Source organism: Gymnoscopelus braueri (genome assembly GCF_963280865.1).
Source record: "Gymnoscopelus braueri genome assembly, chromosome: 8".
NCBI classification, from domain to species: Eukaryota; Metazoa; Chordata; class Actinopteri; order Myctophiformes; family Myctophidae; genus Gymnoscopelus; species Gymnoscopelus braueri.
The window spans coordinates 54843128-54915216 of NC_137609.1; the positions used below are offsets into that span (position 1 = coordinate 54843128).

Sequence of the window (72089 nt, forward strand, 5' to 3'; positions counted from 1 at the left end):
AGACTCCTTTTACTGAACAAACACTCTAAAGCAATGATTACTATCACAATATAGAGCTATTTAACACTGTTACTGAACAAACACTCTATAGCAATGAGTACTATCTGAATATAGAGCTATTTAACACTTATTTTAACCAAAGTAAATCTTTAAAACCTTTAATGTATCTTCATATTATTTACTGAAGCCTAAACATCCTGTTTGCAGACATGTGTATCAGAGAGAACAATAACAGATAAGATAAACCCTTCTGGAAACCTTCAGTAATCAGATAACACCAACATTTCAATAATGTGCATTCTTAGTATTTTTAAGAACGCCAAATGGATGAGACACAAAAAAAGCCAAAGGTTTGTCTCCATTGTGGTTCATTAAACATTCAACACTCAAACAGCTGGTTTAAAAGAATGCACGATAATAATATAAAAAACAGGAGTAGGGCCAGAGCTTGTAGATCTGCTATTTTCACCATATTTGAAAATTTGTTCGGAAATAGTTCTAAATTTCAATACAGCAATACATTGATATTAAAATGAAAATGGACCAGGGTTCCCCTGAACGGATCAAATATGATGCTGAGATAACATAAGGCTGAGGGAACATAAGGCTGAGGGAACATAAGGCTGAGGGAACATAAAGCTGAGGGAACATATACCCATAGACCACGAACAAGCAACAGTGAAACAAAATCAACATTTCACTGACGTGGATTTAGAAAAGGCGATCTGAAAATCTGGTTAATCTGTGAAAAAAAAATCCAAAAATATGCATTAAAAAGACCTGAACATGTGAACTTAAAAATGCAATGGCAGGGAATGGCATGCAGTTGCCAAAACCACATGTGAAACTTTTTCTAAAAATGTTGTTAATTGTGTGTGTGTGTGTGTGTGTGTGTGTGTGTGTGTGTGTGTGTGTGTGTGTGTGTGTGTGTGTGTGTGTGTGTGTGTGTGTGTGTGTGTGTGTGTGTGTGTGTGTGTGTGTGTGTGTGTGTAGGTGTAACAGGGCCGGTGCTAGGCAATTTGGCGCCCTAGGCAATATTTTTCCTGGCGATCACACCCCCCCCCCCATTTAAAAATAAGAGTACCTCGGTCTCTTTTAAACAGAAAGTAATTCAGAGGACAGGAGCCTATCCTATGTCTGACAGCGCCGCACCACCGTTTTCTTTTTCTTTTTTTGGGACGCCCCCTAGTGGCGCCCTATGCAACTGCCTACTCTGCCTGATGGGCGCGCCGGCCCTGAGGTGTAACAGTAGAGTAGGTTGTGTTGTCATCCATGGTGTGTGGATTGAGAGTCTGGTAGGTGGAGTCTGGAGGACAGTTCTCATAGTCTGCCTGAGAACAACATTAATAACACATTACTATACAGTACAGTATAATATATAAGACATGTGTATGTTCTTATAGTGTAATAACATGTGTATGTACTAACGTCAGTGGGGGAGGGGTTTCCAGGTGACACAGTGGGGGAGGGGTTTCCAGGTGACACAGGGTGACTGGGTCTGTTGTGACATCTGACTGAATAATAAAAACCTTCAAACACAAAACACACACAAACTGTCTCTACACCTTGGGAAAACTGAATCCATCCTATTTGGGACCAAACATTCCCTCAGTAAAATGAAGGTAAATGACTTCAAGGTCAAAGTCGATGACACAATCATAACTAGCAAAGAAGAGATTACCTATTTGGGATGTATTCTTGACAAATACCTGACAGGTGAAAGCATGGCAACAAAGGTGGTCAAAGGAGTAAACCAGAGAACCAGATTTATGGGCAGAGTTTCCTCTTTTGTCAACCCTCAGGCCCTCAGGACCCTCTCAGGGGCCCTGATTCAGCCCCTTTTGACTATGCTAGCTCCTCTTGGTACTCCAACACCTCAGTGTCACTGAAGACTAAGCTTCAAACCTCCCAAAACAAACTGATCCGACTACTTCTCGGACTGGGGCCCATGACCCACCTCTCTCCCACTCACTTTGCCAGCCTAGGCTGGCTCAGGGTGGAAGACAGGGTTAAACAACAAAAAATGGGTCTGGTCTTCAAAATTGTAAATGCAGATTTGCCCGAAATGCCCCCAATACCCGCATATCTGTATAAATACCTCGAAAATGTTAGTGACACCCACAGCCACGAAACTAGAGGGAGCGTAAACAACAATCTGGTACCACCCACCCATAAAACAAACATGGGCAAATTCTCCTTCTATAGCACAGCCACCAAGGAATGGAATAGTCTAACCCCATCCCTCAAAAAATGCAGTTCGCTGGGCTCATTCAAAACAGCCCTAAAAACTCATCTTTCTGGAGGCCGAAAGAGGAGCTAGTAGCAGTTCCCCTGTAGACAGACGACCCCCCCCCTCCTCTTTTTTTTTTTTAACATATTTCCTCATGCTTTTTTTGTATATCATTTTTATTATTCCATGCTTCCCCCCCCTTTTTTTGTACATATATTATTTTGTATTTTTTCATGCTTTCTTTTTTGTACATAGTGGTATTTTTTCTGTATTATCTGTATTTTCATGTTGATTTTTGAACTGTTTGGTTGCTACTATATATGTCTATGAAATTAATTCAAGGACCCCAACGGAAACAAGTCCGCAAGGACTTTTTTGGCCGGACCTTTTAGACAAAAGCATTATAAATGTAACTGTGTTGTTTTACATTATTTTGCCTAATAAAAATTAATAATCTGATTAATGTGACTGTTGATCACATTTATATTATAGTCATTAATATGAACATTAATAATATTCACATCCTAGACCAGAAACATTTCAGTAGCAGTAGAAATATATTTCTGGGACATTTTGAAGTAGAACTGTTTAGACAGAAGTTCAACTATTAGAGTAAATTAATTATTATTAGAACTCTTCATCTCTAACTCTAACTATAGCACCCCTGTTGGCGTACACCAGAAGTGTTAAAATAGTACATTTGAGAGAAAATACTGTTTTTTTTAAATAACAATTTAAAAAACAGATTTGTAACGTTAATCCACATTTAACAGGTTTAATTATCTGAACCCTACTCATGACCTTTGACCTTGTATATGTTGTACAGACCTGCTAGTGCTGTGATCAGAATGAAGTTGACAACCAGAGACACCAACGGCCAAACAACGGTCTGATTGGTTGGCAGCTTGGTAGCTGAGAGAGAGAGAGAGAGAGAGAGAGAGAGAGAGAGAGAGAGAGAGAGAGAGAGAGAGAGAGAGAGAGAGAGAGGGAGAGAATACTGGTCCTGTTATTTTTTTGCGATTCTTCACACTGTATTACCGTAATCAGAAGTGAAGTTTGCCGGATTTAGCTGACTTTTAGAAGTACTAACTAGTTAAACATATTTAATGTTTCAAATTCTAAACTTTCAAAAGTCAGGAAGCTTGTCATTCTTACCAGAGACGAGATGGACGATTTCAAGGGTAGTTTCATTTAGTCTAGCAGTGCAGTAGTAAAATGTCATCTCTTCCACAGTCACCTTGTGAATGAACAGACGGTGCCCCAGCTTCACAGAGTACCTGCCTTTGAAAGTCTGATCGAAATAGACAGGGTCCTCGACATTTTTATTGAACGATTTCAGGATGGGAACAGAACCTCCTCCTGGTAGCTTCATGTGCCAGGCGACTGCACCTTTATCCAGAGAACAGTTGAGGATGGTGTCTTGTCCCAGTTCCACAGGTACATTGGTCCATTTCAGAGTGTGGACAGAGGTCATAAAAACACCACAGAAAAACAACAGCATCTGTACGTGTTTCTCCATGTTGTTGTTCAGCACACAAACCTACTGTCTGTCTCTACTACACTGTCTGTCTCTCAGCTGTCCTACTGTCTGTCTCTACTACACTGTCTGTCTCTCAGCTGTCCTACTGTCTGTCTCTACTACACTGTCTCTCCTACACTGTCTCTCTCTCAGCTGTGCTACTGTCTGTCTCTACTACACTGTCTCTGACGGTGGATTAAACATCTTCCTCTTTAAAATAGTTTGACGTCAGTCAAGCCTCCACTCAGCGTGTTTCTCAGTAAAACCACAAAACCATCTGACCGTCGGTATAGAAAGCATACAGCTCTGTAACATCCTGTTGACATGTTTGTGGTGTGTGTCTAACTCATGTGTTTTCTTCCAGAAGGCCTTACTGACTTCTATAAAGTGAGCAAAGGTCCGTAAATTAAAACTTGAACTATATCTTATGTATTTCTTTTTTAGGAGCTGTATGTGTCACTCTGGTGTACTCTGAGGTTAAAATTAAAATATTAATTAAATTAAATGTTTCACCTCAATTTTCAGATTTCAGATTTATATTTGGCCAGTTTTCTGATTCATAGCTCACTGATGAGACACCATTACATGTTAAATATGAACTCAAAGCATGACTTGTTTTCTTTTATTTTCCTTTGAGGACGTCCAGGGCCAGATTGAGATGGTCCAGGGGCCGGGGGGTCCAGGGCCCTCAGGCCTTATTTTGACCCTCTGTGGTCTAACTCAGTGGTTCTCAAAGTGTGGTCCGGGGACCCCCAGGGGCCCTTGAGGGGGTTCAGCAAAATGAGTGATTATAGCCTCACAATCAGTTTATCCATTGTTTATTTGTGGAGCGCTTTTCAGAAGCTTTGCCATCATTAATGCTGTTCATTACTCAGAGATTATTCACACTGTATTTATCAGAGATAAAATGTACTGGATTTAACTGAGTTCAATCTGGTACGTTATTCTACTGCATAGATGTACCAGGCTGGCCACAGGCTGACTAAAAAAGTGATTTAAACTCTTCTTTGATCCCGTCGGTTCATTTTTCTTGACCACAAAAATGTTAAACATCTGAGAGCAGGAGGGAATGCCATTTATTTAAGTCAATAGTTTATGTATAATTATGAAAAAGTGTAATGCACATCAAACAATAAAAACATTATTTATGATAAACATACTGATGATTGCACTTGACTTGATATTTTTATATGGCGATGGTTGCAATTTCAGTTCCTTAGTTTATTTATTTTTCTCAGTTCTCTGTCTGCTGGAAATGTCTAGTCACATGACGTGTGGTTTGTCCGCTAGTGTCTTTCTAAGTTCTCTTTCTTCACCATCACGTGCAGTTCTTGCCGATGAGACAAATACTTACAGTAGAATAATGATGAGAGAGCTCTATCCAGTTCTATGTATGGTACACACATACATATGGATGAGATATTTTGTCTCATGAGGTCTGTTCCCAAACTAGGGAGCTTAAATAGTAGCTTAATAAACAGGTAACACACGTATACCATTGATATGCTGTCAGGGTCAATCCTGTGGTCATTCACACTGCCCCACTAATGTGTTAGTTTCAAGACTTGTGGTTTCCGTTAAGGTGAACAAGTTGATGAGAAAGTCTCAGACCATGAGTAGGTGGTATGATGTAAGGTATGCCAGTGGAACAATGAAAGAATTAAGGCAGCTATTTGCAAACATTACTTCTAGCTGTATGTCTTGTCTTGTATCCTCTATCCTCACCTGATGTAATCATGTGCAGTGGATGTCTGTGGGTTTGACTGAAAACATAACAGACAACCAGGGTCAAGGGCTTTACAGTCGGAGATCTACCTATCTCCACCTAGTGGATAGGACAAACAACAGAAGGGAGACAGACAGACTATTTAGGCTTTAATAGACCACACGTACACGGTACACATATTTTTTGTTTTTGTTTTTGAAAATATCTGCGTCTACACGGCCACGTTTTAAAACATATCTCTGTCCACATGAAAACTTATTTAAGACGGCAAAAACGCAGCTGTCATCGTGAGACTAAGGTATGGTAAGAAGAGCCCAAAGGAGAGTAGGCTAGTGTAAACTTCAAATGTGAAAAATTGTATCACCATAAGGTTACATATTATGTACTATTTCAATTTACTTATGTATCCTGCCTTCACAATTATACTTGAGTAAAAGTACAAAAGTATCGGCATCAAAATACACTTACATTATGAACATACTGTAAAAGTAGAGACCATATCAAAACAGTTACCTCACACTGCCACTTGGGGCCGCCGAAGGACTTGAAGTGTGAGAACTCTCTCCAGTGCAGCTTTGAAATAATATAGGGGCATAATGTAGGTACTATCTGTGCATATGTGTCACTCAGCAGCAAATTACACTACATTAAAATATGGTTTAAATATATTGGTATTTTCCTTCATATCCACACTTGTTTTTGCATCCTTTTAACGTCTAACTCTGAGTGGACATTCTCTGTCTCGGCAATATCTTTCTATGAACGAACGTTTTATTTTTTTATAACATGTATTAGTAATTTTCATATCAGATATGTCAAATATTCCTATGATGAGTAGAGTAAAATATCTAATATAAATAATAAGGTGAATGGTTATGTAACAGGAGACCTATCTCCATTCAGGGTTCATGTCCACGCCCCCAATAACACTCAGGTGTGATCAGTTCACTGATCACCTCTTCCCCTATAAAGCATGGTATCCACTCCCTTCAACCTGCTTTGGCTGTTTGTTTGTCACTGGCTAGTCTGAGCAAGGTAGGCAACTGATTGTTGCGTTTGCTTTAGAACCTTTTTAATGTAGGCCACTGTTAGTTGATCCTATGGTCCTCAGGCCTCCCCCTCTCTGGATCAGTACTGATGACAAACTGCCAAGAAGCTGTTGGTAGGCCAGATTTTAGGTTCAAACTTCGTCTGATCTGATTGTATTAAACTGCGTTAAACTCACCAACATTGTAGCTGTACGGAAAGCTGGAATTATCCTCTTTCTATCTGCAAAGTGTTTGTTTCATAAAAATCCACCGTAGAGACATGTGATGAGCTGCTTTGTCAATACATGTTGTGCGGGTTAGAAAACGCTTAATCACCTTCCCAGAATGTATTGACAGAAAGTAGCTCATAACATGTCTATGGATATGGTGGATTTTTATGAAACAAACTTTGCAGATAGAAAGAGGATAATTCAAGCTTTCCGTACAGCTGCAATGTTGGTGAGTTTAACCTTGTTTAATACAATCAGATCTGACTTTTCCATTTGCATGTATGGGCTGTCAAGGGTTGGCATTGCAACTCTAGATGCCAGATATTAAACATAGAATCTGAGAGTTGCTTGCGGCTAACCCTGGTCATTTGTTCTCATGTTTTTGTTTCATAGGCTTGTTTTTTCTGGACCATAAGGTCAAAATGTTATTTAGACAGATGCTAGGTTCATTTGTTCTGCTATCCTATAGTTTCCCTGTACAGATTATTGTACTGTCTCTACATTTGATGTTTACCTTGCTTAGTCACTCTGGATAAGAGCATCTGCTAAACGTGTGCATATACAGTAGTACATTGTCTGGGCTACAGTAACTGTTGTTGTGTTTGGTTTCATAGACGTAGATCCATAGCCAGTGCTGCTTAGTGCTTTTGCCCCTTTTTCTGTTATTGAAATTATTATTTATTAAAAATGGTAATCTTTTTTAACTAACAAAATCTTATCTTAATGCAAAATTATTTTCTTATTTGAACTAAAAGCAAACATAAATAAATAAGGTTTTCCCATTCAGACACATAGCAGGACATGTCTGCATTTAATTGTTTTCAAGGTGAGAAATTTACCTTATGTCACTCTAGTCCAGGGGTCTTCAACAGGGGGTCCGGGACCCCAAGGGGGTCCTCAGAGTTACTACAGGGGGGGACGCCAAATCTTTGTGTGATATGATATGTTTTACATTAACCACTAGCATCCCATTTCTGAGGAGGACTAAAGCCAAAAATAGCAGATCAACAAGCTCACGAGCTTGTAGATCTGCTATTTTTGGCAAAGAGGTATATAGGTGTAGAGGGGAAAAAAGAGCAGACCAAGTTAAAAAAAAAGTTCAATTTCATACAATATAGAAGGGGGTCCCTGCTTCATCTCTCTCAGCTCACCTTATGTCACTGTTTTGGCTTGTTTTAACCTCTGACTAAAAATGTTACACTACTCTGTTGCTCAGTGGACTTTGTTAAACTTTCGGACGAGTCTCTTAACGAGCTTTAATAGGCTACAGCTGGATAGATGAGAAGACGTCTGTATAGGCACATACATTAAACCAGCAGTGTCGATGGCTGATATCATGATCACAACGTCTTTTAGAGTTGGAAGCTGCTTACTGCATTAAGGACTTTTCAGATGGCGCCTAGTAATTTATTTGGAATAAGAGGCAACCCTGCAGGTAGGAGGAATGAGCAGCTACTGTCTGTATGAGAGAAGTGCGCGCACACGCATCGCATCGCATGCACACCATGATAGTAGGGGGTACTAAGCACAAAAAATGGCCAAATCGTTACGCGGCGGATAAAAGCATGAAATTTGATACAGATGTCCCTTGGGTCATCCTAAAACATCCTAGAAGGGGTGCCCAAAAAAATCTTAAACAGGAAGTGACTTATGGACAAAATTCAAAATGGCCACCTAAACTGTTGACCGTTGACTCAAAAGACACCAAAAGAATCTCCAAAAAGCATACAATTTGGCACATATGTCCCTTGGGTCATCCTAAGACATCCTAGAAGGGGTGCCCAAAGGAATCTGAAACAGGAAGTGAGTTATTGACTAAATTGAAAATGGCCGCCTAGTGTTGTCGATTGACTCAAAAGACAACTAAAGAATCTCATAAAAGCATACAATTTGGCACACATGTCTTTTTGGTCATCCTAAGACATCCTAGAAGGGGTGCCCAAAGAAATCTTAAGCAGGAACTGAGTTATTGACAAAATTGAAAATGACCGGCTACAGTGTTGTCGATTGACTCAAAAGACAACTAAAGAATCTCATAATGGCATACATGTCCCTTGGGTCATCCCAAGACATCCCAGAAGGGGTGCCCAAAAAAATCTTAAACAGGAAGTGAGTCATTGACAAAATTGAAAATGACTGGCTACAGTGTTGTCGATTGACTCAAAAGACAACTAAAGAATCTCATAATGGCATACATGTCCCTTGGGTCATCCTAAGACATCCTAGAAGGGGTGCCTGAAATTATCTGAAACAGGAAGTGAGTTATTGGCTAAATTGAAAATGGCTGTGTACAGTCTTGACAGATGATGCAAAAGACACTCATAAAAAATTATCTCATAAAAGCATGAAATTTGGTACAAATGTCCCTTGGGTGATCTGAATGCATCCTAAGGGGTGCCAAAAAAAGTTTGAATAGTCTCTCAATGGAAAACACTCCTCCCACACGGGCTGCACTGCTACAATATTCAAATCGAGCAGCCAATCTAGCATTTGGTCCAGAAGCCTGAAAGCTATGCAATCTCTACCATCTCCTGACAAATAAATTAAAGTCGCTGATTCGTGGACACCTTTATGGACACTCTTGCCAGAGGCTGCTTAAGTTTGTAGAGAACTCAAGTGTGGCTGCAAAGCTGAGCCCTTCTGTTCGAGAAAGTGTAGATGCTGGGTTACCTTGCAGAGCATTATGCCAATGTGCTGGTAATTGCGAAATGGCACACATGAATACATGTAGTTACTAAACACTAATCACAAAAAAACAGTAATGATCAAGAAGAAAATACATGAGAAGATAGAGTGTAAAACAAGCAAGAAGATGTAGAGTGCAAAATAAATAAGATGCAGAGAGTAAAATAAGAATATGCAGAGTAAGATAAGATGCAGAGTAAAATAAATGAGAATATGCAGAGAGTTAGATAAATAAAGAAGATTCAAAGAGTACAATAAAAAAATTATGCAGAAAGTAAAATAAATAAGTGATGTAGAAATGAAAACAGAAGGTAGACTACAAAATACGGCAAGTTATGCACTGCATAACCTGTCGTATTGAGTCTGCATAATATGCAGACTGCCATGGTCAACTGTTTAAACAGCCATTTAGAATTTCTTCAACATGGTCCCTTCCTAAAAAGTTTAATAAACAAGCAAACAAATAAATAACCCCTTCTAGGATATATTAAGAAGCACTCAATGTACGTACCAAATTATACACTTTTATGACGTCCCCTTATGTTTTCTTTTGTGTCAACTGCTTTTAGGCGGTCACTTCCTGTGTAAAACCTTTTTGGGCACCCCTTGTAGAATGCGTTCAGATCACCCAAGGGACATTTGTACCACATTTCATGCTTTTATGAGATTCTGTAGGTATCTTGCATCATCTTTCAACACTGTAGGCGGCCATTTTCAATTTAGTCAATAACTCACTTCCTGTTTCAGATTATTTTTGGCACCCCTTCTAGGATGTGTTAGGATGACCCAAGGGACATATGTGCCAAATTGTATACTTTTTGGAGATTCTATAGGCTTTTTGAGTCAATCGCCAACACTGTAGGCGGCCATTTTCAATTTAGTCAATAACTCACTTCCTGTTGAAGACTTTTTTGGGCACCCCTTCTAGGATGTCTTAGGATGACCCAAGGGACATGTGTGACACATTTTATACTTTTTGGAGATTCTTTAGTTGTCTTTTGAGTCAATCGACAACACTAGGCGGCCATTTTCAATTTGGTCAATAACTCACTTCCTGTTTCAGATTTTTTTGGGCACCCCTTCTAGGATGTCTTAGGATGACCCAAAGGACATGTGTGCCACATTTTATGCTTTTTGGAGATTCTTTTGGTGTCTTTTGAGTCAACGGTCAACAGTTTAGGTGGCCATTTTGGATTTTGTCCATAACTCACTTCCTGTTTAAGATTTTTTTGGGCACCCCTTCTAGGATGTTTTAGGATGACCCAAGGGACATCTGTATCAAATTTCATGCTTTTATCCGCCGCGTAACGATTTTTCACTTAGTACCCCCTACTATGATGCACACACGCGCACACGCATCGCATCGCATGCACACACACACACACACACACACACACACACACACACACACACACACACACACACACACACACACACACACACACACACACACACACACTGACACACACATGATACACAGACACACACACACCACCCGTCCATGCCAAAGTTGTCTTTTCAACAGCATAATGCAAAGAGAGTCAGGGGGTGATTTTTCCTTGCAACTGGCTACAATAAAAGGGATGTTTATCTAGCTATTTATTTCTGTAGTCTACAACATATTTTGCATGGACCGTATGAGAAGCCTGGTGACGCACTTACTGCCTTTACTTTCCCCGTGATTGACGAACCGACAGTCACTACATTGACTATGCGCGCAGCATTCATATTCCATATTATATAGATATTCAATATAATTATGTATCCTTATATTTCAATGGTAATCAGCACCATCTGTGGGCTTCTCTTGCTAATGTTTACTGAGTCGACTCACACGACTTTGATCATCATGCTGTTGCTGCGCAGTGCCAACACAGTTTCAATTTGACCGGCATAAAATCGGAATTTATGACGGTGACCGGCCGAGCACCGATCCAGCGGGTTGGACCTAAAACCGTCTTTTTTAATCGGCGGCCGATTAATCGGTGCATCTCTACCCAGTAGACCATGCATAGATTTACTGATCCCCTAAATGGAGAATAAGCACTTACGAGGAAGTATAAGCATCTAAAAGAAATACTGCTGCTGTAATAAAAGATAGAGGGAATACTCGCAATAATGGATAGACTGAATGTTAGTACTGAAAGTACCAGCTAGAATATTGGCTACTGCTTAATCACTACCCTTAACTTAAACTTCATAATGAAATCGTCATATAAAAATATAATAACATAATTCTTAAAACTGAAAGCATAATATTAATATGTTTTATAACAATCAGTAGCATTTAGTAAAGTATTTTCTTTTTTTACAAAAAATACATAATAAACCTAGGCCTATTTGATTCTCCTTAACCACTTGAACCCTAGCAAACCTATTCTGAAACATTCACCAACAATAGCCGATGTACAAGCTTACATCTGTCGTGTTGCGACGAGTTGTGAGCATGTAGATTGGCTAGATTGGCTGTAGGTTTACTGTAGGCCTAAAAGTGAAAAAAAAGAGCATAGTACAGTGGCGTTTGACTAATTGAGGGTTTAAGAGGTTCAGATTAAACTATTATGTTTCCTAAATTACATTGAATTGCATGATTTGAAAATAAAATAAAAGGGCAAACGATCAAGCTCTGAAGATCAAGCTTAGTTATGTATAAATCTATTTGAATAGATCACTCCGACGTGCACAGTAATCCAATTCAAGTGACATCTCCGCGACGCTCAATATTGTACTCACTGTACACGCACGCATCCATTTGCCTCCATTAGCCATCCATGTTCATAAATCAATCCAAATGAACAAAAGTAATCCAATAACTAAGATCAAGAAACTAAGATCTCACTGGTAAATGACTGTGTATTCTCCAGTGATTGTGGCATGCAGTTATATATAATACAAATAGGCCTAGGCCTAGCAAAATATATCACCCATAAGCGATAAACTATGGTCTATCATAGTCTGACTTCACAAATGATTAGTATAAAAAAATATAATGGTCACAATGTTTAATAGATTTTTTTTTAATTCTTCAAAAAAAAATATAGTGAAAATAGCCGATCTACAAGCTCACAAGCTGTCATGATGAGGTTGTGAAGCCTATATATTTTCGTTATTTCATGTATAATGAAGTACAGTATATAGGGCTTAAGTAGTCCTTTAATGGCAATGCAGACTAATAAAAATAAGGCAACAAAAACATATAAGAATTGAATAAGTGTGGAAAAACTCATTGGTTTGTGATCAGATTGACTGTTTAATGAACAGTAAAGGCAATAGGATTAGTTAAACCTGGCAGTTACCTCACAGCAAAATTTCCATGGTAACTAGTGTACCTTTGCTTTCATGAAACCGAGTCATGGATAAACATATCCAGGTTAACTGGCTAAATTAATCTGGTGAGATAACTCAGCTTTCATGAAACCGATTCATGGCTAACTTAAGCAAAGATAAATTCATCCAGGATATTTGATAAATCCCAGCTTAATCTGCTATCTAGATTTGGTGAAACAGGCCCCAGGTTGGAGGCGACAGCGGTTGTGCTGTTGAGGAGAATCTGTAGGGCTCTTGGCCATCCTTCCATCCACTCACTGCATCCAGTTGTGTTTATATGTCGTGTGTACTAAGCTTTTCGCAGTGTGTTTGAGTGATATAGCTTCACCAGCCCTTTGGGCTTTAGTGATTTTTTTATTTATTTTGACCCTTTTTAACCTTTCTCTCTCTCCCCCACCCCTGCAGTTTTGACTTTCGGCTGCTTTTACCAGCCTGTACTGGTTGGTTTACAAGTGTGTGTGTGTGATTAATAAACGGCTTCTTTTAACAGCAAGTTCAATTTGGTCTGTGCCTTTATCCGAGTAATGTTTTAATAGTGTCTGGTTTAAATCACGTCTCTGCTCCTTTTACAAAACTGACTTGTGTTGTAATTCAGTGTGGTTATCTGAGCACTTTTTATTAGTTCTTTGGGTGATACTCCCACAGTGACGTAGTTGGATTAACTGAGTGGTTCTCACTCTGCCATGGTTACAGTGAAAGAAATACCGTTTCCTGCAGGGACAAACAAAAGTCTTTGTGATACTGGAGGGTTGGTAGGGGGGGGGGGGTGCATGTGCCTGCACAATACGGACAAAATGTCATACCTCAATATTTATGCCAAATATCTCAATAGTGAAGATGATCGTTCAGCCTCAGTGTACGCTCTCCTTTGAGGTTATATAAGGGTACACAAGTCCAACGTCTGACCCTGGGGCAGATTTGACATGGCCTGCAGGCCTTCGTAAAATGTATTGTATTTGTGTCCTGCCAGTATAGTCGTGTGAAATGTATACATTGACGTTTTGAAACTAACCTGGACAGACCGGCTGTTTCTCAGTAGAATTGTGTTAGGATTCCTAACTGCTTGTTCCTTATGTTGTCTTAATCTCAACATGTGAAAGACTATTTTTTATTAAATCTTTGTTAGACCTTTTCACACCTGGCTACATTTGAACACAATATATTTTATAGGTTTGATTGATTGAATAATTTATTGGGCAAACAAATTTAAACAGCACGATTACATTTATAATACTTTAGTCTAAAAGGTCCGTCCAAAAAGGTCCTTGCGGTCTTGTTTCCATTGGGGTCCTTGGTACTCAATTCATAAACATAATTTATATAGTAGCAACCAAACAGTTCAAATATCAACAAAAAAATACAGAAAAAATAATACTATGTACAAACAAAACAAATGCAGAAAATAAAATAACATATGTACAAAAAATGGGGGGGGGGTCGTCTGTCTAACAGGAAAATGGTACTACCTCCTCTTTTGGCCTCCAGAAAGGTGAATTTTTAGGGCTGTTTTATATGAGCCCAGCGAACTGCATTTTTCGAGGGATGGGGTTAGGCTATTCCAAACCTGGGGTGGTAGTGCTGTAGAAGGAGAATTTGCCCATGTCTGTTTTATGGGTGGGTGGTACCAGATCGTTGTTAACGCTCCATCTAGTATTGTGACTGTGGGTGTCACTAACTTTTTGGAGGTATTTAGACAGATATGTGGGTATAGGGGGCAAATTAGCAAAATGTACAGGTACGGTATGACAGGAGATGTAATCGTCCCTATAAGCTATTTTCAAATATGACACCCCTATAGGGGTATAAATATAAACCCATTGTAGTTTATTTGTCTGACCTTTAGTCAGTCTGGTGGTGTGTCTAGATGAACTGGGAATGAGGCAGTTAACATGGCTTCCGTAGTTATTTCCTTTTAGTTAACAGTTATCCTTTTAAAGTTAAAGGTGGATTGTTACAATGTGATAAATTATATGATATCATAATGGTACAGACTGGCATTCTCGCCGATACTGATACCAGCATTTTAGACAGTATCTGCTGCTTTTCCCATACTGCCATCGGAACAACGCTACATGCTATGGCCATATAATGTCTGTCCTTTGAGAGCGAGGCTTAGGGTTAGAGACAGGCTTAGAGACAGCATGATGAAGAGCAGAGAGCTGTGGGCGTGTTCTCTTACAGACACACTGTCTCCACTCGCACCAGGAGGAGACGTCACGTCTGGTTCAGCAGTGAATGTTCCCTCTGTGGGTTTGACTGAAAACATAAAAGACAATTAGGCTTAAGGGCTTTACAGACTGGGAACAACACAACACCTGCGTTAGTTTCTCGCTTGGATCAGCAGCGCTTTTCATGTGAAATACACAGACGATCGTCTACGCCTGTTTCAACTGTGTCCTGTGTGTTTAGTAGGAAAAAAAATGACCACAATTCCAGCTCTTGTCAACGGCGGGCCTCCGTAGCAGATGGAAACATGAAATAAAAAGTAAAAAGAAAAAAATGAAAACATTTTAAAGCTTAAACCATTGGCTTTTACTGAAAATTGCTTACATTTGCCATAATGTTCATACAAAAAGAAAAGAAAAAAAGGAAGACAAAAGAAAAAAGAAAGACAGACCGGGATTTGTTGAAATTAAGTATCGATTTGTTTTCATTTTCTTTGGCTATTGAGTTAACATTTTTAATGAACATTAGGACTGATTAAAGTCATTTTCAGTAATAGAGGTTTGAGCTCTCAGATGTTCTATTGAAAGTATTTATTTTATTTCATGAGTCGATCTGCTACAGAGGCTGAGAAATAAATACTGTAAAATCTAAAATCACATACACGTTATTTTGGTAAGAAGAAATACAAGTTTCATTACAATACTGTGTAACTTCAAGCCAGGATGTACACAAAAGTTTAATAAAACACTTTCCAAACAGTCCAATAAATTACATCACTTGAACTCACAAAACCACAAAAAACATAAACACACAAATTAAAATGCAGCACTAGCCTGTAGCTTTTCCCATAACAGTATTTTGTTAAAGGAAAGTTTAGATTGAGATTGCCTGACACAGAGGTTACACGACTGACGAGGAGCAGTGTTTCTTTCTGTATTGTGTTGATCTGTTTTTGACACACACACACACACACACACACACACACACACACACACACACACACACACACACACACACACACACCAACCTGTGACAGTGAGCTGTAGTTGTCGTTTGTATCCATCGGGTAGTATTTTACAGTAAAAGGGCCCGATGTCATTCAGACTGACGTTCATCAGAAGCACAGAGAAGTTCCCCTCAGCGTAGAGATGAGGAAACGTACGAGTTCTGTTTCTGAAGCGTTGGTCCTGATCGGTCAGATCTGGGACACTGGAGACGATGTCATAGAGGTTAAACATGTCTCTGTAGCGCCAGAACACGTTGATGTTTGATGATGGTTTGTAGGAGCAGGGCAGCAGAACGTCTTCACCTGCAGACACACTGATGTTCTCCCTCTCCTGACAATAAGCTACACGCGCACACACACAAACAGGGGGTTAACATAAATAATGACACAGGGATATAGGAATGTAGCCTACTGGAAACTATGGTTATGTTAATATGAACTGGAATATGTACTGGAGACTGTTAATATGAACTGGAATATGTACTGGAGACTGTTATGAAGTTAATATGAACTGGAATATGTACTGGAGACTGTTAATATGAACTAGAGCAGGCAACAGGCAGAGTTACTTCGACAAAGAGTTTTAATAGCAACCAAACCAAGAGGGAAGAAGCTTACAACAGCATGAGGCAGGCAGGGGTCAAAACCAAAGAGCAGTCCGACATGTGCAAAGAAATCCGGGGGCAGGCAGGTATCCAAAAGTACAGATAGACAAAAAGTTTAAAAAAAAACGACAAGACCAGTTCACAAAGCTCTCTATACTGTAGGACTAAATGCACCAAGGAATAAAACAACACAGAGTACAATAGGAGTAATACAAAACACTGATAATGGTTACAAAGTAGCAGTGAATGAGCAGAAAGAGGCTTATTAGGCAGTGGCTTGATTAGGGAAGCTGCCACAGGGGAGTAAATGGACTGTGGCAGTGGCCAGAGTGGAAAGAGATAGAGATAGGCAGAGAGACATCAAAATACAGACTTACAGTGGTGGAAAGTAACTAAGTACATGTACTCAAGTACTGTACTTAGGTCCAATTTTGAGGTAGTTTTACTTTACTGGAGTATTTCCCATTTTCAATACTTTTACTTCTACTCCACTACATCTTAGAGGAAAATATTGTACTTTTACTCCACTACAATTCTCTGAAAATCTTAGTTACTAGTTACTAGTTACTTAGATTATTAAAAAAACATACATTAACCACTTCAGACCTATATTCTGTATGCTTTGGCTATTTGAAAATAGCAGATCTACAAGCTCACAACGCTTTGCGACTTGTTGTGACCTTGTAGATCTGCTATTTTCAAAGGATTTTATACATATAACTTGTGAAATGGGACATTGTGCATAATGAGTACTTTTAGTACTTTATTATGTTTTGATGTCAATACTTTTGTACTTTTACTCAAGTACATTTTTAATACTGGTACTTTTACTTGCAACAGGAGTATGTCTACATTGTGGTATTGCTACTTTTACTTAAGTACAAAATGTGAGTACTTCTTCCACCACTGCAGACGGATCATGACAAGTGTTAGTGATTGTGATCTGACCTGAGTTCAACAGCAGGGATATGAGAACCCACACACAGTCAGCTCTGTGAGGTGAACATAATTTACATTACATACATATCAGTCACATTAACACTTACTGAATTGAACATACATGTCAATCTGTCTATAAATTCCACAAATCTCTGTGTGTATGTCTGTCCTTCGCTTATGTCAAGGTTATTTGAAATATGTAATGTTATTCATTTAAGAGAAACAGCTTCTGCAACAGCTGAGGTTGTGTATTGAGACTCACTATGAGGTATGAGTTATAATTACCATCCCATAGAACATATTCACACGGCGGCCATATTGCTATTAAGTTAATGAAGTTAATGCCACCCCGGTTGCCACGGCAACGGGGTGGCACTTTCAATGTAAAATTCCAAAATGGCCGCCGTGGGAATATGGTCTATAGATTAGGTTTCAATGGTCAAACAACATGAAACAATACCTTCTCTAGCTGCTGCTGTTTCGCCTAGCAACCCCACCCTGAGGGCGTGGGTCTGGGAGTAGCCTATTTAAGGGGAGGACAGACATGACCTCAGTTGAGTCAGACCGGAGCACCCCAGGGATGCGTGCTGAGCCCTCTCCTCTACTCCCTGTACACGTATGACTGCATAGCCACACATGTCTCCAACACCATCATAAAGTACGCGGACGACACGACAGTGATAGGCCGAATCGTCAACAACGACGAGTCTGACTATAGAGAGGAGATCAACTCACTGGCGCGCTGGTGTCGGGAGAACAACCTCTCTCTTAACGTCGACAAGACCAAAGAACTGATCGTGGACTTCAGGAGGCCGCGGAGAGACCATGCGCCCATCCTCATCGACGGTGCTGCAGTGGAAAGGGTCAGCAAGTTCAAGTTCCTCGGAGTACACATCGAGGAGGACCTCAAATGGGAGACGCACACCACACACGTGAGGAAAAAGGCTCAGCAGCGACTGTACTGGCTCCGCCGCCTGAAGAAGCTCGGAGTAGGACGTCGCATCCTCAGGCTGTATTACAACAGTTCTGTTGAAGGCATCCTAACAGGCTGTGTCACGGCCTGGTACGGGAACTGCACTGCCCGAGAAAAGATCAGCCTACAGTGAGTAGTGCGATCGGCAGAGCGGACAATGGGAATCGAGCTCCCAGCGCTCCAGGAACTGTACAAAAAGCGGTGCGTGGTCAAAGCCAAGCGCATCATCAAGGACAAGCACCACCCAAGTCACAGACTGTTCAGACCCCTACAACGACCGCGACCGGGCAAGGGGCTCTACCGCAGTATCAAGAGTTCCACCACCAGGTGCTGGTGCAGTTTTAATCCGGCTGCTGTCAGGATGCTGAATGAGGCATAAGCCTTGTTCAGCAGCCTGACAGCAGGCAGTGCAAAAACTTTTCTGGCTCTTCCTGAACACACCTGTGGATTATACCAGGGACAATGACTCGGACTTAGCTCCCCCTCGGACACACCTGTGGACTACACCAGGTACAAATGACTTTTTTGTTGCACTCCCTCATGGAGCTACTTGCGGATTATACTAGGGTCAGTCCACCCTAGGTGGACACGCACTGACCTTTTGCACCTTAATCCCATGTATAACGCACTGACTTTTTTTTTTTTTTTCTTTTGTGCTTTTTTTTTCTCTAAGCACCTTAACGTCCATATGTATATCATGCACAGTATAAGTATAACATGCACAGTATACATACATTGCTGCTATGCTCAGGCACCTTAGTTTTTTTTATTATCTCAGGTACTTTGTAAATATGTAGATAACTTGTCTGGCCTTCTGTTGCTCTCTTGTTTTGATCTCCTTCCCACTTGTCCCCCACCCCTCTTCTTCTCCCCCCCCCTCTTCTTTCTATGGAAATTAACGTTGCGATGGGAACGATGTACAAACACGAATTTCACCCATTTCTTTACCTTGTAAACCTGTGATGTGACAATAAAACTGATTCTGATTCTGATTCTGACCAGGTTTCCGTTGCATCATATGTACATGTAAGTTTGTCTCCTTTTACTCAAGTAAAATCTCTCATACTTTGAAATCTGAACGGTTGTCTTTGCCTCATTGTGTATCTATGTTTTGAGCACCCACTACAGATTCCTGCATTAACACTTACTGTATCCCAAGAAACGTCCATCCAATCGCCTTCATACTGTATTGCTGATGTCCCAAAGGAGTGCAGTGCCGAGCGTGAAGTAGATCAGCTCAGCGGTTCTCCCGAAAAGGTGTGCACGATTACATGCAAAGTCAATGCAAAGATGAGTGTCGCCTGCGAATTATACAAAATGACATGGCAGAGATTGAGAGAAGACAGAGAGGTTGCCATTTTTGTACGGTCGTGGAAGTAATCACATTATGTTTTGATTTATTGGTGAAAGGAGGATGAACGTCAATGTGAATTAGCCTTGGAGAAGCCCAGCACAGATCCACACAGTGGTGGAAAAAGTACTCAATTGTTTTACTTAAGTAAAAGTATCAATACTAAAATATAGAAATATTCTGTAAAAGTCCGGAATTCAAAATTTACTTGAGTGAAAGTATAAAAGTATTGGTATCAAAATTAGCTTAAAGTACAAAAGTAAAAGTACTCATCATGCAGTAGGTCCCATTTCACATGTTTTCAAATGTAAAAAATGTTTAAAACTAAAATTGCAGATCTACAAGCTCACAATGCGTCGCATGGCGACACATTGTGAGCTTGCAGATTGGCTATTTTCAAATGGCCGGAATGAATATAGGGCTGAAGTATGTTAATGTATGTTTTGTAATAATAATCCACATCTACAAAGTAACTAGTAACTAAAGTTTTCAAATAATTGTAGTGGAGTAAAAGTTGAAATACTCCAGTAAAGTAGAAATACCTCAAAATTGTACTTGAGTACAGTACTTGAGTAAATGTACTTAGTTACTTTGCATCACTGGATCCACAACACTGGTGGTCACTCGGGTAGGCTGCAGTCTTGATTTTATTTTTTACCTAACTTCCTCGCAGAGGGCTTTTAATCGTCGGTAACGCAAAAATAGTTACTTTTCTCAGAAGGTAATCCTGTAATATAACATAATACTTTTTAATGGCAGTAATCCTGTGAAGTAACAAGTTACTTAAGTAACTTAAGTAACGTCAGCCGGCCAGAAGAATACAGCAGATTCTTCCTAAGGCAGCCATTTTGGAAAGAGTTGACCTTATGTGACAAGGTACGTGCACACATAGGCATGAAAGGGGGATCGAGCCCCTGCACTTTTACCCGTCGGTAAAAAGTGCCCTCTCCAGACCATGGATGCAGCATGTACGCGAATGCCCCCTGAGCCCCTCCTCTCCATGCCCTACTCAAAGACAGCACTCAAGACTAAGAGAATTGCCCCTTTCTTACTCCCTTGAACTTGAATGCAGCATTTTATGTTGAAAGAATTGCCCTCTGTATAAATCCATGCTTCCATGGAAGCCAGCAACATGAAGATACTAAGTGACTGTGACACTTGACATTTGTAGCAGCTACAAAATGTACACAGCTACCATCCAAGTTGAGCTGGCTTCAACTGCAGCTACAAAGATACACAGCTCTTAGACAGGGCACATCACAAACATGATGCAGCAGAAACTCTATGAATAAACAGTAAACTCCTTTGTTAGTTTAAGTCAGAGTGTACATCATGTTTTAAATTAACGCTCACTCACCAACACTTCAGTGCTGCCAGTATAAGGGCAGAGATATTTGCCTTGTTGAAATGTGCTATGCAAATAAACTTGCCTTGCCTTCTGAAACAGTCTAACAAGTGAAAACAAACATACATACACTAGACTGCAATACAAATTTTAAATAAAAAGAGATTACCTTTCTGCATTACTCCAACTCATTTTGGATGATCTCTGCAGCACATAGACGCTTCAAAATAGGACTGAGCTCTGAAAGATTTAGCCAGATCCCCAGTATACTAATCAATATAATTGAATTGGGGATGACGCTAAGCATCTGATGCAGCTGCCGCATGATTGGTCAGCTGAGGACGGCATGCTGCTGACTCATGACTCATGGCTTGGAAAACGTGATTTTGATGTTCAGCGGCTGACTTGACACAAATAGGCAGAGGTGGACAGTAACAGAGTAAATTTACTTGAGTACTGTACTTAAGTACATTTTCTGAGGATCTGTACTTTACTTGAGCATTAGATTTATTTGATACTTATTACTCTTACTCGAGTAGATTTCCAAGACAAATATTTTACTTTTACTCGAGTAAATTTCTAGGAAGGCTGAAAAGTACAAGTTACTTTTAGGTTTGCAGGTTCGGTTGTTGTTTGTTTCCCCTAAAATGCAATTGACCACATGTTGTATTTGTCAAAAAGAAGGAACCCTGTGTGTGTGTGTGTGTGTGTGTGTGTGTGTGTGTGTGTGTGTGTGTGTGTGTGTGTGTGTGTGTGTGTGTGTGTGTGTCCTTACCTCGACAACACTTGTTGTTGAGGTAAGGACGACATTTTAGATCCCTTTAGAGAGTTTAAAACTGTTTTGGCTAGCACTAGTATTTAGCACATAGCAGTGACATATGGTATGCCTCAACTCCTACATTCGAAGTGCTTATCAGGGTGGGGGGTCCCCAGTTCAAATATGATTATTTTGGGGGGTCACGGCCTGAAAAGGTTGAAAACCACTGGCTTAGATGAGGAGTTATTTTGTTGCATTGGAATTGCTGAGGTTTTAGACATATTTTAGTTTGTTCAAGACAGTATATTTAATATATATTAAATATATATATGTGTGGTTGTGGTTATTTGGTTATTTTGTGCTGCACCACTAGGCTATAAAGATCTTAATTTAGTTTACTCGTTTTGAACCAATGCTGCACTAATTTGACTTGTGATTAAAAAAAGCCATATAAAAAATTACAACAATTCATTGATGTGAAAAATAAGGAATGCACTTTTACTTTGACTTGTACTTGAGTATTTTTAAAAGCATGTACTCTTGAATACTTAAGTATATTTAAAAGCAATTACTTTTTTACTCTTACTTGAGTAACATTTTGACTGAGCTACTTTTACTTGTAGTGGAGTAAATTTAACCAGGAGTACTCTTGTACTCTTACTCAAGTACTGGGGTCGAGTACTCTGTCCACTGAAAATAGGAAGCTGAGTCAGCCCTGTTTCCTCTATTGCAGAAATAAGATGACTTATCATATGCTGAATAAGTAATGGACACATGGTTACATCTGTCGGAGTGTGGGTGTGGGTGTGGGTGTGTGTGTGTGTGTGTGTGTGTGTGTGTGTGTGTGTGTGTGTGTGTGTGTGTGTGTGTGTGTGTGTGTGTGTGTGTGTGTGTGTGTGTGTGTGTGTGTTTGTGTCTGTGTGTGTGTGTGTGTGTGTGTGTGGGTGTGTGTGTGTGGGTGTGTGAGAATGTGTTATACTGTTTTACAATAGAATAGAATAAGGTGCTCGGGTGGCCCGTGTTCAGTGGCAGGTGAGTCAGTCCACACACAGAAATGTGTGTGGAGAGGAATTAATTGGCATAACGACTAAATTGGGGAGAAAGAAGGGGTGAAAAGCAAAAAAAATAGAAAGGTCTCCAAAACCATGCAATTAACATGAGCATTTTAAACCCTCACTAACCCTAACCTCAGTAAAACTATGCCTACCCCTAACCTCAAGAAATACTATGCGTGAGCCTAAGAATGCCAAATCATGATCACCTCAATACATCGTCAGGGACGGGGATCGACCGGTGACCTCCGGATTCATAGGCTGCCTTTTTTCTCATTGAGCTAGAGATGTGATAGCCCTGGTAGTGTCTGTTGATATGTATAAGTCTTTCCGTCCCTGATGAACCAAGACTCTGTTTTGCTAACTACTCTAGATCACTGGTTCCCTAACCATCTACCGATAGAGAAATTGTAGGTCTCCTCGGAACCGAAACTGGTGAAAGTAGCCGATATACAAGCTCACAAAACGTTGCTATCTGAAAAGCTGTGAGATTATAGATCGGCTATTTTCACAATGAAGTATATCATACATTGAAAAAACATACTCTCAAATAAGCATTTCATGTTATCTTTAACATTTGCACATGTATTCATTGATAAAGTCATATTGTTTGCAATGCACTTTAAATGAAGTCTACATGAAGTGAGCCTTGAACCAGCAACCTTGCGGTTGTCAGGCAGATGCTCTAGAGAGAAGCCATTGGACCGACAGACCTGAACTGGTGAAAAAGGAGCTCAGACAGATCATACAGTTTCACGCAAATAGCTGAAAAATCCTGGGTTTAAGTGTTTTTCAACTGCTCAAAATTGCGGAAAATGTAAGGGCGGAGCTTAGAGTGTCAGAGGTCAGAGGTCAGAGTGTGAAAGTTGTTCAGCATGAGGAGACGCATATGTGTATCCAAGTTTCATGGCTGTAGGTCAAACAGGGCATGAGTTGTACCTGTTCAAAGTTGGCATTTTCAATTGAGTGCTGTAGCGCCACCCTTTGACGAATGAGTGTGAGAATTATTTCTTGATCGTTTTTCAGGACCATCTACCATATGGCCGAGTTTCGTAAAAAGTGACGGTTGAGCCAGAACTGACAAAAACGGCAGAAAAAGAAGAATAATGCCAATAACAAGACGGAGCCTGGCTTGAAGCCTGGCCCCGTAAAAAACTGAACAGAACTGGTTGAGGTGGTTCACCATTCCATGTGGTCATAGCCACATGGAGTGTTTTGCAAAAATCTGCATCCTGGTGGCAATATAAAAGGCTCATGTGAAACATTTGGTGCAGAGGTTTTTCCTTTGGCGTAAAAAGGCAAAAACGTGAATCAGCCTGTTATAGCACCACCATGAGGCCAATTTAAAAAATGTAGGATGGCATTTCTTCCTCTGCCTAGTGGGAATGTGCGTGCAAAGTTTCACGGCAATCGGACGGTGCGTTCATGCTTTGAGGCATTTTGTTCAAAACGGAGCACCAATCACATACACACTGGCAAGGACACACGTAGCCAAAGAAAACATGTCATTATTAAATAATAGGCTATACCCAAAATTGTCATGTATAAAACTCCCATTCATTTACCTTTAGAATTTCAACATGAAAACATCTAGCCAAACTGACTAATAAAGTGATATTTCCTCAATGTCCTACTGCACTCACATTATTGGATAAAATAGACATCCGACAGTTGTTTTGAAAAACAACTGCTATTGTCTCCATACCAGGAAGGGAACAATTCCCAAATGGGCGGAAAACCGGCCAATGTACAGTTTGGTGGGTGAGCAACACTGCCCACTAACCCAGTGGAATGGAATCTATTAAGCACACACAGCAGCACTGGCAGCTGTGTCTATAAAGGGAGTGGGCAGGGACGGGTTGTAGGGAGGGGAGATTTCCTGGATCATGATACAATTCCCAATATAGTTGCCACCAAGCTCTGGTCTATAGTGTTAGAAGGAGTTCAACGCTATGGTACTTTCGATTCTTTCCCCTCGCACCGCGGTAGCGCAGCCTCTCGTCTGTAGTAAAAAAAAAAAAATACACTTTTGCTACTCACCAAAACAAAGAGGGTTTATGGAGTTGAAAGCCTACTCTACTCAGTGGGAACACTCTGAGCCCCCATCTCACGTCTAAAATACACTTTTTGTCCAGAAAATAAAATATTTCACCGGTAGGGAAAAAAATGTTTGGTTACTCCACAGTGCCCTCTACAGATCTGGTCAATAGAATTTTCCTATTGACCAGATTCTTCCTTCAGGTGAAATGTTTTATTTTCTGGCCAAAAAGTGTATTTTAGACGTGAGGTGGGGCCTCAGAGTGTTCCCACTTAGTAGAGTAGGCTTTCAACTCCATAAAACCGTCTTTGTTTTGGTGAGTAGCAAAGGTGTATATATATTTTTTTACTACAGACGAGAGGAAAGAATGTAAAGTACCATAGCGTTAAGGAGAACTCCTTCTAACGCTATGGACCAGAGCTAGTTGCCATCCATTTCTGTCAAACCAGATTTCTGCTATAATTTCTGTTCTGTGTCCTGTTTGTGGGTTCTAAGTCACCGACGGTTGCTCGACGGTAGAGCCATTGAATGGGTCAATTATTGTCTCCGCCAGGCCAAAAGGCATGGCGAGAGAGTATGTTTTACCCCCTGTCTGTCTGTCCGTCCGTCCGTCCGTCCGTGTGTCCTGTCCGTGTGCGAGCAGCTAATCTCCTGCACCGTCGGCCCGGTCGCTGCGAAACTGTGCGCACACACTCCCTGGATGCCAATTCAGAATCTCTGCCCCAAATTTTTCACATGGGCCTGTTATAGCGCCACCAGGAGGCCGATTTGTGCAAAACCCATTTTTTGACATTACTCCCACATATTTTATCCAAACGTCATGCAAATCGGTACACAGTATCTCTATAGTCATGTGATCAACACGGATCTGTCCGATTTCCCATATTCCATCCTCATTGGCTAAGGTTGGCTTCCAAAGTTTGCAGGATTGGTCCGTTTTGAACAAAATGCCTCAAATTATGCTTGCGAGCGATTTCCGTGAAATTTCACACGCACATGCCGACTAGGCCAAGGAAGAAATGCCACCCTTTTGACATTGGCCTGTTATAGCGCCACCAGCAGGTCTAATTTAGCAAAACACATTTTTGGAACAAAATGCCTCAAATCATGAGTGCAGTGTCCGATTGCCGTGAAAGGCCTAAGAATAAATGGCACCCTTTTCATATTGGCCTATTATAGCGCCACCAGGAGGCCACAATAACGTACCTGACCTGGCGGAGACCTGTGCTCCGAGGAGCACTTTTTCTAGTTATAAGTGCACTGCACACGGAGGCAGGTAAAAGAAGCCTCTCCTACTTTGGCTCTTGGTCTTGGAACGACCTCCAGTCACGATTTAAATTGACATCGCTAATTTCCCTAGGAGTTTTAAAAAGATTACTGCAGAAGCCCTTACAGTTGCTGTTCCTGTTTTGATTTAAGTGTAGCCCATTTTAATTTGCTTTTAATTTGCTTTTAATTTGCTTTTAATTTGCTTTTAATTTGCTTTCAAGTCTTCTTCTATTGTTTTATGTATTTATTGTATTCTTTTGATTAATTTTTTACCTGAGCAATATTGATAGTCAGTCATATGGCTGTGCTTTGTATTGTAATGTCCACTTATGTTTCTCATTTCATGTTCTACGTTTTTTTATTGTCCGCAGGCACTTTTCCCTCCTATGCAGTTTTTTGTATTGTTTTTAAAATTTGTGCTAAAAAAATCAAATCAAATCAAATGATTTATTCAACTGGTTAAATAAAGGTTATATCATAATTGTAAGAATTTATTATATAATTGTAATAACTTATTATATAATCCATATCATATTTGTATGATAATATAATATATATCATATCACATCCTCTCCACCTACCTGTTTGTTCAATGGACCAAAATAAACTATAACTAACTAATAACTAACTATATCATTTAAAATAATATCCTCTCCATCTTAGTGTGAGGCATGCTCACATTTTAAGGAAATGAACATATATATGTATAGTTCCCTTTATGACATTATAACATAGAAATAGACACAGACAGGATCAGTCACAAGCGTCAAGTCTGCTGACTATATATAGATGATTCTTTTCATGCGGGCTTTAGAGAGAACTCACTAACGCTCTGGACCAGGAATAGCACTGCCCCAACTCTGTCCCCCCCCCCCCCCCCCCCCACTTCTACCTTTAAATGCTACTAATACTTGTACTCTTTCTCTGGTTCCTATTGGTTGTATTTGATTAATTAGAATGGTCAAACAAGTGGAAACAAACATACACAGTGCAATACAAGTTTGAATAAAACAGAGGTTACCTTTCTGCGTGACTGCAACTCATTTTGGATGGTCTTTCGGTGTGTTTGTAGCTCCAAAATAGACAGGCTATACAAGCAGTACTGAGTTTGTGTCCAGGAGGAGCTGGACTAGGACATATGTTGATTCAGGCTGAGTTAGAGCCACGACTACCCTCTCTGCCACCTATGCTGTAAACTGACAGTTTACAGCATAGGATCACTTCATGTGGTTGTACAGAGGGGGTGGCTCAGCCAATGCTACCACCCATTTCTGATGCTGTCAATGCACACTGACAGCATCCGAAATATATGTGGGTGATGCTGCAGCTGCAGGGAAATAGTCATTTTGGAGCTCAAAGTGGAAGTAATTGCAACAGAATTTTTTTCTTCACAGATCATTTCTATGAAGTCACCAGAACAACATACTAAAAGTCATAAGAAATCTGAGTTGCGGAAATATGTTTAATTAGCATCAATCCAAAATGGACACAATTATGGTCAAAAAGCCATATAAAATGATGTAAAGGTGTCGCAATCATTTTACCCACTTTAACCATACTTTATACTTTGGCTATACAAAAATAGCAGATCTTCAAGCTCATACTGTAACGCGGCACCGAGTGCCGTGCTCAGCCATATACATATCATTTTGGGGGTCCTTGACATGAAAAAGGTTGAAAACCACTGGTACAGGCTAACAGGAAATAACAGTCTAGTCACAGTATGACCCTGTCCTCAGCTCCGCCCCCTTCCTTCCGCGTGTGTCGTTGATGGAGAGACTGAGCCCACCTGTGTGCCCAGCTGCGTGCTGTTGTGCTAATGACTTCTGTATATTACTGGACTCCTCTGTTGGCTCAGTGCCTGGTTATAACATTGATCCCACGTTGCCGTGAGGTTGAGTGTTTGTACCTGTTTTGCTAGCTGTGTTACTTCTGTCCAGTTTATTGTTTATTGCCCTCTGTGAGAGGAGTGCCTTTGTTTCCACTGCCTTGAGTGCCTTTACCGGTCTTAAAGGGATATTTCACTTTAGAAAAAAATGTGGGTCATTTTATCATCTACTCATGCTTTTGGGAGCACCCAGACAGTTTTTAAGTTGCTTGATTCAGTATTTAGACATTTGATATTCATTTTTCACCTGTCCTTGGTTCTGGTGACTGATATTGTCCTTCTAATACGTAAGGAGACCGTGTTACTTTTACTTTTTTCATTTATTTTGAATACATACATTTTTTTAAATGGAAAACAAAATTAGAATTAAAACATAAAAAATAATAAATGAAAAAAATGTATCAAATAAACACGGCCCCCTCACGTATTAGGAGGGCAGGATGAGTCACCAGAACCAAGGACGGGTGTTTTTGATGAATCTAACATGTTACAAATGTAGTTTGAAGTTATAATGGGTTTTTATAGGAAGGGGGCGTGTCTGATAAAATGAATTTCAAATATCTAAATACTCAATCAAGCAACTTAAAAACTGTCCGGGAGGCTCACAAAAAAAAGCCTGAGTAGATGATAAAATGACCCAAAATGTTTTTGAAAGTGAAATATCTCTTTAAGTAAAGTACATTCTAAGAACGTTTCCGGCTCCGTGCTTTTGGGTCCTATACTGTACGTTTCTGCCCGTGACAAGTGAAAAGGGTATCAGAAAACATCCTGAGGGCCTGGCTCTCAGCCTAAATGTAAATTAACTGTTGACTGTTCATAATTGTTTGGTTTCTGTAAATCAGCCATTTTATTGCCTTTAATAAACAATATGTAATTGTGGACAAAGAGTCACAGAAGAGATGCATCATGCATGTGCATATTTATTGAGGCATTCATGCACGCGCGCGCGCACGCACACACACACACACACACACACACACACACAGTTAACCCCAGAAGGAAATTCAGGTATCCAATAGCTTTTACAGGCATTCTGTACTGTAAAAAAAAACAATAACAACACAAGACGGCACAGTAGTAGGCCTATAGCTCACATGCCTGGGGTTTAAAAAAAACAAAACAGAAAGAGATACAAAACATATCAAATAGTATAGAACTTATAGGAAACACTATATAAATACAGACCATTTCAAATGTGTCTTCAAGTAGCTACCCAGTTCGGAAACTTAACCCATTAAGACCTGAGGCCATTCTACAAATGCCTTCTAAATCAGTAGTTATTAAACTTGTTTGTGTCAAGGACCCCCAAAATGATATGTATTTGGACACGGACCCCTCGTCTGAAAATGTTTTGTGCCTCCAGGGAGACCCCCAGAAAAAAAATATTCACGCTTTCAGGATTTTTCAAAAATAGCAGATATACAAGTTACAAGCTTGTATATCTGCTATTTCTTAGAACCGCGGTTCTAAGCCACTGTTCTAAATCCTAAGAGTTTTCTGAAAAACCTATGTTGCTATACGTATATTGCTAAAATATCTAAAATGACACAGATGCCTTCCCGGTTTTAATGGGTAAACAAAAACCAAAAAATACACATATAATCACTTTCTTTGTTTCTCTATGGGTTGAAGTGTACAACCACAGGATAATGCATCAAAAACAAAGTGCAGTTCAACAGCCTCTACTGTCACAATGTAACACTTCACACACAGCCCAGAGGGAGGCACTGTTACACAAAATAATGATCTGTGTTTGTGTGGAAACACTGTCTACCATCATAATAATAATAATAATAATTATTATTATTATTATTACATTAATAATAATAATAATAATAATAATAATAATAATAATAATAATAATAGCAATAATTTATACAGCGCCTTTCACTGCAACACCAATAATTTGATTTAGGAATGTGACAAAAACAAAAAAATATCCACACATTCAAGTCTCCGACTAATCCATAGAAAAAAAGTATTTTTTGGGTGAACTATGAAGAGTCCAGTGTTGGTGCATGGCGAGACAGTTGCACAGGTGTGGGTGGGGGGGGGGGGGGGTGCCACTGCCAAAATGAAGGCTCTGTCCCTCAAGGTTTGCTTATCATCTCTTAGCATGGTATAAGAGTCATTGTACGGTAGGTGTTGGCAGAGGCTTCTGGACCTTAGAATATCTCTATATCTCTTCAGAACCAGAACCAGGACCAGAACCAGAAGGGAGCTGGAGTTTGTAATAAATGCAGTCTGAAGCAGAACCAGCACCAGGGGGGAGCTGGGACTCAGAGACTGTGACAACGCCAACGTGAGGTGATGTCTGGTACTGCACACTACTGCTTGGGATTTCCTCATACTGAAACACAAAGTCAGAAAAAAAGTTTTAATATTCTGCTGCAGCAGCAGCAGCAGTAGTATCATATAGACATATAGAGACATATATGCAGGCGGACAATTTCGAATATGTCATATATATGATAAACATGTATGTTGCATATATAATAACATATTATGTTCATATATTTCCTTTGCCCCCCCCCCCCCCCCTTGCTGGCAGAGGCAAAAATCGCCTATGAATGTGTGTACTAGTGCTATGGAGTTAAGATCCCATAGCCTCCTATATGTGGACCACGAGGTCATAGTTTCGACCCCGGGCATTGCCAACTGTATGAGCTAGTAGCACGGTTTGGTGTGCGGAAAGTAGTGTGGTAACTGGGAGCTGATGGTACTGTAGGTCTAGTGCATTTTGAAAGTATAGTGCGGTTAGTACTGGGAGCTGATGGTACTGTAGGTCTAGTGCATTTTGAAACGGGACTCCCACGTTCTCCGCTGATACAGACAATAAGCCTCTCCAACCAACTTACTTACTTATTCCTATGCATCCTCCTTTGTTTAATACTTGCATCTGTTTTTCCTATGTATGTTGATACAGCTCTATGAGTGTTGATAATGTGTGTGTTCATACAGCGTTTAATGTGTATAATAATAATAATAACAATAACAACAACAATAATAATAATAATAATAATAATAATAATCTTTATTATTATTACCCTTATTATTATTATTATTATTATTATTATTATTATTATTACCCTAATAACAATAATAATGTGTATGTACTGACCACAGCGAGGGCGGGGCTTCCAGGTGACACGGGGGTGAGAGGTGAAAGGTCAGTGTCAGGGTGACTGGGTCTGTTTGGACGTCGAGCTGATAAATAAAAACCTTCAAACACATCAAGACAGACACAGATTAATAATCACATCAAAAGGAAGACTCTGTACAACACCTTTCAGCTCCAACACAATTACTGTGAAAAACGTTAATTCTCTATATATGGATACAACTTAATTGTATTTACATCTTAACTGTACCGTACCATTAAATCCTATATACCTTAATATCATACCTTAACTGAAAGCTGCAAACCAAACTTATTTCAATGCATAAAACGTGTTTGTTCAGTAAAAGGGGTCTTTCTCTGTCTCTGTCTCTCCAGCTCTTTAGTAAACTATTAAAAGATGGGTTTCCAATTTCATCCAATCAGGAGAGAGAACCCCACAAAGCTCTTTTTTTTTTCATTTATCCATCGCTTCCAATCCCACTCGTTTATCCTGTAGGCTATCCTTTATGAGTTCTCTCTCCTGATTGGAGGAAATTGGTATTCCAACCTGAAGATGTAGTAATATGTTTACTAAAGAGCTGGAGATACACTCTATAGTTATGCTAATGGTATATTGAAATGTAACACTTATTTAAGAAAATACCTGTGACCTTTACATTGTTGTAGGGTTAAAAGCTGTACATACCTGTCAGAGCTGTGATCAGAATGGCGTTGAGAACCAAAGAAACAATAGTGAGCGGACCGTTGGGCCAAAAACTATCTTTGGTTTGCAGCTCACCAACTGGAAAATAAATACCTAAATAAAAAAGTATGGAGTGAGTCAGGTTGGGGGAAAGGAAGCCTTGCCGAGCCATGAGGGAAGGCGCCTATCCTGTTTCTGTAGCGTGAGGCAAGCTTGATGATTTTATTGTTCATGAAATCATCTTATTTGTTGTGCAGAACATAACACAGCAGCTCTTTGGCATTGTAACTATAATGAAGGCACTTTCCCACCCAGGCGAAAACCGGATGTGGCGTTTGTTGGCGTTACTGTCTTTCTCCAGTCCTGTGTATTTATTCACACACAGGACTGGTGAGAAAAGGCCGGATAACAGGTTATATCTCTTCAAAATAAAAGGAACAATGCTGTTAATTAACCACAGAAATTATGAAACAATGTCACTACAAAATGAAATAACACAATAAGGTGACAGATCATGCCAACCTTCAATTATTTTCTTCACACTGTATTCATCAGGAGTGAGGTTTACTGGATTGAGTACAATTAATAGTTCAAATCTTTTCAAAGTCAGGAGTCTTGTCATGCTTACCAGAGACGAGATGGAAGATTTCATTGAAAAGAGAGGTGTTATCTACATGGGTGCAGTAAAACAATCTGTCTTCCACAGTCACGTTGTGAATGAACAGACGATTCCCCAGTTTCGAGTACCTGTCTTTATAAGTCTCATTGAAATACTCAGCCACTTCAAGTCTTTTATTGTACGTTCTCAGGATCTTAACAGGATCTCCTCCCAGTAGCTTCATGTTCCAGATGACATCACCTTTATTCAGAGAACAGTTGAGGATGGTGTCTTGTCCCAGTTCCACAGGTACATTGGTCCATTTCAGAGTGTGGACAGAGGTCATAAAAACACCACAGAAAAACAACAGCATCTGTACGTGTTTCTCCATGTTGTTGTTCAGCACACAAACCAGATCACTGCAGAGGACGATGTGATGTCCTTCCAGGAGAAAACTGTCCTACTGTCTGTCTCTTCAGCGGTCCGTCTGTCTGTTTGTCTCTCCTACACTGTCTGCCTCTCTTGCTGTGCAACTGGTATGACAGTGGATTCACATTTTTCTGTTTAAAAGACGTTTGACGTCAGTCAAGCTTCCTTTCAAAGAAATTAACCTCATGTAACCTGAAAACCAACTGACCAAAGGTACTGAGAACGATCATGTGACTTCCTTTTTGTGATCTCTATAACGGATCCTGTTCAAACCACACGCAGCTACAGTACCTTCAACAGGAAGTTAAAGCGGCTTCTTAAGAGTGCTCAAATACAGCATATTGCAGCTGTAACTGCAGATGGCATTGATTATTGATTACGTTTCAGGGTTTTACTATGAATTTTAACATTACACGGTTTCATATTACAATATAGTTTGAAGAGCTTTGAGGCCATTATGCATTATTCTGTGTTCTTCAGTTGAGAATCACATAAAACATAAAACTTTGTTCCAAAATATTTTTTTCCTCTTTCTAGTGAGGTATATGCCTGTATGCACACAAGCCTCCCATCCCACTCACCCAACATACTCAAGTTCCATATAATGACGCATGAACTAATTTCTGTGACATTATTCATAACTTGTATTGAGATATGTTGTTTTGTTGTAAATAAACAAATCAGACTTAAAGGTGAGAAAAGAGAAAAAAATCCACTTGATTGAGTACTTTATTAATCAGAAACAAGTCAGACATTATAAGGGTTGCACTGCCACTGTGTGGGGAAATAGAGCAAAAGCTAACTAGAAGCATGCTCTGCTCTGATGTATGCGTGGACTAGGCAAACACACTCAACACCACTTTAGAATAACATATTATGTATGGTCCACTATAAGTAGAGAATATTGATAACGTTGTAAACTAGCCGTTGTAGGTGTGAAATTAAGCAAGATTGAGCAACTTCATGACCTATTTCTTACCTAAAATGTATAGATCAACAATCGAGAATGAAGAGAATCAGGAGGGTTTTATTTGTCACTCACTCACGTCCACAAGATAACAGCAATACAATATCCACAAAACTGGACTTTGATGAAACTTTAATGGACTTTTAAATAACAAAACAAAACAACATTTGTGTGAGTTAAAATCTAATTTGTATCATGAACAAACAGAATAGACCCCTGAGGAAGTCCACATGATATCTATAATAATAAATTCTTTCTTATTAATGGCTGAGTAGATATATTATATTATACTGTAAGAGATGTTTCCTAAAACCAAACTGATGCCCATACAAGCTATTGTGTTCATTTAAGTGGTGAAACATTCTTTTATAAACCAGTTTTAAAAATATTTGAGAAAAGCACAGTAACACTGATAGAACATGAGCAGGTGTGCTTCCTCTGGATGCTTTCCTATAGCAGTGGAGGCTCAGCCACAGAGACCACTGTTAAAGAAGGAACCTCACCAAGGGGAGAAATGGCAGCAGCACTGCAAATGAATGATGCAAGACAGTGGCTGTTGCCGGGACTGGCTTATTCTCTTAAATGATTGTCTAAAATAAAAGAGAATGCAGCCACTGAACTGAGCCACAGTCTTACATCATTCATTTGGAGTGCCGCCATTTTTTTCCACCTTGGTGATATTGGCCAAAAAAAAATATAAGTCTGTGATCTCCAGAGGTGGACAAAGTACTCAACCCCAGTACTTGAGTAAGAGTACAGATACTCCTGGTCAAATTTACTCCACTACAAGTAAAAGTAGCTCAGTCAAAATGTTATTCAAGTAAGAGTAAAAAAGTAATTGCTTTTAAATATACTTAAGTATTCAAAAGTACATGCTTTTAAAAAATACTTAAAGTTCAAGTAAAAGTAAAAGTCCTTTGAAGTCCTCGACTACCTCGAGCACTGTCCCGTCCACAGTGGCAATGATGTCCTCTGTGTTAAATACCGATACGTTAGTTTTTTTGGCATAGAGCTTGAGGCAGATCCTCCTGCACTCCATTTCTACTGCCAATAGTAGTTCCCTTACATTCTCTGCTGTGTCTGAGACTCGGGCAATGTCATCTGCATAGTCCATGTCAGTAATCATGATGGGAGTTACTATCTAATCAATCAGTCAGTCAATCAATCAATCAATCAAACTGTATTTATAGAGCACATTTTCACACAACCGTATTTGATCAAAGTGCTGCACAGGTAAAAGCAAAGCATACATCAAATCAAAGAACAAAAACACACAACATGTATAAAACACATAACATGTATGCATGTAGGAGACACAGATTCCACATGCAGCCCTGGGGCCGTCACCACAAAAGCGCGGTCAGCTTAGTCTTCCTATAGGGACCATCGTGAACCCCAGTGCCTCAAAAGATTATTTTTTTCTCATGAGGAAATAACAGGAGTCACATGAGTGACACATCGCTGACAAAGCTGCACTCAGATCATTAATTATATTCCAGTTCTTAATGTACTTTGGTGGTAAAGAAAATCTATTTGGTACAAATTCTCAGATCCAGGGCCATCAACTGTGACCTATTTGTCAAGATACAATAATATTCAGCTTCAAAGATTAGGACATGGAGCTAACTTTAAACTGAGGCCATCTGTTCTAAAAGAAAAAGAAAAATGCATAGAGTAACTGTCATGAAGGGCATTTTGATTACCATGATTACACATATTTTTTCATCAGATTATAAGTAACATCTGGTGATATGACACAATACCTTACATGCTCATGCTGCTTGCATACAGTTGACATAGAAAACAGAACATTCTCTCTGTTCAGTGTATGTTTGTGCAGAGACCTGCAGACATTGGCGCCAATCCTGTGGGTGCCGGGGAGCCCGAGCACCCAAGGAGAAAGCCGAGCACCCACAGGGAATGTGTCGGTCAGATGACTATTGTGTGATGCTTTGTAACGTGCACAGGATGCATGATGTACCCGCTCTGATACCGTGTGTTATTGTGAACAGATTTCTGTCATTCAAACTCTCTCCCTGACATCTGCAAAGTCCTTATGCCAGTTATGGTTTCATCATCAGCCAATAATCAAATTGTATGACTTGAAATGTAGTAAAAAAAAAGGACCTTTTGCACACCTACTGGGACAGGTGCGTAGGAGCAGGCAGCCAGTGCATGAGCCAGGAAAGAATGGTGATCGCGCACACTGTCTTCACTTACAGCAAAAAAGTATTTATTTATTGCGAGTACAATGTTTCCAACTGACATTCATCAAGTATTTCTGATTAAGGGGTTAAAACTTGGTTGATGTGTGTGTGACTTGTTGTTGAGTACCCTACCCACCCAACATGAATCGGCATCCATGCCGGCAGAGATGGCGGTTGCAGAGAGGCAGGTGTTGTTTGCAAAGCATGTGGTTCTTTGTGACCACATCCTCTGCTCTCATGAGAGCAGAGGATGTTTCATATCTACCCACACGCACAACCGTTAACTTCAACCGTTAACTTCACCTTGTCAAAACAAGATGGCGCCGACATGCACAGTGGTGAACTTCACCCTGTCAAAACAAGATGGCACAGAGACAAGTCGACTTGCTTGGTCTCCACACAAACAACCTTTGATTTCCTATGCTAACACATCAGGTCAAAATTCATGTCAGATCCTGTGTCTAGGTGAGACATGACCTTTGACACGATCTAAATGTCTCAATAGAAGAGCTGGGAGACAAAATATAACCACCCCAATTGTATAAGTTATATTGTATTAACATACTCTCCATACAGATTGGACAAAATTACATTTTATTCATAAAAAAACATAGTGCCTCTTTAAGTAGATCTCATGTCATTATTTTTTACAGTACATGCTTTTAAAAATACTTAAAGTACAAATAAAAGTAATGCTGTAATGTTTCCACAACTAATTTATAGGATCTTGTAACTCTTGTGTCAGAGAAGTAACTCTCTGAAACCACCTGCACTGCATGCACTGTGCTTGTAGAACCACTTGTTCTAAAAGGTATACAAAGCCAGCAGAAACAGATATAAAAACGAAAATAGAAATGACTGAGGAACCAACCAGAACTAAATACTTTTACTCCTACACACATTACATTACATTACATTACAGTCATTTAGCAGACGCTTTTATCCAAAGCGACTTACAATAAGTGCATTCAACATAGGTAGGGAACGAAACTACTAATCACCAGAAGTCTTAAGTGCATTTCCTGCAAAAACAAGCAACCAAGAGTATACCTAGCGCTAAGGTAAAAGTGCAATATATCAGCTACCTACTTTCTTAAACAGATGAGACAAAATAGCAAAATCAAATGAGCAAGAGCTAAAACAAATAAGTGTATCGACTAAACAAGATCCAATAAAACAATACAAAAATAAAACAAGAGTTCGTACAACTAGTTAACAAGTAGGCCAGGCAAAGAAGGGAAGACAGAAACACACACCGATACAGATGTAACAAAGAGGCGAGCGGAGAGGGAAGACAGAAACACGCTAGTGTGAGAGCAGAAGTGTGGAAAAAAGAAACAGACAACCTAAAAGTACTCAGTACTTTACAGCCTTCTTATAAATGTACCGGAGTAAAAGTAAAATATTTGTCTCGGAAATGTACTCAAGTAAGAGTAATAAGTATGAAAAAAATCTAATACTCAAGTAAAGTACAGATCCTCAGAATCTGTACTTATGTACAGTACTCAAGTACATTTACTCCGTTACTGTCCACCACTGGTGATCTCTAGTTTTCTGCAGAGGACTGGCTATTTTTAAATTCACATTTGTATTACTATTATTATTATTATCATTATTATTATTCAATAACAGTTAAACATGACAATAGAGAACATGTAAGCCATGATTATCACATCACATGATACAGTTCCACTGCCTCCCCTGCCTCCACTCACACCAGGAGGAGTCATCACTTCTTCTTCCTCAGTGGGGGGTGCAGTGGGTGGTGTCTCTGTCTCTGTGGGTTTGATGAAAAAAATAAGCATTTTGGTTAACGATTCAAAATGTCTGGCAAGCAATGTTGTTATTCATCTTAAAGTGTGAAACACCTTGTTGACCTTGATCTACATCGTTTCATTATTTAGTTCAGGTGTTCCCAACCTGTGGCACGCAGACCTTTGGTGGGCCACGGACCATTCGCTGGTGATAAGTGACACCAGAACAAACAGAGTTTTATTACATTTTATTTGTCCTCTGGACTGGCATGTTGAGGGGCCTCTATAGATACACCTCCAAACATTCTTTCACTTCTGTCCACAGATGTGAACATTCTAATTCTAACACACACACACACACACACACACACACACACACACACACACACACACACACACACACACACACACACACACACACACACACACACACACACACACACACACACACACACACACCAACCTGTGACAGTGAGGTGTAGTTGTTGTTTGTATCCATTAGGTAGTATTTTACAGTAAAAGGGCCCGATGTCATTCAGTTTGACGTTCATCAGAACCACAGAGAAGTTCCCTTCAGCGTAGAGATGAGGAAATGTATGAGTTCTGTTTATGAAGCGTTGGTCCTGATCTGTCAGATCAGGGACACTGGAGACGATGTCATAGAGGTTATACTTGTCTCTGTAGCGCCAGAACACGTTGATGTTTGATGATGGTTTGTAGGAGCAAGGCAGCAGAACGTCTGAACCTGCAGACACACTGATGTCCTCCCTCTCCTGACAATAAACTACAATGTGCACACACGCACACACACGCACACACACACGCACGCACGCAGGCACGCACACGCACGCACACACACACACACACACACACACACACACACACACACACACACACACACACACACACACACACACACACACACACACACACACACACACACACACACACACACAGACAGAGAAATAATATAGCAGACTATATCTGTAACCAAAGACAGTCAGCTACATGTACAGGAGACTGATGTTGAATTGTGTTATTGGTAATACAGTGTTTATGGTTGTGATCTTACCTGAGTTCAACAGCATGAAGATCAGAAAGCAGGCAGTGCTGTGAGACAGTGCATGTTGGTCATATTAACACTTAATAAACATATATGTCAGTTATATTAACACCATATGGGGGGGGGGGATAGGGGTTAAATGTTTTCACTTTGCCGGGGCTCGGTATCGAACCTGGGACGTTCTGCTTCCCAGGCGGGCTCTCTACCCATTGAGCTGTGGTTGCCCTCCCACAACCCATCCCAATTATTTTAGTTTTTAGACTTCAACATCAAGTTGAACATACGCCTAACTACTGGGTTCATGTTCTATTCATGCACCATACTGCATGTTTATGGCCACAGTTTGAAATATGGCCAAAGTTGCAAATCTTTCACTCCATGTTTTATTTGTAATGTTATATTATTTAAGGTCTTAAGGCTTTAGCAATAGCTATAGTTTCTCTTGCAGTTTTCTAATACAAATGTATTGCAACGTTTTGCATATTCATTTGACATTTATTGCAATATAAAGGCCTTCCTTGAAATACTATCATTATCAATTAAATGTGTGGGGATTCATGCTGCTATGTTCAAGTCTCTGAATCATCCACCATAATCATCCATCATGGTTGATCCAGAATGGAAAGTAGCTTTGGCTTTAGTAATAGAACGAATACCACATTAAAACGAACCAGCATCACCACAGCTGAAGCATCCGCAACATTCAGCAGCAACGGGCAAACTTAGCTTTTGTTGTAGCAGAATAATGGAACTCAGCAGCATACATACAAAACGCAATCATACAACTCACTTACCGGCAGTGGTGGAAAAAGTACTCAAATTCTTTACTTAAGTAAAAGTACCAATACTGCAATATAAACATACTCTGTTACAAGTAAAAGTCCAGAATTCAAAATTGACTTGAGTAAAAGTACAGGTAATTACAAGGTATTGGCATCAAAATGTACTTAAAGTACCAAAAGTAAAAGTACTAAATATTTGAAAATAGCAGATCTACAAGCTCACAACACGTCGCGATGCGACGCGTTGTGAGCTTGTAGATCGGGTATTATCAAATAGCCTAAGTATAAAATAGGGCTAAAGTGGTTAATGTATGTTTCATAATGTAATCATTTATATCTGAAAAGTAACTAGTAACTAAAGTTTTCAAATAAATGTAGTGGAGTAAAAGTACAATATTTGCCTCTGGGATGTAGTGGAGTAGAAGTAAAAGTATACAAAATTGGAAATAAAGTAAAAGTACCTCAACATTCTACTTAAGTACAGTACTTGAGTAAATGCACTTAGTTACAGTACTTTACACCACTGCTTACCGGCAAAACAGATCCATAGATGACACCAGAGTCATACTAGAAGAAGAGTATATGTGAAAATGCTGTTTAGAGGGCTGAGAAGAAGAAAGCAGGGACAGCTGTCATCAAACGGTGCACACGTGGATTACATGTTAACCTGACTCCATCTTTGCTGCCTACACGCAGTGGTGGAAAAAGTGCTCACAGTTTTTACTTAAGTAAAAGTATCAATACTGCAATGTAGAAATACTCTGTAACAAGTAAAAGTCAGGAATTCAAAATGCACTTGAGTAAAAGTACAAAAGTAGTGGTATTAAAATGTACTTAAAGTACCAAAAGTAGAAAGTACTCATTATGCAGAATGTAACATTTCACAAGTTTTCAAATGTATAAAATGTATCAAAATCTTTTGAAAATAGCAGATCTACAAGCTTAATCCATAGAATTGAAACCTTATGTTCTTGTGATTAACTAATAATCTAATACAAGACTAATACAATACAATATAATGTATCATACTAATGATTTAGAAATACATAAGGTGGCTATCAGCTTACCTTAAACTGTTGAAAGTTGTTGATCCATTCAGACGAGTCATATGTAGGAGAATGAAGTGATTTTGATCGGCATCAAAGCCGCATGCAGTGTAATCTGATTGGTCCACATTGAGAAGGGAGGTCCTTGGTTGGTGAATGTCTTGTGTTGTAGAGACACTGCAGAATTCACTATTTTTATTATTTATTTTGTAGGAAAAAATACCCATATATTCATGTCTCTTTACATTGTGTGCATTATGCATGCTGCAACAAAATATTTGTTTAAATACTTCCATGCAAGATGTACAAATCTTTCATCTTCAGTGTATTTTTGTAGAGAGATCTGCAGATATGGGGGTTGCAGAGAGGCAGATGTTCTTCAGAAGGCATATAGGGCTTTGCTGTGGTTATGATTGAAGGTTTCACATCTGCCATTCCTTGGTACTAAACAGCTTAAAGGCTTCTCTGTGACCACATCCTCTGCTCTAGTGCTGTTGTACACACCTACACAGAGCTGTATAACAACATCAAATAATATAATAATAATACAACAAATTGAGAAAGGATGTATTTTAGTCAAGTGTTGAAAAAAGGGGATTTATTCAAAAACTTAAGGAAGTTCAAGAGCACGTACAATTAATTGGTGAGATCCTTATAATTGACCGTAAAGTAGTCATTATTCAGTAAAGTCAAAAGAGGGACTTTTGTGAGTCATTTTCATCAGTAGAAGAAGAAGAAAAAGAAACTCATTGGGAGCATCAGAGGTCAACTTACTGAAATTTAACCGTTGCTTCATGGGTGGAAGAAATACTTTATTTCTGATCTGCCTGATAGGCATGCTGCTAAAATACCCCGCACTCCTATACTGAATTTATACCGATGATGCGCCACAGCGTAAATTCTACTGTAATTATATTTGAGGGGGAATACAATTTGACACAACAGGGGTGAATCTAGGATCAGAGAGAGGCATAGCCCCCTAATCCTCTCCATAACAATTGAGACGTTAGTGCCGCAAAACAATTACTACTAAGTAACATAGCCTATATGTTTTACACCACAATAGTTTTTAAAAGACGGCCTTACCTTGGCCTCCAGTGGCACCATAAGGAGTCTGGGAGTTACAATCTTTGACCAGTAGAGGCAGCGTCTTTAACTATCAGACTCCTGTAGAACCGTGTCCCACTGTTGGTCTGTGAGGCAGACATCCTCTCTATTGGGCAAAAACAACTTTCATTTTTGATCACGTTTATAACAGTTAGTTAGGTCTGCTATATATACTGGCTCAGATTGCTGCATGGGACTTCCCCATCCCCTCCTGCTCTCCCTCCTTCCTCTATTCTTCCCTCCTATTTTCCTCTCTCCTCCCTCTCTCCTCCCTGCCTCCCTCCCTCCCTCTCCATCCCTCGCTCACCCAGTGCATAAGGCATATAGGGGACACCCTCCTTCCGGGTATCAGGCCCAGAAAGCATTCACATTAGTGTCCTTTACTCCAGTGGTTCTCAAACTTGTTCATGTCAAAGAACCCCAAAATTATATGTATTTGGGTTTTGAGTTGAAAAATGTCTATTGCCTTTAACAATATATGTATATTCAAAAATGTGCGCACATTTTCAGGATTTTTCTAAAATAGCACATCTACAAGCTCATAGTGCGGCACTCGGACGCTATATTAACTTATTTAGCTGGGGACCCCCTCGTACCTCGCCAAGGACCCCCAGGTCCAGTTATCTGGATATCCTTATTAATGGCATATAATGCATTTAAGAAAATACATGCATATACAACTCCACAGCAAAGACTGTGTAATAATGTCATTTTAACATATACATATGAAATATAGAGGTTATCACACCGTAGGCCACTGTATGTCAAATGCACACACAGTGGTGAAAATATGACAGGAAAAGTTATTTAAGGCCAAGGACTCCTTAGCTGATAGAAAGACATAAGGGACCCCCTAAATATTGTAAACATGTTTTTTGCATATCTATGCCTCAGTTCCTTCTTCTTCTTCTTCATTTAAGAGAGCCTTCTGGCATGTGTACTGTGACCTTGCAGAACTGTTAGCGTGTTAATCTCAGAAACAGTTGCGGTGAAAAACAGGGTCAGACTAGTTTGCTGTAGCCTACCGAGCTTTTCGGTTACCATTTTGACACTATACCTTTTTTCACTCTGTGGAAGGGAACTGATGATCAAAAGATTTAAAAAAAGAGAGAAGTATGACTAAGTTAAAAGCTGTCAACTTCATGTTTAAATGTTCTGTCCAGTAGAGATCGTATCTCACATTAAACAAAAAAGGTGATAAATAGTGTATAGCACCTATTCGAACGTACAAACATACAACATGAATTAATCGCAAAACATTTACAATCCTGGAAAATGTTAGATTTATTTGTATTTTATGTCTTTAAATATTTTTTAACACTTTTGTAAATTGTCATGACCCAATGTTTAAATGTAAAGGTAGGATGAGAGGAACCATCACCACATCACCACTAGGAGGCCTCGTTGAGACACCAGACATACAGCAGACCCAGCTGAAATGTTCATTAAACCACTGGCTCTCAAAATGATTGATTGATTGATTGATTGAATACAGTGTGCAAAAAGGTGGTACATTATACAAATGGTGCACACAAAAAGCCCTAAGGGCTCGTTGCCATTGTGGTCCTGATGTGTATTCAATTAATCGAGACATTTAAAGACAAACAATAATAGACAATAATATGCAAGACATCATCTATACTAGAAGCAATATATGTACAGTAGACAGTTGGGGTTTGTGTGTGTGTGTGTGTGTGTGTGTGTGTGTGTGTGTGTGTGTGTGTGTGTGGGGGGGGGGGGGGGGGGGGGTTAAGTGGGGATCCTTGAAGGGTTCCAGTTAATAAAGTACAGTGTAGTCACATCAACCCTTAAGACATTATACACTTGCAAGAGGACATGACCCCACTGTGTGAACCTTGACCCCAGCATTAAAGGGATAGTTCACCCCCAAAATATTTGTTTCCCCCTATGGATTAGTCACCCCATGGAGACTTGAATAATGTTTTAGTTTTTGTCTCATTCCTAAGACAATAATGTGACGACCGGCAGCTGTTCCGGTAGGAGACACAAAGAGTCTCCTTTGTATCTCCTACCGGAACCGCTGCCTACAGGTCCGCTGGTCATCAATTATAGGCTTAGGAATGAGGCAAAAAAATAATAAGTATCCACGAATTCAAGTCTCCATGGGGTGAGGTAATTTTTTGGGGTGAACTAACCCTTTAAACATAGCAGGTAGTAGCACTAAAGGTAAACACTATGCAGAGTGTGATTTTTACAAGATAACATTTAAAAATATATACGTTTTTGTACAATAACAAAAAAATGCTGATCTACAAGCTCACAATTTTGACAACTTTTGCCCATCATACACAACCAGGGAGAATGTAATTAACATATATGTTGTAATGGAATGGTTAAATTGTGATATTATCAAACATAATATCAGACAGTCTAGAATTACCCAAAGGGAAATAATGCATGGATTTAATTCAATGTGTGTGTGTGTGTGTGTGTGTGTGTGTGTGTGTGTGTGTGTGTGTGTGTGTGTGTGTGTGTGTGTGTGTGTGTGTGTGTGTGTGTGTGTGTGTGTGTGTGTGTGTATTAAGTGTGTGTAGGTGTAACAGTAGAGTAGGTTGTGTTGTCATCCATGGTGTGTGGATTGAGAGTCTGGTAGGTGGAGTCTGGAGGACAGTTCTCATAGTCTGCCTGAGAACAACATTAATAACACATTACTATACAGTATAATATAATATATAAAACATGTGTATGTTCATATAGCGTCAATAACATGTTAAAGGGTAAGACCACTTTGGTAGAGGTTTGGGTTGTGTATTTACTTCGCCATGATGTAACTCCAAAGGTGGACAAGAAATCAAAAATAATTGCTCCATTGATTAGAAATTGATAATTCAAAATATGCTCCTCATTGACTTACATTGTACGGTAAAACAGCTCTCAAAGTCACTCTTTTAGCACATAAACAAACACAAACAAAGTTGATTCAGTCAGACAATATAGAACATCACCAAACCCAGTGCTGTTTTTATTTTTTATAAAAATGTTAACTTCCTGTTGATTTTGCTATTTTTATTAAGAAGAAAACCCGGACTGGATTCGCGGATCCGGATCCGGATCTTCAAATAGTAAAATAAGTAGGAAGTTAACATTTTTATAAAAAAACAAACAGTACTGGGTTCGGTGATGCTCTATATTGTCTGAATCAGCTTTGTTCGTGTTTGTTTACGTGCTAAAAGAGTGAGTTTAAGAGCTGTTTTACCGTACAATGTAAGTCAATGAGGAGCAAATTTAGAATTATCAATTTCTAATCAATGGAGCAATTATTTTTGATTTCTTGTCCACCTTTGGAGTTACATCATGGCAAGGTAAATACACAACCCAAACCTCTACCAAAGTGGTCTTGCCCTTTAATAACATGTGTATGAGTGTTAATATGTACTAACGTCAGTGGGGGAGGGGTTTCCAGGCGACACAGTGGGGGAGGGGTTTCCAAGTGACACAGTGGGGGAGGGGTTTCCAGGTGACACAGGGTGACTGGGTCTGTTGTGACATCTGACTGAATAATAAAAACCTCCAAACACAAAACACACACATATTAATAATCATATTAATGTGACTGTTGATCACATTTATATTATAGTCATTTATATGTACATTAATAATGTTCACATCCTGGACCAGAAACATTTCAGCAGCATTTGTTAAAAATGTAAAATTTGTGTATAAATATGTTTCTGGACATTTTGATGGAGAACAGTTTAGATGGAAGTTCAACTCTGGCTCTATTAGAGTAAATTAATGATCATTAGAACTCTTTATCTCTAACTCTAACTATAGCACCCGTGCTGGCTTACACCAGAAGTGTTAAAATAGTACATTTGAGAGAAAATACTGTGTTTTAAAAATAACAATTTCAAAAACAGTGTTGTAACTTTAATCCTTATCCAGCAATTAACTGGTTTAATTATCTGAACCCTGATCATGACCTGTGTGACCTACTGACCTTGTATATATATGTTGTACTGACCTGCTAGTGCTGTGATCAGAATGAAGTTAACAACCAGAGACACCAACGGCCAAACAGTGACGGTCTGATTGGTTGGCAGCTGGTAGCTGAGAGAGAGAGAGAGACGAGAGAGAGAGAGGAGAGAGAGAGAGAGGAGAGAGAGAGAGAGAGAGAGAGAGAGAGAAGAGAGAGAGAAGAGAGAGAGAGAAGAGAGAGAGAGAGAAGAGAGAGAGAGAGAGAGGAGAGAGAGAGAGAGAGAGATGAGAGAGAGAGAGACGAGGAGAGAGAGAGAGAGAGAGAGAGAGAGAGACCAGACAGACAGACAGACAGACAGACAGACAGACAGACAGACAGACAGACAGACAGACAGACAGACAGACAGACAGACAGACAGACAGACAGACAGACAGACAGACAGACAGACAGACAGACAGACAGACAGACAGACAGACAGACAGACAGACAGACAGACAGACAGACAGACAGACAATTACCATGATTTTCTTCACACTGTATTAATCTGAGAAGAAGTTAACTGGATTTAACTGAAGTCAGGAAGCTTGTCATCCTTACCAGAGACGAGATGGAAGATTTCATTGAAAAGGGAGGTGTTATCTGCTGTGGTGCAGGTAAAACAATCTGTCTTCCACCAGTCACGTTGTGAATGAACAGACGATTCCCCAGTTTCGAGTACCTGTCTTTATAAGTCTCATTGAAATACTCAGCCACTTCAAGTCTTTTATTGTACGTTCTCAGGATCTTACAGGATCTCCTCCCAGTAGCTTCATGTTCCAGATGACATCACCTTTATCAGAGAACAGTTGAGGATGGTGTCTTGTCCCAGTTCCACAGGTACATTGGTCCATTTCAGAGTGTGGACAGAGGTCATAAAAACACCACAGAAAAACAACAGCATCTGTACGTGTTTCTCCATGTTGTTGTTCAGCACACACACCTACTGTCTGTCTCTCCTACACCGTCTGTCTCTCAGCTGTTCTACTGTCTGTCTCTACTACACTGTCTGTCTCTCAGCTGTCCTACTGTCTGTCTCTACTACACTGTCTGTCTCTCAGCTGTCCTACTGTCTGTCTCTACTACACTGTCTGTCTCTCAGCTGTCCTACTGTCTGTCTCTACTACACTGTCTGTCTCTCAACTGTCCTACTGCCTGTCTCTCTCTCAGCTGTCCTACTGTCTGTCTCTCCTACACTGTCTGTCTCTCAGATGTGCTACTGTCTGTCTCTACTACACTGTCTGTCTCTCAACTGTCCTACTGTCTGTCTCTCCTACACTGTCTGTCTCTCCTACACTGTCTGTCTCTCAGATGTTCTTCTGTCTGTCTCTCCTACACTGTCTGTGTCTCAGATGTCGTACTGTCTAAATACATTAGAAGTATGACGGTGGATTAAACATCTTCCTCTTTATAATACGTTTGACGTCAGTCAAGCCTCCACTCAGTGTGTTTCTCAGTAAAACCACAAAACCATCTGACCGTCAGTATAGAAAGCATACAGCTCTATAACATCCTGTTGACATGTTTGTGGTGTGTGTCTGACTCGGAGGGTGGGCGGAGGGCCAGAACTTGAAAAACATTTACTTTTTTTCTTTGCAGCTGTGTGTCTCTCTGAAGTACTCTGAGGGTACAATGAACATATTACTTACATAACATATTCCACTTCAATGCATTATCAACTATAACATTAACCTATACTGATTTATATCCTACCAGTTGTCTGATACGCACCACTTCAAGGCAGACTGTTTCACAATCATAAACATTTAATGTTTACCTTTTGAGTACAGTCACTGTACCTGCATCAGTAGAATGCAGTAGCCTATGAACTGAAATTGTAATTGTGAATTCATTTGCCAATATTTGGAACCAATTGTACTTTCTACAGGGCGTATCACGTGGGCACAACAATGTTAGTATGAGGAAGGTAGTGCACGGTGCATTCACATCCGTGGCCCAAAGTGCAAGACAAGCAGCAGCATCACACAAGGAAATGGAGTCTGCACACTGGTGATGCTGAATGAGCTCCGCTGTATTTTTACATGCAAGAAAATAGTCTGATAAAATGAATATCAAATATCTAAATACTGAATCAAGCAACTTAATAACTGTCCGGGGTGCTCCCAAAAGCCTGAGTAGACGATAAAATGACCCATCAGAAGGGGTATTTTTTACTTTACTTTACTTTTCCATTACTTTTACTTCTACTCCACTACATCTCAGAGGCAAATATTGTACTTTTACTTAGATCCACAAGCTGACAACATGTAGCATCACAACACAGTGTGAGCTTGCAGATCTGCTATTTTCAAATATTTTAGTACTTTTACTTTTGGTACTTTAAGTATATTTTGAAGCCAATACTTTTGTACTTTTACTCAAGTAAATGTTTTATTCTGGGCTTTTTCTTGTAACAGAGTATTTCTATATTGCAGTATTGGTACTTTTACTTAAGTAAATAATTTGAGTACTTTTTCCACCACTGCTAATAGTTCCATAATAGCAGCACAGTATAGTAGCAGCAGAACAGACTGGTTGTGATGCACTTTTAAAAGCTAAGATGTTTAATCAAATCCAATCCACCTTATTTATAGAGCACATTTAAAAGAGCAGCGTGGAACCAAAGTGCTGTACACCTCAGTAAAAAAAGAAGAATACAAATAAAACAATTCAAAAAATTTGAAACAATAAAAACACAAGATATTTTTTTGGGGAAAAAAATAGTTTAATAAAAAAATATATAATAAAACACAGCAAAACACACAGTTTAGAAACAAAACCTCTCTCAAAAACATAACTCTCAATCTGGTTTAAATGTCAAAGGGCACACAGATGGGATTTAAAAACAAGCAAGGTTGTTTAATCATCCACATTAATTCTCATCACATAATACTGAATCAGTTCAACATTACACTGGAACTATCTGAGGACTGCTAGACTCACGTGACCAGGGGGGAGGGAGCACTCGGGACTTCTGTTGTCACTGTGCTCTCTGGGCCAATAGCAGCGTGCGGGGCGTTCTCGCGAGATTCGGCCATTTAGTGTTGACGGAAGTGATTTCAGCCTCTCTCCACCACCACAGCTGTTGTGATGAATGTATGAAGCCACAACACAGTTAACACAATGTGTCACTTTATAGGTTGATCACATATTAAACATATCTAGCATCTCGTCATCTTCTGGTGGACGTCATGTTACTGAGGTGAGAGCAGCATTCATTCACTATGTGTGGTGGTTGTTAGCCTCTGGTCTAGACCTGGCTCGTCTGTCACAAGCGTCATGGCGCTACTTTTTCCTGGTCTTTGAAATGTTTACATTTACAACCCGTACATCTACATAAACGTTCACATTTCAAATATAAAGTGTTTACCCCATGGCCACGGATGTTACGATTTGAATCGGGTGGGTCTAAGTACCCGTATCTTCCGTATTGTTCACTAAAAAGCCTTTTTAATCCGATCGCCGGCCATTTTCTATTTTTTAAATAATGTATCAGATTGCAATACATCTCCCAACCGATAGGGGCGCGTTGTTAAAGGCGTATGGAGAACATTCAAAGAAAATGGCCGGCGATCGGATTAAAATGCTTTTTATTGAACAATAAAGAAGATACGGGTACTTAGACCCGGGCGTTTTAACTTGTAACATCCGTGGCCGTGAGGTCAGCACTTTATATTTGAAATGTGAACGTTTATGTAGATGTACTGGTGGTAAATGTAAAAATGTCAAAAAACAGGAACAAGTAGCGCCATGACTGTCATAGTATGACGGTCATGTTTCAGGACTACCTCTGGTCCAGAGCGTTAGTGACTTCTCTCTAACTGCTCTCTGCTCATAGACACAACATTACACTGCTGTGCCACTTACACTCCGTACTTTAGTACAAAATAAACTCAACTATTTCACTATTCACTGAAACAAAGGCTGTTTTGTGTTGTTTGAAAGTCTATTCTCCGTCTCTGTATAATACACTGTCTGCCTGCCAGACGGAAATTATTGTTATTTTACTCCACTGCGCCCTCTACAGATCTGGTCTATATAAATTACCATTGAGCAGATCTGTAGGGGGCGCAGTTGAGAGAATAAAATAATTTCCATCTGGCAGACACATTTTATTTGTCTGTCCATAAAGTGTATTATACAGAGAAGGTGGGGTGCTGAGAGGCTTCCCATCCTGGAGAATAGACTTTCAACAACACAAAACAGCCTTTGTTTCAGTGAATAGTGAAGTAGTTTAGTTAATTTAATACTAAAAGACTGAGACCACACAATGCAGTGTGATGTTGTGTGTATGAGTAGAGCAGTTAGAGAGCTGGACCAGAGCTAGTGTGACTGATACTACTCTGCAGTGATTCTCAACCATTAATAGATCTTTTCAGACCAACCTTTTTATTTGCAAGGACCCCCAGTTTGATATGATGCCTGCCTGAAGCTCTGGTCTATGCTCCTGCCTGCCTTAGACCAGTGGTTCTCAACCAAGTGCTTGTCAGGGTGGGGGGTCCCCAGTTCAAATATGATTATTTGGGGGGGGGGGGGGGGGGTCGCAGCCTGAAAATGTTGAGAACCACTGCCATAGACCAGTGGTTCTCAAACGTTTTCATGTCAAGGACCCCCAAATTCATATGTATCTGGTCGAGGACCCCCATCTAAAAATGTTTTGTGTCAGGGACCCCCCCCCCCCAACAGAAGATTAATGTTTAATAAAATAAATCAATATAATATTTTAGATATTTATCAAATATTTTCAAAAACAGCAGATCTACAAGCTTGTGAGCTTGTAGATCTGCTATTTTTGAACAGCCTACATATAGATGGATAAAGTGGTTAAAATGTTTGTGATGCTATGTTAACACATTTTGCTGGGGACCCCCTGGAACCCCCCCAAGGACCCCTGGACTGGTCTAAGGCATTTGAGAACCAATGCCTTATTTTCATGTCAAGGACCCATTAACATTAATTAAAATGTATTTGTCTGCAGCCAGACCCCCAATCAGAATGTTTTTGTGGCATGCAGGGACCCCCCCAGGGACCCCCATACAAAGAGTTGTGTTGTTAAATCCCTTTTCCACTATGCTTCTGCTATTTTCAAATAGGACTGTTGTCACGATTACACATTTATTTTGACGATTAATTGCCACTCAAATAATTGCGATTAACAATTTAATTGTCTATTGCACACACCATGTGAATAAAATATAAATTTCTGTCACTTCGTGTCGCGTTCTAAGCTTGTAGATCAGCTATTTATGTTTTTTTTTATATTTGAAAATGTGTGAACACTTTTCAACATGGAGATATGCAATAATAATTGTGATTATCAAAAATAAGTGCAATTAGACGATTAAGTAATAATTGTGACAGGCCTATTTTCAAATAGCCGATGAAGGGTTAAAGTGGTTAAACTGATTTTGATACTGTATCAACCCCCCCCCCCCCCCCCAAAAAAAAAGGACCCCTGTGGGGGTACCAGCAAAATGTGTTGATATGAATTTTTCAATTTCAAATGAGTTTTATTGGCAAACGTTTACATTACAGCAAATGTGAACTACAAGCAGCAAAGTTAAATACAGTTTCAATTCAAATGTATGTACAGCAAACTACCTTGCAAAACCACAACATGCATTTGCTGTTATAAATAGTTATATAATAAAGGCAAAGGGTAGTTTATGGTACAACAAAGCTTTTGACACAAATAGCAGCACAGTCACTATGATACTTTTAAAGACGCATGTCTCAGTGTGGACTGAAGCCACATTTATGTTATCATACTACAGTGCAGTGGTGTAAAGTAACTAAGTACATTTACTTAAGTACTGTACTTAAGTACAATTTTGAGGTATTTGTACTTTACTTGAGTATTTCCAATTTCCAATACTTTTACTTCTACTCCACTACATCTCAGAGGCAAATATTGTACTTTTACTCCACTACAATTATTTGAAAACTTTAGTTACTAGTTACTTTTCAGATATAAACTATGATATAATGAAACATACATTAACCACTTTAGACCTATTTTATAGCTCACAACGCGATGCGACGCGTTGTGAGCTTGTAGATCGGCTATTTTCAAATATTTTGTACTTTAAGTACATTTTGATGCCAATACTTTTGTACTTTTACTCAAGTACATTTTGAATTCTGGACTTTTACTTGTAACAGAGTATTTTTATATTGCAGTATTGATACTTTTACTTAAGTAAAGCATTTGAGTATTTTTTCCACTAGTACAGTGTCACTTGCTGAAAGTAACTGATCTACAAGTTCACCACCACTGCCTCTGATGACGTCCTCTCTTTACAGGAAAGCCTAATATGGACGCGGTGGCCATCGTCTCCTGTGCGGTCTGGAGATGTGTAGACACGCTGGTCCTGCTGCTGGAGCTGCTTGTGTGGCTGGCTGGCTGTGTGCTCCACCTGCTGGCCAACGCGGGTACTGCGCTGCACAGCATGCTGCTGGCCCTGAGCGGCAGCAGTCTCCTGGAGTACTGCAAGGTGGCGCTGTTCTCCTTCCTCACCCTGACCGAGGTGAGACCGGTGGTGGACAAAGTACTACATTTTTTTACTTAAGTAAAAGTATCAATACTGCAATGTAGAAATACCCCGTTACAAGTAAAAGTCCAGAATTCAAAATGTAGTCGAGTAAAAGTACAAAAAAAGTAAAGTAGAAAGTACTCATTATGCAGAATGTCCCATTTCACAAGTTTTTTAAATGTATACACATCTTTTGAAAATAGCAGATCTATAAGCCCACCGCATTGTGAGCTTGTAGATCTGCCATGTTCAAATGTCAGAAATGTATATAGGGGCTGAAGTGGTTAATGTATGTTTTGTAATAATAATCAAAATCTACAAAGTAACTAGTAACTAAAGTTTTCAAATAATTAGTGGAGTAAAAGTATAATATTTGCCTCTGAGATGTAGTGGAGTAGAAGTAAAAGTATTGAACATTGCAAACCCTCCAGTAAAGTAAAAATAACTTAAAATTGTAAATGTACTTAGTTACTTTACACCACTGACCCTGACCGAGGTGAGCGAGACACAACAACAACAACAACAACAACAACAACAACAACACCACTGAGGTTGAGGTTTTGGATCTTGTGAGACAGGTGCCGCCACAGCCCATAGGAGCCCATACATGCAATGACCATTATCCTCCTCCTCCTCCTCCTCCTCCTCCCCACCCGGCTTCCCTCCCCCGAACACGGGCCCATTGTGTTCGTATAGACGCCCGAACAAAGCCAGATGCACCGTGGTGGATTCAAACCCACAACCTCCATGGTGGAAGGCAATGACTTAACCACTGAGCCACCCGAGTGTTTCCACTGATTTAACATGCTGCTATTTTCAGGCTTTTTTGTTAATGATCCTCTTTTATTCTCCCTTCTTACTCTTTAACCCTTTAAGACCGGGAAAGCATCATCTGTGTCATTTTTAAATTTCTTTGGTTATTCAAAAATAGCAGATCTACAAGCTCATAGATCTGCTATTTTATCGTGACAATTTGTGCAAATCGTTGAATATATAATTATTTTTACTGAAATCTTTGCTTTTGGGGGTCCCTGGAACAAAATATTTTTATGTCAAGGACCCCCAAAATTATATGTATTTGGCCAAAATATGTATGTATGTATGTTAACGATAAAAAAGAAAAGGGTTCTAGATCAGCTATTTTAAACTGCAACAGTGAAAGTAAATCAGAATCTCACCTCACTTTTACCTCGTGTTTGTCTTGTGACAGTAACATTTGATTTGATTGATTTGATTGGTTTGAGGTGGCGTCCAGCGCGGCTCACGGGGCCCTGCGCACCCTGCAGGGCTGGCTGCAGACCCTAGGGGGGGTCTGTGAGGGGTTCAAGATGGTGGGCCATCTCCTGTGCCACGTGGCGTGGCGGACCAAAGACCTGCTTCACCGAGGCCTGGTGTCTGGGAACCTCTTCATGAGGCAGATGTGTGAAGGTACAATACATGTTACTGATAGGTGCAGTTTGATGGGTTTTCGTTCAAATAGGTGTTAAATAGCTCTATATTCTGTTTGTAATTGTTAGAGTGTTTGTTCAGTGACAGGGATTTCCCTCTCTCCAGCTCTATAGTAAACAAAACAAACAAACAGGATGAACAAGTGAAGTTGGAGGTGATGATGACACAAACTAATGACACAATTGTAATTGGAACAATATAACATTTAAGCTGATAAATAGGTACTCTCTCCTGAGTCCTGATTGGCTGACATTGGCAACCCACCTGGAAATGTAACTTCTGTTTATCAAAGAGCTGGAGAGAGTTCTCAAATTCTGCCAGAACTCGACCCGACCCGACCCAACGTTTTCGGGCCGGGCTAGGCCTAAAATCTATGCTAATTAGTCGGGCCGGGCCGAGCCTCGGGTTCCGTGAAGAAAAAAGAAAAAGAAAAAGAAAAAGAAAAAAAACTATTACCCGCCCAAAAATAAATGTCAACTGCCCCTAGCCGCCCAACGGTAAGGCAGACGGGAATGGCAGTGCATGTGTTGGATGCAGCTCAACGTGAACTTTACTCAGGTATCTAGTTTGTCGCCGTCCGACCTTCCTAACCCGTGTTATTAAAGACAAACGGGCGACAACGGCCAAAATTCGACAGAAAATCTGCGAAAGTGTTGTTTTCAAGATGTTTTGGTCATTATCTCTGGAACAGAAGGTCCAATTTGCTCAGTTCAAAGCTTGTTGGATGCTTGACTTTGAGGACATTAAACACACAATGACACCTTTTCAGTTTTTCGGGCCTAAAAGTATGGTAATTATTTGGGCCAGGCCGAGCCTCGGGCTGGCACAGTAGGGCCCAGTTAGGGGGGGCCGGGCCTTAATTTTCTGGCTCGTTGAGAACTCTACTGGAGAGACGAGTAGAACTGTTACTGAACAAACACTCTGTATGTAGCAATTATTACTAAGATAATGTCATTTTGTATTCGTTATAGCCTTACCAATAACACAGATGACAGGATGTTCGAGCACAGCAACAGCCGATAGGTTAAAAAGTTAACGGGCATCAATAAGCGCTGCGTGCTTATTATATATGCGGACATAATATCTAAAGCGCTCCTCCTAAAAGTTTTATTTGGACACAAAGTCCATAAAGCTGATTCTGGCTTCTGATTTTGAAGGTGTGTGAAATAAACACATTAATTGACTCATTGTGAAGGAGTGTGACATAAACTAATAAAGTAATTGATTGGTTAATTGTGAAGGAGTGTGACATAAACTAATGCATTGATTGGTTGATTGTGAAGGAGTGTGACATAAACTAATGCATTGATTGGTTGATTGTGAAGGAGTGTGACATGAACTAATGCATTGATTGGTTGATTGTGAAGGAGTGGTGTGACATAAACTAATGCATTGATTGGTTGATTGTGAAGGAGTGTGACATAAACTAATGCATTGATTGGTTGATTGTGAAGGAGTGTGACATAAACTAATGCATTGATTGGTTGATTGTGAAGGAGTGTGCATCGCGTTGAGCCTCATCTTCTACGTTGTGAACACGGTGGTGAACATCGTTCTCATCTCCATGCAGGACTGTCTCTCCGTGCTGGTCGGACCCTGGGAGGTAAGACCTGGTGATAATACAAGATATAATTTTATTTTTTGATATAACTTTTATTATTGTCTTTTTTTAGCTAACAAAATTAATTAGTGAATTGTTTTAGTTGTGTCTCTCATGAAAACCTTAAAAATATAAGTTAGGCAATTATGCTATGAGGCTAACGATATTAGGACTAATAGACCTTTAACCCATTGAGACCTGAAGCCGATTCTACATGTCTCCTAAATCTCAACAGTTTTCTGAAAAACGTTTGTTTCTATATCAGTGGTGCTCAATCTTTTTCATGTCAAGGACCCCCAGAATGATATGTATTTGGCCGCGGACCCCCATCAAAATATTTTGTTCCAGGGACCCCCCAGAAGCAACGATTTGAGTTAAAAATGTTCGCTTTAAAAATATATATTCAAAGATTTGCACACATTTTCATGATTTTTCAAAAATAGCAGATCTACAAGCTCGTAGCGCGGCACTCGGTGCCGCGCTATGAGCTTGTAGATCTGCTATTTTTGAATAGCCTAAAGTGTAAAATAATGCTTTTTAGCTCAAATCTAAAAATGACACAGTTCCAGGTATTAATGGGTTAATAAAACATATACATTTAGCTTTATAATCCCATAATCACAACAATGTCCTGATTGGTTGACAGCCCTACTGGGAGGCCGTGTGGTCGCCGCTGCACAAAGCGCTGGAGCTGGCGGTGACGGCGCTGACCTTCCTGTACGGCTGCCTGGTGGGCGTGTCCGTGCTGCTGTGGGCGCCGTGCCAGCTCCTCCTGGAGGTCCTGGCGGCCGCCGGCCGCCTCCTCTACTTCCAGGACGGCCTCCTCCACGCCTCCGGCGGCCGCCTCCTGTTCCTCCTGCTGACGGCGGCGGCGACGGCCTTGGTGTACCTGAACCCCGGCCTCCGCCTGGTCGCGGTGCGGTGGTACCGTGCTGCCGTGCTGCCGGGCGCGCGGTACCTCTGGGACTGCTGCGCGCGGTACCTCTGGGACTACTACACGGCGGTACTGGAGCAAGCTCGCAGGGGGGAGGGGGGGGCTGGCGGGGGAGTCCAGGACTCGTCGTCGGAGGAGGAGGGGGGGGGGGGGACCCGTCGGTGGCGCGGACACCGGCATCGATCCCCCGCCGCCGCCGCCGCCGACACATGAACCGGACGGGTTGAACGACCACCCGCCCGAACCCCGCCCCAGCCACCCGGACGGCGGCGGCGGCGGCGGCGGCAGTCCGTCCGTAGCGAGGAGGACTAGTCGGACCGCGTGGCAGACCGCCGTGGCTGAGGGTTCGGACCATGTCGACGGTAAGGCTCTCTCACAATTGTGGCATGATCACAGTTCATAATCACATGATCACAGTTCATAATCACATGATCACAGCTCATAATCACATGATCACAGCTCAGAATCATAAGTTTGCGTGATAGTCGGAATCGTTTACAATCATCTGCATCAGTTGACACTTTTTCATATTTTTAACCCATTAAGACCTGGAATTGTGTAATTTTTAGATTTGAGCTAAAAAGCATTATTTTACACTTTGGCTATTCAAAAATAGCAGATATACAAGCTCATAGCGCGGCACCGAGTGCCGCGCTACGAGCTTGTAGATCTGCTATTTTTGAAAAATCGTGAAAATGTGTGCAAATCTTTGAATATAGATATTTTTAAAGCGAACATTTTTAACTCAAATCTTTGCTTCCGGGGGTCCCTGGAACAAAATATTTTGATGGGGGTCCGCGGCCAAATACATACAATATTGGGGGTCCTTGACATGAAAAAGATTGAGCACCACTGATATAGAAACATAGCTTTTTCAGAAAACTGTTGGGATTTAGGAGACATGTAGAATCGGCCTCAGGTCTTAAAGGGTTAAAGGGACTACACCATGAATTTTAACTTTTTCTTCTTTTTTGTGTGTTTTTGGTCTCCCCTACCTTTCTTACATCCCCAAAAATACCCCAGTTTGAACACTCAGGCTTTCACAGCTTGTCTGGGGTTTTATGTAAATTGGTCCCAAAACAGGCCAAACTGATTTGCCCCCGAAAGTGACGTCACTAGCGGAACAATCCCTCCTGTTTTTCAGTTCCAACATAAAAAATAATAATAACAAAAATCGGGTATATTTTTTTGTACTTTTTCCACACAGAACCAGGAGATAACATGCATACAAACTGGCTCAATAGCGCCACGTGCCAAATCAGGACAATGTGGTATTGCAGGTGAAAGTCCTTTATAAGCCAGAGAGAAGTTAGTTGGAATGAGTATATCTGAGGCTTGATTTAGGCTCAAACCTTTTGAAAAACGTTTCAGGGACATAAACAATATGATATTAAATGTTAAATATATTTTTTAAATTCATGGTGTAGATCCTTTAAAAGATCGCGGAAATTGCAGATCTACAAGCTGCAGACAGACAGACATCCCATTGGCCCACTGACTTGTCTATCATCTGAATACCGGCCTATAGTGGCCGAATCACCGGCCGGCGTGGCCCAGGAGTTCCACCCAATAACATTACAGCTGATCTACAAGCCCCATAACGCGTTGCTGACTCGACGTGTTATGTGCTTGTAGATCTTCTATGTTCAGCACACGACACGACGAGGAATACATTACAGACACATGAGAGAGGGTGAAAATGGGGCAGCACAATTTTACGATATTGTACATTTCATGATAAAGAAGGAGAAAAGGGTTGTCCGTCAGGGCTGCAGGAAAACATCGATTCGAATTCAAAAATCGATTCTCATGTTGGACGATTCAGAATCGATTATCATTAAAACAGGGTCCCCACGGTCATGAAATTCCTGGAAATATTTTGAAATTAGAAAAATATTTTTCCAGTCCTGGAAAAGATTTGGAATTTGTCTAGGGTCCTGGAATTTATCAAGGGTCCTGGAAAAATATTTGGCTATGCATTGTTTTTGGCAATTTCTTTCCAAAACATCTATAACATTACACAAAATATGTATTTTCTTTCCGAACGGGCTGCGTGATTGCAGCCTAATGTATACCGGACGTGACAAAAATAACAGATCTACAAGCTCACAACGTGCTGCAGCGTGATGCGTAGTTAGTCAATTTTTTAGTTTTTAGTTTAGTTCTTTATTTTTGCTACACTGCCTGTCTTTGGGCATTGCACATAAGAGTAAGAGACTGATTATTGCGCTGAATGTTATATATAATAATGTTATACAGGCCTGGAAATTGGGGTAAATATTCTGGAAAAGTCTTGGAAAAGTTTTGGAAATTCATTGGTAAAAATGTGTGGGAACCCTGTTAAAAAAAAAATATATATATATATATATATATATATATATATTACATATATATATATTATTTCCCCCAGTATTTTTGTATAATGACATTTTTGAGAAGTGCAAGTTCTGGGCTGAATCGGGAAAGAAAATCGATTTTGAATCTGGAAAAATACGTTTTTTAATCGAGAATCGTTTTGAATCGAAAAAAATATTAAGATTTTGAATCGAAAATTATTATTTTTTTGAATCGAGAATAGTTTGTTTTGAAAAAATCTGAGAAAATCTGAATCTTGACCCCAATAATCGGAGATAGCAGAAGATTCACAGCCCTATTACCCGTACCTCTTTTTTTTATTATTATTTTGTATTCGTGTTTTATTTTATTTATATTTTTTTTATTTCTTTCCCTCTGTTTCTTCAGCCCTGGGCGGAGACATCGGCGTGGGACGTGAGGCGGACGCCGGCGGCCTCCTGAAGGAGCAGGAGGAGCGGAGCGGCCTCCTCAGCCTCCTGAAGGAGCAGGAGGAGCGGAGCGGCCTCCTCAGCCTGCTGAAGGAGCAGGAGGAGAGGAAGAAGTGTGTGATCTGCCAGGACCGCTCCAAGTCGGTGCTGCTGCTGCCCTGCCGACACCTGTGCCTGTGCCGCCTCTGCTCCGACATCCTGGTGAAACGGCGCCCCCTGGTGCAGCGCTGCTGCCCGCTGTGCCGGCAGCCCATCACACAGACCATGGACGTGTTCCTCTGATCCAAGCTCTGTTCAGGCCAGCAATGTGTCGATGTGTGTCCCTGAGCAAGACTCTTAACTCTATAACTGCCAAAGACGTTTATAAACGTCTTTGAGAAATTAGCTGTTGCCTGCCAAAGACGTTTAAAAACGTCTTGGAAAAAAAAATTAAAAAAAAAATTCTAAAAAGATTCTCTAATTATTTAGTATTGACACCTTTTCGATATTCCAAACGAATAAGGAGATAACAATTTCCAAAGATTTGCTGCTCCATCCACTTCAATGTTAAAATTGAAACGGACAAACAATTCACAATGTTTTTTGGTTTGAAACTACTGGTTTTGAGCTATTTTCAAACATCAAACAACACATGACAACAAGGTCAAATTGACCTCGTTGACATTTGTGAAACCACACCTGAATCTCATCTGTGATTAGAAATTTTCTGGGGATCAATCATACTTGAGAAAAATATTTTGTGGCTATGCGAAAAGGTACCAAAATCGGTCAAAACCCTGGCAGAGGCTACAGACTGTTCTGAAAAAACTCTGGCAGGGTAAGAGTTAATCCCTTAGACTCTTAATCCCCAGAGAGTGAAAAAAAAGACTGTATCAAGTACGTTCTTTACAGGTGCGTTTAACCAATTCTAGAGGGTTCAAGTGGTAGGCCTATCGGATACGCAGCTCGGCAAAGGTGAATTGATCCCAGTGTATGACGGAGGACAATTTCACCATGAATTAAAATCTCTGCGATGCGATTACTGTGAGCGTATTTTATCACAATAAACGATAATAGCGATTATCGTGCCATCCCTAGTGCTGCACCAGAATACTTTGGTGATATTTGGAATTGACAATATCCTTATATAAAAGTGTTTTTATAGCCTTGTGAGTTTAAATCACAGAAGGAAGAGAGGAAGAGAAGAGAGAACGTGCTTTTCAACTGTGTGCGTTCATTGGAACGTTGTCACCATCATCATGCATTATTGTCTCCGCCAGGCCGAAAGGCATGGCGAGAGTATGTTTTACCCCGTGTGTGTGTGTGTGTGTGTGTGTGTGTGTGTGTGTGTGTGTGTGTGTGTGTGTGTGTGTGTGTGTGTGTGTGTGTGTGTGTGTGTGTGTGTGTGTGTGTGTGTGTGTGTGTGTGTGTGTGTGTGTGTGTGTGTGTGTGTGTGTGTCCGTCATTCTGTCTGTGTACAGCTAATCTCCGGCACCGTTGGCCCGGTCGCTGCGAAACTGTGCACACACACTCCCTGGATGCCAATTCAGAACCTCTGCCCCAAATTTTTCACATGGGCCTGTTATAGCGCCACCAGGAGGCCGATTTGTGCAAAACCCATTTTTTTATATTACTCCTACAGATTTTGTCCAAACATCACGCAAATCGGTACACAGTATCTCTATACTCATGTGATCAAGACAAATCTGTCCGATATTTCATATTCCATCCTGATTGGCTAACATTGGCTTCCAAAGTTTGCAGGATTGTTCCGTTTTGAACAACATGTCTCAAATCATGAACGGCAGTGCGATTTCATGAATGCACGCACATTCCCACTAGGCCAAGGAAGAAATTCACATTGGCCTATTATAGCGCCACCAGGAGGCCACAATAACCTACCTGACCTGGCGGAGACCTTTTTCTAGTTATTATTAATATTATTATTATTACAAGTATATTGATAATGCATTATAGACACGGGATGCACAATGCCTAGGAAGTGTTGCCAAACATGCTTTCCAAATGGAGACATTGATGTTTAGATGTATGCAGATCTGTATATATCTGGTGAAAGTATAGAACTACTGCTATATTGCAAATACATTTGCAAAGTCAGTTTCCCCCCCCAGTATCTTTTAGCCCTACCTTACGCACCCTGGGGAATGCACGATTAGTCGGTCATCATTTCGGTATGGGCAATATTGGCCGTACAAATGTGATATTGGTATCGAACTGACATCAAAAACACTGTTGTTGTAATTGTCTTATGTTTGAATGTGAAGCTGAAAAAGGCCTTTTGTGGCGACGAAGGCTGCAGATTAGAGGTGTAACGATACAGTAACTGCATCGATGCATCGATTTTAATTGTTTACAGTCTATTATATATCGATATGCAAACAGCAAAATATCGTATCGGTTGACTTTGTATCGTATCGAATGTTTTGCAATGCAAAATAATCAATGTGATTGATTCTAAGTACTTGTGGGTTGTATTTAGCAATTTTAAAAAGAAAAAATTGAAAGAGAGGTTTAATTACTTTTACATTACACATCGCTACACTTGGTTTATAGATAAATGTGTATTATCTCTGTGTTCATGTCAAGGTGAGGGTCTGTCCATAATGTGTTCAAATACAATGTCCATGTATTTACCAGAGAATCACTGTGTTTACTTATTTATATCCATAATAATAAATCCTTCCCTTAAGAAACATGCACTATCCACACAGATTAAATTGTTTTGCTAAATAGTTACTGTATCGATTTTAAATCATTGAATCGTATTGTATCGCCAATGAATGAACCAATATCGTCCATGTATACGCAGGGTTCCCCAATAGGCGGCCCGTGGGCCATTTGCGGCGAGAGGCAACTCCGTGAGAGGCAACTGTCCGGCCCGTGACGACTCCTGTCATAAAATAAAATAAAATATATATAAATATATTTATATTTTTTATAATATCTGTATTACTGTTCAAGCAGACTGTAACAAACATATCTCTGAGTAAATTGTTGATTCTGGACTTATTTTGATTTTCAGTATGTTCAACTGGCTGCTGCTAATCTGTATTACTTTTCAAGCACACTGTAACAACCAAATATTTTAAGTAAATGGTTGGTTCTCAACTTATTTTGTATCAGGCGTAAAATAACACAGTGTCAAATGAGCTAGATTAGAGGGAAAAAAAGAAGAAAAAATCGACATTTTGCACGATTTCACCAACTATGCCCCTGGCCCTCGGCTTGGTACCCTAGACATAATTTGACCCTTGGGGAAAACTAATTGGGGAACCCTGATGTATGGTATGGTCAACCATGCATCGTGATGCGTATCGTATCGCTGTTCAAATGTATCGTTACACTCCTACTGCAGACATCATTAAGCGTTTTATGGAGAAGCTCTCCTCATCTAGAACAGGGTTTCTCAAAGTGGGTGCCGTGACGCAAGTCCAGGGGTGCAGCAGAATACTTTGAAAATATCTGGGATTCATCAATATCACTGCAGTTTAACCATTTTAAACCCTCTATACTTATTAAGACAGACCACCAAACCTCCTTGCCATAAATAGCAGATCTACAAGCTCACAACGTGTCATGTTGTGACACGTTGTGAGCTTGTAGATCTGCTATTTTTGGTGAATGTCCCCCCCCCCCCCCCCCTCCCCAGAATATAGGGTGGATGCTGGGGTTTAAGTGGTTAAATGTCAAGTATGAAGTTGTTTTCAATCTGTCGTAATGGAAACTACTATTCTCTCAGGTTGTCCTCGTGACACATACTGTATCTTATAGGGCAGGGCTACTCAACTTAAGATGGCTCAGGGGCCACTCAGCAAAATACCAAAAGTCCAAGGGGCCGCAAGCTAAAAATGACGGTCCTATTTTGGATTTTTCGATTTTGTAACACACACTACGCATTGTTATTGTTATAAGAAAATGTACATTTTGACATCATATTCTTTTCACTGTACCTGGTTATTTTGTGTGTACGTCCAGTGGCATCAGTTCAGCAAAAGCTAAGGTATGGCAAGGTTAGGGTTGCCAACTCCCAGAGATTGAAATAAGGGACACCTACCCTGGGCGCGTGGCCGGAAAAAAATGGGGGTCAAACCCCCCCAAAAAACTGAAATGCATAGAAAATGATGCATTATACCTGTAACAATTGATGTTTGTTTTTGAAAAAAAAATTAGCAACCCATATATTTGAACGGAAATGTATATTTTTATCCTGTGCTTAAAAAAAAAAAAAAACGTTTTTTGAGGGGCCGCCAAGACGCTGCGTTGGGGCTGCATGCGCTGTTATAGGGGGAAAGATTTACATATTTACGTACCATAGTATGACATAAATGTAGCGTTCTATAAAGCAACGATGTCATTCAGGGGTGCCTTGGATGAAAAAGTAATTTACAGGGGTGTGACCTGAGACAAAGTTTGAGAACCACTGATCTAGAAGTCTGCATTTTGCACCAGAATCACAGTTACCGTGAAACTAGCCTCGATCTCCAGGCTTTTATTGTTTAGTTTTGCTTAAAAAATAAAAGCCTGGACCAGCGCGTCGGTGTACCCGGGTATAGGAAGTGTTTCATTCCCCCAACCAACCAGAGTGCAGTGGGCGTCGCTCGTAATGTTGTGTTGACGGGGGGCGGGGGCTGACGGACAGATCGGTGAACCAATGGGATCATGGCGCATTATCTCCGCGCTGATTTTAAACCCGCCCCTCTATACAGGAAAGCAGGAAGGCCGTACCGTAAAACAGGTGTAAGGTGAACCCTTCTGGAAACTGGTGTTACAACATGGGTATTGGTATCAGTAGACCATTTATTTATCTATTTATTTAGCCGATCTACAAGCTCACATTGGCAATGTGAGCTTGTAGATCGGCTACTTTCACATTTTATACATACTTATGAAAACTTGTGAAATGGGACATTATGCATAGTGAGTACTTTCTACTTTTGGTACTTTAAGTACATTTTGAAACCAATACTTTTGTACTTTTACCAGCACATTTTGTATTACCTGTAACAGAGTATTTCTACATTGCAGTGTTGATACTTTTACTTAATAACAAAGTAACTTTTTCCACCACTGTGGGACAGCATGATATTCTATGGAAGTGTTTGTGTCTTGAGAACATCCACACACCAACATTACAAGGAAACTAGACGCGTCGCAATTCAGGGCAATTGCAAAGTGTGGTTGCGCCGACGCCGGTCGCGGGTCGCGGCCGCCGGGACTCGAGCAATACGCCTGGAGGAATACCGTCGGAGGCTGCGCCAATTACATTGTCACGTCACTCCTGAGATCTCTTGCGTTTCATTTTGAGAGGATTGATCCCCCCCAAAATAATGTTTTTGCATCAAACGGTCACATTTTGCGCATTTGTGGCGCCCCCTATGGATCAAAGTGGAAATGGTTTTGGGGATTTGTTGAGTAAACCACCCTTGACATGTGATTCAAATTTGGGATTGATTGGACGTTTTGTTCGTGATTTTTGGCCTTTTTTGTAAAACGGGCCCCTCCCGCTAACTTTGGAAGCCTTTTACGGACGAACGGTACGGACTATCAAAATTCAGCTTGGAGACGTTTATGGCATGGGTCCAGAGATCATGTGTACCGATTTTTGTGAAATTTGGACAAAATATGTGGGAGGAGGAGCTAAAAGTGTGTTTTGAAGAAAATTCAAAATGGCGGAAAATCTATCCAGACGGAAATGGGCGTGGCGTACATGGGGAGTTGCGTCATGACCCAAGGAATCTATGGAAAAATACATTTTGATTTTACGACCTACGGTTCAAGAGTTATAGGCCAAAAGGTAAAGTGGGCTGTTATAGCGCCACCATGTGGCCGACTGGTGTGATTTTTTTTGTAATAATTTTGCAATAATCTATTAACCTCCCCTCCAAGTCATGTAACTGTAGCCCTTATGGTTACCGAGAAAAAAATACTTGAATGGGAGTTTTTGCAATTCCCATTAAAGTGGATGGGGAAATTTAATGCACTAATAAATCAATATCAAAAAATCTATCCAGACGCAAATAGGCGTGGCCTATATGGGGAGATGCGTCGTGACCCAAGGAATCCAGGTGAAAAGAAATTTTGATTTTACGACCTACGGTTCAAGAGTTATAGGCCAAAACGTAAAGGGGGCTGTTATAGCGCCACCATGTGGCCGATTGGTGTAATTATTTTTTCAATAATTTTGGACTAAATTATGAACCTCCCCTCCAAATCTGGTAACTCTAGCTCTTACGATTTCAGAGAAAAAAATACTTGAATTTGAGTTTTTTCACTTTTTCATTAAAGCGGATGGGGAAATTTAATGCACTAATAAATCAATATCAATTCAACTATTTAACCAATCTCTTAGCAAAATACAAGCGCACGATTCCAGGTCAAGACGGTCATTTTGAGATATGGCACAACATTGGGGGATAAAAACTGTGGGAGGAGATGCGGTCTAAAGTATTGTTTATCTAGAAAGATTATGATAGTATCCCTAGAACAATAGTCTGGTTGCCCTGTTAGGGCAACCACACTAATAACGTGAAGTAACGTCTTTAATACGGAATTGGAACGATGTTAATTCTGAAGCGTCAAAATGTAAAAAAAAAAGAAACACTTAAGCCCTATATTAATTTTTTTAGGCTATTCAAAAATAGCTGATCTACAAGCTCACGACGCGTCGCATCCTGCAGAGTTGAGCGCTTGTAATGTAGATCAGCTATTTTCTAAAGATTTTGTACTTTTACTTCGGTGCCGTAATTATTATGTTGATGCCAGATCGTATAGTATACGTATAATGAATACAGGCCTATATTGTGCTTCTACTTACTGTAATAAATAAAAATAATCTTTCACAAGTAAAATATTGACAGCGGGCACTTGCTCTCGGAAGCATTGATTGATTTATTGATATTGGACAACATGTAATGTATACCCACGATAGACACAAAGTATATTAAAACACTGTAAACGGCAAATTTTCTTGGTTAACGAGTATTTTGTGGGTTTCAATTAACGATCATGAAAACAAATTCTAAACATTAGCTAAATGAGCAACTCAAATGGAACAAATGGACTCATACAGGTACAATTGGTCCCATGTTTGGTCCCCCCCCCGAGCTTCGTCTTGTGGGGTTTGAGTGTGTTTGCATGTCCAGAGCGGAGGGAGCGGGTGGAGCCAGGTCGGGGGTTCGAGGAGTTCCTTTAGATAGGAGGGAGCATTGCTGTGGATGCACTGATGGGTAAGGAGGGAGACCTTGTACTCTATCCTGAAGGAGACGGGGAGTCAGTGTAGCGAATGGAGCATGGGTGGTGATCATAGAGTTAAAAAATAATAGAGAGGGCACCCGAAATCTCCTCCCATCCACTTGCATTGAGTTGCTCACCCAGCGCATGGGCCTAAATCACCCTTTCTTTCTGGAAATTTGGTGGGCGCGGCCTATTTAGGGCCCAGTTCGTCACAGAAGTGACGCGTTTTGCGTCACAGAAGCGCGCAGCCCCGTGCGCAAGCACGTGCGCACGCTCGTGAGTCGAGCCCATTGGTCGAAACCGTTTTCGCTCGTTCATGTTGAGGCCCCAGGCCTGCAGTACCATGAATGGCCAGCATGTCCATTTGGCTTCAATGAAACCACTGGGTTCTGGGGGCTTGGTGGTGATACGTTCATATTTCCTCACTCTCATCAGGATCCTACCAGCACTGTTTTGAATGTACTGAAGCTTCTGGATCAGGGTTGCCAGATCTGCTTATTATAATTTCCCTCAAGATTTTATTTGAAAATAGCCGATCTACAAGCTCACAACGCGATCTGCTATTTTCAAATAGCTGATGTATATGTTAGACTGCTCATGTGGCCCATCGTCGCTTCTTTTGGGCAGGTTTTCCTAGACCTAGTTGCTTGTTTCTCTCACATAATCTGGCAACACTGTTCTGGATGCTCTCGCTAGGGATCCCGATGAGACGTGCGTTGCAGTAGTCAAGCCTTGAGGAGACAAAGGCGTGAACACGATTTCCGGCATCTGGAAGGGTGAGTGTGGGGCGGAGTCTGGCTATGTTTCTGAGGTGGAAGAATGAGGTGTTTAATGTGGGAATCAAAGGTCAGGTGGGCGTCCATTTTAACACCCAGGTTGGTGACTACAGGTGAGAGGGGGACGCTCCGGCTGGAGAAAGTGATGCTGGTTATTGGGGATGATTTGACCTGGTGTGGGGTGCCGATTAGAATGGCCTCTGTATTGGAACTGTTAAAGGACGACTTCACCAATTTTCAACCTATCCTCATATAATAGGTCCTCATTAATGCTCATGATAAAATGGTACCATTTTCTTCTACTCGGTCTGTGTAGGACTGTGGACAGTCCAGAAACCCGTCTACCAGTGACATCATCGATATTTCTTTCCAGCAAGATTATTATTTATTTTTTTAGATTTGTATTAACGCGAGAACAATGGCTTCTATTATTGCATTGCAACTTTCCAGGAATAGAAAGCCTGCAGTTTCTATTAGCTTGGATTCCCCATCGATCATGTCACTGGTAGACGGGTTTCTGGACTGTCCGCAGCCCTCCTCTGAGACACAGAGTGAGTAGAAAATAATTGTAACATTTTATCATGAGCATTAGTGAGGACCAATTATATGAAGATAGGTTGAAAATGTTGGAAGTCATCCTTTAATTGTGAATTGTGAGCCACGCACGCACGCACGCACGCACGCACGAACATGGATATTTACGTAAAACAACCCCTCTAGCAGTTTCCAGAGTAGTTGGTAGTTGCCGGTCAGTCTATGACGTCAGTCATCTACGACACTCCAGCTTGTCCTACACGTGACAACATGCCTGCATCACACATAGGACCGCTAACCAATATAAGTGCTGACGCACACGGTAGGATTGCGTTCTTTCACAGGGTGAAACTTATAAACGACACTTGTGTGTGAAATGCTTCGTTGGACGGTGCACCTAAAAGGGCTTCCAGAGATACAGTATGATGCTGCTGTAGCAGTGAATCACAAAGTTTACTGCTTTAGAGGGGACTTCATCAAATCCGAGCGTCAGATTGAAGTTCATGTCTTCAACACAGTGTCTTTATGCTGGATCAAGTTGCCCCCAGAGACACCTGGAAGTGCACAACGTCCCCTTGAGGTTCACCCCATGCGCAGTAGCCGCACAGCTGTGCTGATAGACCCTCTCATCTACCTCTGGGGAGGAGTTACTGACACTGGGAACTACAGCAAGGTGCTTTATGCATTTGATGTCAACGCCCACAGCATGCTCAAACCCAGGGTTTCTGGGAATGTTCCAGAGGGGAAGCAGGGCCACTCAGCCTGTGTCTTGGGGAAGGTCATGTTTATCTATGGAGGAAGGACCCGGCTGGATGTACACACTAATGACACCTACAAGTTGGACTCCACCACAATGGTCTGGACTTTAATTAACACCAGAGGAACTCCACCACCTGCTTCATCACATCACTCTGCCACCATCATCGGAACGAAGATGTTTGTATTTGGGGGCTGGAGGGGTTACAGCTACAACACCATCAGTGTGTTTGACACAGAGACCAACTGCTGGCTGAACACGTCTTCTGCACAGCCTAATAAAACAGTTCCAATAAAACGTTCCGGTCATTCAGCCTTTTCCTACAATGGAGAGCTGTACATATTTGGTGGCAGGTACTGTAACCAGGACTTAAATGATCTGTGGAAATTCAGTCCAGCGACCTTCACCTGGAACAACGTTCTGTCCAAAGGGAATGTTCCATGTTTAAGAACCTACTATATGTATACAATACAGAGTTCCACGGTATGCTGTTGCATGGTGGGAGATTGCATCATCCTCTTTGGAGGATATAGATCATACGACACAGCCAATGATGACCTGTATATCTTAGACTTGAGTCCTAGCCTGAAGACATTATGCAAGCTGGCAGTTATTCAGTACGATCTGCAGCGGTCTGAACTCCCACACAACATCAGGTGGGAACTGGTATCCATGACAACCAATAGCCAATAGAAGAAATAATTTACCACTAAAAAAAGACACAGGTAAGAACATACAGCAGATAACAACTCCAATAATGGAGTTCCGCGCTGATGTGGCGAGGTTAAAAGGTATATAATGTAAAGTATTCAACTACGCCACCAGGCTATGGAGCCCAGGACTCCACTTAAAATCACATACGCCAACTTAACAGGTTCTTGAACACCGGGGTTGGGGGCACGGTGGCGCATTCGGTAGCGCTGTCGCCTCACAGCTAAAAGCTCCTGGGTTCGATTCCCGTCGGGGATGCTGTGGGGCGCTGGGGGCGTGTTCTCTCCTCTGCGTCATCAGCGCCCATACCCTAGGTGGGGTTGGCGAAAGGGCCCACTCTGTGTGGAGTTTGCATGTTTTCCCCGTTTCTCCTAGGGTAGTTAATACCCTCACAAAAACATGCAGTAAACTTGGTCGCTGTACCGCCTCCCCCATGACAGCCTGATGGAGAGGAAGGGAACTGGTTGGAATAACGCGTTCCTTCCACGCGCCACGTCCTACCGGGGAAACTCCCCCCTCTCAGGTGACAAGAAGGTCAGTTGGCTCTCATGCATTGAAGGAGAAATGAGCTCGGCCCTGGGCTCCCTAGGCTGGTGGGGGGGAGTGTAGCACCCAGGATCACTTAGAAAATTGGCACCGGTTGAAAAAAGGGTTACAAAATCGTGGGATGAAAAAAAAGAAAACCGGGGTTGAGCAGAGGTAAGGATCCACCAAACCAAGGGGAAAAGTTAAACAGATTTTAAATACAATCAAGCAGAAACATGACATCATATAAAATAATCCCAATCCCAGCCCAATAGTCCTTCGGATATGCTGTCCACCAGTCCATAATAAAAGATTGCTTTCTTTCATCTTAGAAATATTGCGCGAATTAGAGACTATCTGTCGTTAGACGATGCAAAAACGCTTTTGTTTTCTCTCGGCTTGATTACTGCAACGCACTCTACTCTGGCCTGCCAGAGAAAACAACTGACAGATTACAATTTGTTCAAAATGCGGCAGCCAGAATTTTAACTAAAACTAGGATGAGAGAACATATCACTCCAGTTCTAGCTTCACTACACTGGCTCCCGGTTGTTTTTAGGATTGATTTTAAAATTATTTTAATAGTTTATAAAGCTCTAAATGGTCTGGCACCTTCCTACCTCTCTGACTGCCTAGAGAGATATGTTCCAAACCGGACCCTCAGGTCTTCAAGTGCTGACCTGCTCGAGGTGCCTACAATGACATATAAAAAATACGGTGAAGCAGCATTCTGCTTTTACGGACCGACAGTGTGGAATAAACTCCCATTACACTTAAGACAGGCAGCCTCTGTCGATAGCTTTAAAGCACAGCTCAAGACCTATTTCTTCACTCTTGCTTTTAGCTGATTCTTTGGTTGATTTTTAATTCCTCACTGTATTGCCTATTTTAATGTTGTTTTATGCCTTTGCTTTTATTTTATTTTATTTTATTTTTGTTTGCTTTATTGTTAAATTGGTTCTAACTGTAATTGTATTACTGCATTTCATGTCATGAAAGGTGCTATACAAATAAAGTTTATTATTATTATTATTATAATGTCCCTCTGACAGTCAGTCCTTCTGTTGAGGGCGGCGCCAATGAGGGGCCACCTTGTTGGTCCTCTACACTTGGCTGTTATTTCTGTGTTCCCGGATCGGCTGGTCGGTCCTCTCTGTCTTGGGCTTTCCCTCCACTGCTCATCCCCTCCACAGACAGGTCATCTCATGGGCGGACAGGGTACGACGCCGCCTGGTGCCAAGAAACCATTTCCCCGGCTGCTGTGTCCCTGTCCTCCATGCCCCCGACTCCGGCCCCCCATCCATGGGGCCGCTCTCCTTCCTTCCAGCCAGGTCTCCGTCCTCTCATTTTTACGAAACCTTTGAAAAATCATGGAATGTTATTATATATACAATAATACTATTCTTCACAACGATCCACCCGGCGATCGCCTCAAAAGACGCAGGGGGGGTCTCGGAGGATCGCAGAAAATAAAGTGTGCCGTCGCTATAGTTCATTGCATAGTCATGGGCAGTTGAATGTAGCTTGTTTTCACCAAAAAAGCAACTGAAAGCAGAGATTATTGCTTTTACAACCCCCTAATGCTAAATGAAACGGCTTCATTTTGTTGTGATCACGTGATTTTCTGGGTGCAGTCTTCTCGGGTGATCCTGGGATCATTCACAGGCTGCGTAAGAGCGCCCTCTATCGTAAAACACTGAAAACACCACATGACGAGAATCTGGTCGTTGGCAGTTAATGAGTTAAAGGCTGCATTCCTGCTCTTGCCCAGGTGCAGCCAATGAACCAGGTCCAGCCAATGAACCAGGTGCAGCCAATGAACCAGGTGCAGCCAATGAACCAGGTGCAGCCAAACAGTCAGTCACAGGTAACTCCATTTTCACAGTAAAACTGACCACGTCACGCTGACCTCATCAATATGACATCATCAACATGACATCAGAGATCCACAGTGAAGCCACGCCCCTTATTATTCTGGTTTTGTAGATTCATGAATGTGCTCAAATCCTCCAGATGGTTTCAAAATGTCATCAAAAACTTGGTAATATGTTTACTGTAGTAATGATGGATTGCTGTTTTGATTGTTCAAGCACTTTGTAACTTTAAAAAAAAAAGTATTGAGCAAAAACAGGAGGGGGTCCAGTAAAGTTAACATGTTTCGGATATTAATCGTGAAAAAACAATGACTACTTAGGTTACAAAAACACCCAAAGGGACAGAAACAAAAGAAAGATTGAGTGACTATTTTCTGTTTCATGATGACTAAAGCATATCGATCTCATCATTGTTTATTATCAAGCTGTCATAAAACACAGACCAAGTCGGGCGTGTGTTTCACCTCCTTCCCAGCCGGCAGCTTGGGCCTACTGCCCGGCAGTGTTGTGCCTG

At 40.6% G+C, this 72089-nt stretch overlaps 2 protein-coding genes across 2 annotated transcripts; one reads left to right on the forward strand and one right to left on the reverse strand.

The window, feature by feature from the left end:
• Positions 1 to 14252: 14252 nt before the first annotated feature.
• On the reverse strand, positions 14253 to 27413 carry LOC308090362 (CD276 antigen homolog). The gene is made up of 5 exons (XM_080435500.1): positions 27268 to 27413; positions 19583 to 19735; positions 17471 to 17514; positions 15939 to 16259; positions 14253 to 15001 (listed from the first exon to the last, which is right to left on the reverse strand). Exons 2-5 carry the CDS (start codon positions 19615 to 19617, stop codon positions 14814 to 14816), a joined length of 588 nt encoding a protein of 195 aa, XP_080291626.1. The 5' UTR covers positions 19618 to 19735; positions 27268 to 27413; the 3' UTR covers positions 14253 to 14813.
• A 21537-nt stretch (positions 27414 to 48950) lies between these two features.
• LOC308090952 (E3 ubiquitin-protein ligase RNF26-like) lies at positions 48951 to 59453 on the forward strand. Its single transcript, XM_080436225.1, has 7 exons — positions 48951 to 49068; positions 52170 to 52393; positions 53644 to 53827; positions 55345 to 55451; positions 56095 to 56426; positions 56521 to 56744; positions 59125 to 59453. The coding sequence occupies exons 2-7, from the start codon at positions 52181 to 52183 to the stop codon at positions 59445 to 59447; spliced, it is 1383 nt and encodes a 460-aa protein (XP_080292351.1). The 5' UTR covers positions 48951 to 49068; positions 52170 to 52180; the 3' UTR covers positions 59448 to 59453.
• Positions 59454 to 72089: the final 12636 nt, after the last annotated feature.

Bases quoted from the DNA above. Each gene is read 5' to 3' on its own strand.
- LOC308090362 (XM_080435500.1), bottom strand. From the start codon at position 19,617: ATGAAGGCGATTGGATGGACGTTTCTTGGGATACA. The intron at 17,515-19,582 runs GTAAGTGTTAAT...TTCACCTCACAG, and splicing joins TGGACGTTTCTTGGGATACA to AGCTGACTGTGTGTGGGTTC. The intron at 15,002-15,938 runs GTTGGTGTGTGT...TTATGTTTTCAG, and splicing joins ACTACAGCTCACTGTCACAG to TCAAACCCACAGAGGGAACA.
- LOC308090952 (XM_080436225.1), top strand. From the start codon at position 52,181: ATGGACGCGGTGGCCATCGTCTCCTGTGCGGTCTGGAGATGTGTAGAC. The intron at 55,452-56,094 runs GTAAGACCTGGT...ATTGGTTGACAG, and splicing joins TGCTGGTCGGACCCTGGGAG to CCCTACTGGGAGGCCGTGTG. The intron at 56,427-56,520 runs GTACCTCTGGGA...TCGTCGGAGGAG, and splicing joins CTCTGGGACTGCTGCGCGCG to GAGGGGGGGGGGGGGACCCG.